Source organism: Gymnoscopelus braueri (genome assembly GCF_963280865.1).
Source record: "Gymnoscopelus braueri genome assembly, chromosome: 5".
Taxonomy (NCBI): domain Eukaryota; kingdom Metazoa; phylum Chordata; class Actinopteri; order Myctophiformes; family Myctophidae; genus Gymnoscopelus; species Gymnoscopelus braueri.
The window spans coordinates 52,069,746-52,141,834 of record NC_137606.1 but is presented as its reverse complement, the minus strand read 5'-3'; the positions used below and the strand labels follow the sequence as shown (position 1 = coordinate 52,141,834).

Here is a 72,089-nt window from a genome sequence, read left to right as displayed (position 1 = left end):
ATAGTCTTGACATATTAGGCGTTGTAATGGTTAGATAAAAAAAAAAAAAAAAAAAAAAAAAAAAAAAAGATTTTTCAAAAATAGCAGATCTACAAGCTCATAGCGCGGCACTCGGTGCCGCGCTATGAGCTTGTATATCTGCTATTTTTGATAAAGACATCTAAAGTGACACAGATGCGTTCCAGGTATCAATGTGTTAACCACTTACTCATAGCGCGGAGCTTGTAGATCTGATATTTATTTTTAAAATCATGGAAAAGTTGGGAGCACCACTGATGTAGCATGGCAACGTACCGTTAGGATTTAGAGAACCTTAATAGATATGTATTTGGCCGCGGACCCCCCCCCCCATCTTAAAATATTTTGTTCCAGGGACCCCCCCCCCCCCCCGAAGCAAAGATTTGAATTGCGAATGTTCGCTTTCAAAAATATATATTTAAACTAAAGATTTGCACTCATTTTCAAGATATTAAATATAGATAAAGATATTAGCCAGAGAAATCTTAAAATGACACGGATGCGGTCCCGTTCTTAACCCATTAAGACCTGGAACGCATCTGTGTCACTTTAGATTTCTTTGGCTATTCAAAAATAGCAGATATACAAGCTCATAGCGCGGCACCGAGTGCCGCGCTATGAGCTTGTAAATCTGCTATTTTTGAAAAATCGTTTTTTGAAATCGTTTTAAAAAAAACTGTTAGGATTTAGAAGACATTTTGTAGAATCGGCCTCAGGTCTTAATGGATTAAGCCCTAATACAAATCACCCTATTTACGTTTTTTATGTGGAAACATTTTGAAAACGTTTGCCTGTAATGACGCTAAGCCTAACATAGGGACACCAGGTTCAAAGGCTCCTGGCAGAGAAAATGGGCTAGACGAGTCACGAGTGATTACCAAACTTTTGAATCTCAAGGTAATAATGCATTATTACGCCATGGACCCCATTTGATAACATTTTTTTTTAATCTCTGGGGCTCTAATCTAAGAACAGTATTGTGTGTCAGACATGATTTGGTCCGATATGGTCCGTCATTCGGTCCAGAATTCCATTACTGTTTATGTATAGGGATAATGTAGGTAGCACCCAGTGGTGTCTTCCAGGTTTTTTTTTGGAGGGCATGCGATAATCATTCCCTGCACGACATGCGTGTGGTCAATGGATCAGGGTCCCCACGGTCATGAAATTCCTGGAAATATTTTGAAATAAAAAATTAAAAAATCCAGTACTGGAAAAGGTTTGGAATTGATCAAAGGTCCTGGAATTTATCAAGGGTCCTGGAAAAATATTTGGCTATGCGTTGTTTTTGGCTATTGATTTTGTTAACACAAAACATTTTCATAAACATGTATAACATTACACGAAATATGTAACATAAGTAGTTTTTCGCCGAACGGGCTGTGTGATGGCAGCCTAATGTATGTCTCAATTGTTAGGGTGCCAGGTTGGTGTCACGTGATAAAAAGAACAGCTACAAGCTCACAACGTGCTGCAGCGTGATGAGTAGTTACCTTGTAGAGCTGTTCGTTTGTCACGTGACACCAACCTGGCAACTTGTGCAGGTTGTGTGTTTGCTGTCCCAACAAACAATTGCGAGCAACATGTGAATAGTCGGTGAAGCGTAAACGAACGCAGTTAAAATATATCGGTTGAACTAGTAGTACGATCACAATGCCAGGGAAATGTTTGTTTAATACAAATGAAAAGTTTAAAGACTCGGTAAAGCGAGAAGAGGACCCGAATAGAGCTGGCTTCAAGTTATGCCACAAATCTTAGCCGGATACTGTACTGTTCCTAAAATAAATGGCACTTTAAGTTTACCACTCTTGATTTGTTTTACATAATTATGTTCATCCCTCCTCGTGTCTGACAGTATCCTCTTGTTGAAAACTTAATAGGAAAAACATAGGAAAACCTACAACAAAAGTGTAATTTAAAACATCCTTGCATCCTTCATTACTTTAAAATTCATAAATGGGGCAAATGCAAGGCAATATTATTTAAAAAAAATAAGTCATACGGATGCCATATAATGAGTCTTGTATTCCAGTGAGCTATGCCCTAATTTTGCACTAAAATTTGAATGGAATTGTACCTTCTATATTATATTTTTGCTACACTGCCTATCTTTGGGCATTGTACATAGGAGTAAGAGACACATTATTGCGCTGAATGATTGTTATATAGGCCTGGAAATTGGGCTAAATATTCTGGAAAAGTTTTGGAAAAGTTTTGGAAATTCCTTGCTAAAAATGTGTGGGGACCCTGATGGATGAAATGGTTAGCGGTGGTGGTAAAAGTACTCGCATGTTTTACTTACATAAAAGCATCAATATTGCAATGCAGAAATACTCTGTTACAAAAAAAGTCCGGCATTCAAAATGTTACTTGAGTAAAAGTATTGGTATCAAAATGTACTACTTGTGCCAAAAGTAAAAGTAGTCATTGTGCAGCATGTGCAATTTCAGAAGTTCAAAATGTATATTCCCTCTTTAGCTAAGCTCTGAGTGTTTGGTTGTCTGTCCACACAGGGGAAACCTGGGTTTGATGTCTGGGTGTTAGACTTGACACTGAGCAGTTTGAAAGACAAAGTTTTTGTGTGCTGGATGGACATTTTTTTCCAGGATCTTTGACATTTATTTTATTTTAGGATTATTTCGTTCATTGAGTTTGACAAATACACCAGAAATAAAAATGTATTAATGCTTGGATGTGACGGCAGTTAAAGGGATATTTCACTTTCAAATAAAATAAACATTAAAAATAAATATTTTTAAAAAATGAAAAAAGTTATGGCAAAATCACGGCCCCCTCACACATTAGTAGGACACTCTAATGCGTGAGGGGGCCGTGATTTTTCCATTACTTTTTTCATTTATTTTTTATATATTTTTTAAATGTTTATTTTATTTGAAAGTGAAATATCCCTTTAAATATTGCAAAAAGAAGACAGAAAATGTGTGTATAGTATACTATGTGCATCTATGTATGTAATGTATGTTGGTCACTCTGTGCTAGTGGTCCTCACTGCGGGGCCCGGGGACCGCTAAGGTCCTTGAGGGGTCTAACTTAAAAAAAAAAACGTTTTAAGGCGGTTACACACCGGCGAATATGCGAATATACGCAAAATTCGGACTCGTTCCGAATAATTAAAAGACGCTTTTTTCGCTCCGCGAAACTGATGTGGAAGCTTGCATTGACTTTATAAGGTTTAAAAAAAAACGTATTATTTGCATGAAAAAAATCGCCCCGGTGTGTAAGGACCTTTTAGTCTTAAGTTTCTCTTTAAAGAGGGAGCAATAGAGATATCATGTTGGTCTGTCATTATGGAACAATCCACAGAAAGTTAGTATTTCTAATGATTGCCTCATTCATTAAAATGCAGGCTACCCTTTGTTGGAGAACTTAAAGGTAGGGTAAGTGATATTTTTTGGTTAAAACAAAAAGTATTTTGTTAAAAGGTTAAAATACTATATTCTGATAGTAATCATTGCTATAGAGTGTTTGTTCAGTAACAGATGTCTCCCTGTCTCTCCAGCTCTTTAATAAACAGAAAATACATTTTTCGGTAGGTGTCAAAATCTCAGCCAATCAGGAGAAAGTACCCATTTTTAAGCTTAATTTGTATAGTGTTCCAGTAAAAATTGTCTGCTCATTTCTTAGTGTCATCACTTCCAATTTCACTTGTTTAATCTATATCCTGATTGAGTTCTCTGTCCTGGTTGGATAAAATTGGAAATGAAACTGGAGAGACATGGAGACTTTTTATATGGACAGGACACTCTATAGTAACGAGCACTATCAGAACATAGACCCATTTTGCAATTATTTGAATAATTGCAAATCACTTACCCTACCTTTAATACATCAGCCAGATGATTCGCTGTTTCCAACAATGATGTGACTGTTTGTGTGTGTTGTTGTTTTTTTCTTCAGATAAGGACTATGACAATGCAATCAAATACTACACGGAGGCTCTGGAGCTCAACCCAAACAATGCCGTGTTCTACAGCAACCGCAGCCTGGCGTACCTGCGCACCGAGTGCTACGGGTACGCCCTGGCCGACGCCACCAAGGCCCTGGAGGTCGACAAGAACTACATCAAAGGCTATTACCGCCGCGCCACCTCCAACATGGCACTGGGCAAGTTCAAGGCGGCACTAAAAGACTACGAGACGGTAAGGAGGCCCAGTTTGTTCCAGTGCGGCGCTACTTCACTCCCTACACGTGTAATCGGTAGAGTCGGCCGATGTTAACTCATTCAGTGCCCGGCTTATTTATGGCAGTTTGTTTTGTAAATGAACGCCCTACTTGATCATACTACAGTGTCACACAAAAGCAGTGATGGAAAGTAACTAAGTACATTTACTTTTTGAGGTATTTGTACTTTACTTGAGTATTTCCAATTTCCAATACTTTTACTTCTACTCCACTACATCTCAGAGGCAAATATTGTACTTTTACTCCACTACAATTATTTGAAAACTTTAGTTACTAGTTACTTTTCAGATATAAACTATGATATAATGAAACATACATTAACCACTTTAGCCCTATTTTATACCTAGGCTATTTGAAAATAGCAGATCTACAAGCTCACAACGCGTCGCATCGCGACGCGTTGTGAGCTTGTAGATCGGCTATTTTCAAATATTTAGTACTTTTACTTTTGGCACTTTAAGTACATTTTGATGCCAATACTTTTGTACTTTCACTCGAGTAAATTTTTAATTCTGGACTTTTACTTGTAACAGAGTATTTTTATATTGCAGTATTGGTACTTTTACTTAAGTAAAGAATTGTAGTACTTTTTCCACCACTGCACAAAAGTATAAAAAATAGCAGATTTACAAGCTCGAAACACGTCGCTTCGCTATTTTTTTATTTGAATCCTGTAAAGGTTTCCCGGACAGGTTTCCACCCGACAGAGTGACGATATTCTATATTGTAATAGACAGAATACCGTTTGTATGTGTGAAATTGGAAGCGTTTTGTTTACTTCAGGTTCTGTTGTGGCCCATTTTGAATCTGTGCGTTTTTGCTTCAACATTTTGTGGCGTTCCCTTGTCGTGGTCAACAGGTAGTGAAGGTACGACCCAACGACAAGGACGCAAAGATGAAATACCAGGAGTGCAACAAGATTGTGAAACAGAAGGCCTTTGAGAGAGCCATCGCCAGCGACGAGATCAAAAGATCTGTCGTGGACTCCTTAGACATCGAGAACATGAGTAAGTGCCGTAGTATAATTATGAAGTAACTGCATGCTATGCTACTATGTTATTAATTAACACTGTTCCTGCTGTAATGTTTTATTCTAGCCAAAAACAGAGGTGCAAGTTGCAATGTTTTTTTTCTTTCTTTCTTTTTACTTTTTCTTTTGCCATACATTATTCATACATAACATCATTTGGTAAATAACCTCTCTACAATCTTTGTCTTTGCATATGAATTTGATGGATAAGACACAAAAAAACTAAAACAAATGTCATACTATTCATACTTTTATAATTTGATAAACAAATCTCTACATTCTCTTATTTATATACTTGAATTTCATGACAACCTAACCTAATATAAGTATTAAAGTCAAGATCATTTTCAGAATTCACTCAGTTCTTCTAATACATTTGGCATTGTGTTTCATGTTGCATGTAATGTTTCCGCATCATTACAAGGATAGTAAAAAAGCCTTTATGCTAGCATTCAAAACCCTTTTCAGTCTTGGAGAGACTTTTTCTTTTTACTACCATGTTGATTTTTCAAAGCTTATGAACCCTTTTTTCAGCTTCAAATGTTATGGCATGATACTAACCCCATATCTTATTTCTTGTTTTCTTTTCCTTTTCTGTCTCTGATGATCTTGTAATGCAGCGATTGAGGATGACTATGCTGGACCCAAACTGGAAGACGGGAAGGTAACGATGACGTTCATGAAGGAGATGATGGACTGGTTCAAAGACCAGAAGAAACTGCACAGAAAGTGTGCTTATCAGGTATGTATGTCTCTTTGATTGGAAATAGGATGGCGCGACACAGAGAAATCAAATCATGGTGATTTATCTCTACATAGAAGATGTGACTGATTTTCAACAGTTTGCAGGTTTACAACAATGAAAGGTATCAATAACATACAGTCAGGGTTCCCACGGTCATGAAATACTTGGGGGAAAAAAAGTTAGAAAAACTGGAAAAGGTTTGGAATTAATATAATGTTTTTTTTTTTAAATGATTGGATATGTTTTTGATTATTTTGTTCATTAAAAAACATGCCCCAAAACATGTCTAACATGACGTGAAATACGTAACATGTTTAAATGTAGTGCTGTGCTGCACAAGCTGCGGCCTAATGTATACAGGATGTCATGTGAATAAAATAATAGATCTACAAGCTAACAACATGTTGCACTGTGATACCTTGTTAGCTTGTAGATCTGTTCTTTTTGTCACTTTGTCTGTCTTGGGGCATAATAAGAGCCTCATTATTGCACCGTATGATTGTTATATGTCTGGCAATGGGGTGAAAGTTTAGAAAATTCATTTTTAACCTTGTACAGCCATATGATTATGACAGATACAGAAAAAAAATACACCTGCAACCCTGTTGGCTTTCTCTAAATTCCACTTTCCTAGCACATTATGTTGCAAAGTATTCATCCTAGCACCAGAGACTTCCATGGATAATATCTATTGGAGTGAATCCATTGTTGTACAGACAGCGTGTGTGGTGGTTGCCACCCATAACCACTAACATCTTCTACTGTATTTTGCTGTAAAGAAAAATGCTGTAATTTTAGCTTGAAGAGGGCTTGCTTTTCAGACTCACTGTCTGAAAGTAGCAGATCAAGCTCACAATGCGTCGAATAATTGGTTAATTTAACATCATAGACGTGGTATACTACTAATAATAGTAATCATAATTTATAAAGCGTTTTTCAAAACATGTTTACAAAGTGCTTAACAATGGCAGAATAAAATGCAGTGCAGCAAGGTAAAACAACACAACAGTTAATAATAACAAAAGGAAAGTGAAAAGAATGCAGAAATGAATTCAAAAGTCTAGAATGCCTTGATATAAAGGTGAGTTTTCAACTGTGATTTAAAAGAAGACACTGACTTTTTTTTAAATCAATTACCCGTATTTTCCGCACTATAAGGCGCATCTGAGTATAAGGCGCACCTTCAATAAATGTATTATTTTCATATATAGGGCGCACCGCATTATAAGGCGCATCCGCACTATAAGGCGCACTGACGGTGCGGCTTATAGTGCGGAAACCAAGGGAACCAATATTGATACATATATAAGGCGCATCGGATTATAAGGCGCATCCGCACTATAAGGCGCACTGACGGTGCGCCTTATAGTGCGGAAAATACGGTACTCACTTCATGTAAGTAATTAATGGAGCTCTCTGCCTGGCCTCCTGTAGTCCATGATCATCTCTTTGCTCTTGGTTCTGCACCTCTCTCCTGTAGGCTGTCTCATCTTGGTCTGGTCCCTTACCACTAAGTTGGAGTTTTGCATGGCTGCACATTCCTGGGGGGCTCCTGTGTAGTACTGAATTGTGGAGTTAGACCTAGGATGAAGTTGTAGCAGTGGTGGTGAACAGGCACGTTTACATGCAAAAAAAAAAGGGAACAAAAACACTGATTCTGCACAGTAATGAGCAGGAGGAATATCTGTCTAGTTTAAATATTCATTGTCTCAAGACTTGGCAAAATAAGGATGTGATAAAAGCATATATTTCCTACATTAAAGAGATAAGATGGAACCATCTTCCATTGTTAAACCATATAATTATTATAATAATAACAATATTAATAATAATACAAATTATTTACAGAACATTTTAACTGTGGTGCCCACATTTAAGCAGTGGTGGCGCACCATGGTTAAATACATATAGCCTAGGGGGATTTTAAACGTTTTATAGTTATTCTTATAATTATTTCGGTCAATGTGCGATTTCTCTCTTGCGCGCTGTCGCACGCACACACTCACTCACTCACTCACTCACTACAGTAACACAATAGACATTAGATAATACTGGATTTTGATGAAATCATAAACAAGAAAAAAGAAAACATAGAAATGAGGTTAAAAAGTACAGGCAGAACCAACACTCTAAACCTTAATGCAAGGAGACTTGAGCAGACAAATACGAGAACAAAAAAACAGCTTATACATCAGCATTAGCAACACAAAACCTTAGCAGAAATGGGAGGGTGTACAATGGGGAAATGTTAAGACTGGGTGGCAATTTAGTATCAGTTTTATAGAAAGTGCAGCAAGGTATGCATGTATGTACATCTATACATACAGCATTCAGGTGATAGGTTTGGTTCATTTCTTCATTCAGCTTATAAGCGTTGAGATGATCGCTTTGTAGCCCGTTTCTTCATTCAGCTTTAAGAGTTCAGGCGATTGGTTTGACGTTGCTTCCGTTGTGTAGTAATGGCCGTGCATACGACATGAGTTTAATTCCCTCAGGGTGTAAAATGGATGGCATAAGAGCAAAAGCTACTCCCATTGGTCGAACGCGTACGGGTGGGAACCATAGACACTAGGTATTTCTATCACAAAGCAAACGCCATTCCCCGAAATGTGTTGGTTTCTACACCGTCCTGTCCATGAAAAACACAGAGCTGGTCTGCCTTGATGGTTTCCAGGTCCGTCACGGTAGAAGTTAGTCTCGTGTCTCAGAGAAGGTCATCTCAATCCACATATTTAGCTTCACCTCAACTCGTCCGTTTTGATCTTTCGATTGGACATTTGCAAAAATGACATTTTGTCTTAAGCCGTTGGGTGGCTCTACAGAGGTGCCATTTGTTGTCTCCGCCAGGCCGAAGGCATGGAGGAGAGTATGTTTTACCCTCCGTCCGTGTGTGTGTCCGTCTGTCACCAGCTGTGATTGGCTAGCGAGACACATGATGACATCACTCATATCATACCTACCTGACCTGGCGGAAACCTGTGCTCCGAAGAGCACATTTTCTAGTTGCTGTTGTTTCTGTTTCCCTTCGTCCACGTAGTATCTCCACTGACCAAAATATATGAATAAGGATATCAGAAGCCCAGCGATCTGACATAATCCTATATCCAAAGTGTACTATGGTCATGCACTGTATAATCATTGCCGATGCTGATTGGCTTAAAAGAAAAAACACTAGTTATTATATATTACAAAAAATAAAATACTATAATATATAATTTGATAAAAAAAATATTCTCAAGTGTCTGTTTATTTGACACTTGAGACAATCTGCACCTCTCCTTTGAATGGGCTGAATTGAGTTTCAGTGGCTACAGAGCAGAGTGAGCACTAGATACTACTTTTTTAATTTACGTTAATTTAAATACGTGGCAATTTGTTTTAATATTTTTCTGGGTTGATTAACAACACTTTTTTTTAATGTTCTGTGACAAACTCAGAATACATATTGTTACTGCTTTACAGGGACTTTGATTATATACACACTTGTCTTAACTCAAGCCGATCTACAGTATAAGCTAACAGGGTGTAGGCTATTTCGTTTTCTATTTTAAAGTTTCTTTTTATGTTTTGCAAATGTTTTGCCTATAACGATATGCCAGGTTGAAAGTGTTTAAATGACAATGACTCTTTACATGTAAAGCAGAGTATTACACTAGACTCTGATCGACAGGAGAGATGATAAGGGGAGTAGAGTTTTTACCATTATGAAGATGAGGACATAAGTATGGATATAGTTTCTCAGTGAAAGTACAGCCAGTGAAGGAGTAGACATGATCTCTGGTCTCCACATCGTAAAAGGAGACCAGACCCTCTTCAAAATCCACAAACACTCCCACTTTCTGGAGCTTCTGTCTTACAGGGAGGAGGACGGGAGGGTCGGTACCAGCCCAGTACACGTGTTGATCCCTCAATGACATGGTCCAGTAACCGTTGTTGGGTCTAAATGCAATTGATCCCTTCCTGTTGATGGACTCGCTGGCCACTCCCAAATCCCAGTCCGTCTTCCCTTTAACCTGAACCTCATAGTAAAATCTTCCCGAGAAGCTTTGTTTTCCTAAGACACATGGACATGGGTAGAATCTCTCCTTGTTGTCTGGGAGATTCTGCCATAGGCCGTGATTCACTTGTTTTCCATCCACAGACAGGACTAGATAGCAGTGTGCTGTGTCCGGATCCAGAATTACATTCACCGCATGTTTCTGGATGCTTCTCAGTTCGGCATCATAAAGCTTCTCCATCTCTTGACTGATTGTCTTCTCCAGCTGAGCCACAGCCGTCCTCACAGTCCCCTCATATGAAGACGGGTGGACATTGACATTTGTCCAGTCCTTGGTGGGTGGAAGGGCGTTGACGGATGTGAACTTTTGGAGGAGGTGGAGGTGGTCTTCAGTGTACAAGAGGTGCTTAATCTCACAGCTTATTTTCTGTAACTCAGCGATTTCATTTTCCAGCTCTTTAAGGAAGCCTTCCGCCTGTTTCTCTGTCGTTTTATGCTTTTCAATACAGCTCATCAGAGCAGTGAAGAACTGCATGCATGTGTCCGCTATCTCCTTGTCGACGCCTTTCTTGCTGAGCTCTACCGAGTGTTTGACCTCCTGGATCTTCAGTTTTCTCTGCAGGGTCATCTGCTGAACTTCAGCCTCTGTCTTTCTCAGCTCAGCCTTATTTCCTTCACATTCTTCTTTCAGAGATACAATGTGATGTGACTTATGGTCCGACTCGGTGCATATCTGACAAACACACATGTGGTCGGTCTTGCAGAACAGCTCCAGAGGTCTGTCATGTTTCTTACAGATAATGTCCTCCAGGTTCTTTACGGGGTTGATTAGTTTGTGTCGTTGTAACGCTGTGACCGTCTGGTGACGCTCCAGGTGAGTCTCACAGTACGAGGTCAGACACACCAGGCAGGACTTCAGGGCCCTGTGCTTGGTGTCAGTGCAAACGTCACAGGCGACCTCGTCTGGTTCAGCCGGCTGCTGCTGTAACTTCCTGAACTGATCGGTCATCTCGGAAATCAACGTATTGATAGAGACCTCTGGTCTCTTATAGAACTTCTTTGCACATAGTGGACACTGACACACATCGTTGGTATCCCAGTAATATGTAATACAGGTTTTACAGTAGTTGTGGCCACATGGAGTGGCGATTGGGTCAGTGAATACATCCAGACAGATGGCACACCGTAACTGCTCCTCGGACAGATAGCTGCTCGTACAAGCCATTTCTACACACTGAAAACCAACGTGTGTCAAGTCAGGTTTATTTGTACAGACACCTAATCAGACCACGTCATACTGACAACATACAGGCGTGCAACGTCATCACAGAGATGGACGTGAAACTCCTTGAGGCGGGGGATTATTATTTTAGAGTCTGCACCAGAGCAGGGATTTCACGGAGGCCACGAAGGCCATGGCCGTCGTTGCCCCTCAGTTTGGCCATGTGCCCCTCAAAAAAAGGCCACAGTGGCCTTAATGCCTCAGCTGACAGTACCACTTTTTTCTGTCTGTCTTGTCGATATGTAGACACTAGTGTTTCTTTCTTGTCATGTAGACACCAGTGTCTTTGTTGAGATTCTGAATTCTTAACTCCCCTGAGTCCCCATCTTTAAACCAATACAGTGACTTTGATTGGTGCAGGGCCGAGCAAGGATCAGATTGTAAATACCATAATTTATTTATTTCCCTGCCGATAGTATACATATTAAATTAAAAATCATCCTTAACCCTTAAATTCAATTCATTCTTTCAATGGACTAAAATCTTGTTTTATTTGATGGCCTTCCTGCCCTGGCATTTGGCCTTTGTGTCCTCAAAAAATGGACAACATGGATCAAGAATGTGTCGGATCGAACAGTTTAAATAAACTAAAGAACGTGGAGCATGTTACCAGTGGTGCAGACCCTTTAATTTGATCTTATGTTCATCTTCATTGTCCTGCACCTGGACACTTAAAGTGGATCTCTCATTTCTTCTAGGATGCTAGGCCGGTCGGTTTCCATTGGGAATGCACGCCTCTCCCAGACCCCAGCGAGTCTGTATTAATAACACTCTGTCTGACTGCCTTGTCCTAAACACTGGCGTGCCGCAGGGGTGCGTTTTATCTCCTCTGTTATTCTCCCTATACACAAATGAGTTGAAATACAACAACAAAGACTTCTCTCTCATAAAGTACGCGGACGACATGGCCCTGGTTGCCTGCCTGCAGGACGTTTTCAGTCCCTCTTACTCCCAGCACATCGACCGTATTGCCACCTGGTTTGACAGCAGCTTCCTTGACCTTAATGTCACTAAGACCAAGGAACTGTGCTTGGGAGGGGGGTCAAGAGCAGAGGGCTCAGGGTCCATCTTTAGGCCTGTTACTATGAGTGGGGGGGAAGTGGAGCAGGTCAGTGACTTTAAATATCTGGGAACGACCATAGACAATAAACTCACCTTTCAGATCAATGCAGACAACATCTACAAAAAGGCAAGGCAGCGGCTTTATCTTCTCAGGAAACTGAGAAGTTTTAATGCCAGTAAACACACCCTGACCATGGTCTATAGATCACTCACTGAGAGTGTTCTCACTTTTAACATCGTGTCCTGGTTTGGGAACCTCTCAGTTAGAGATAAAAACAAGCTCACCCAGGTAGTCAACCAGGCAAGTAAGATCATTGGAGACAAACAATTGCAACTTCAGGTCATATACAACCGTTCCATAACCAAAAAAGCAATTCAGATTTACAATGATTCTACCCATCCTCTTTACTCTGAATTTGACTTGTTGCCATCAGGCAGGAGGCTTAGGGCAAAACTAGCAAGAAAGAAGGGTTACAAAACGTCGTTTGTGCCAACGGCTGTGGACATTTTAAATAAGAAAATGTTTAGATAGTCTAATCGCCACTGTTCATGACCACTGTTGCTGTGTTAATGTGATTGCATTTTTATATAGTATTTTAATGCACCTGTGTATTTTTGTAATGTTTTATTGTTGTAACTGACTGCTGGTGTGCCAAAGACAAATTTCCATTTCATGTCAATTTAATGGACAATAAAGTTTCTTTATCTTTATCTTATCTTTATCTCTCAGTTATGCAATACCCCCGTTTTACCTGTTTGCCAGAGAACCCATTGTACCCTTTGCCAGAGTAAAGCGTTGTGTGTACCTAGTGCAGTATCTATATTATCATTGCACTTGTCTAGTGCAGTGGTCCTCAACCTGTGGGTCGGGACCCCCAGGGGGGTTGCTACATTATCTTTAAGGGGTCCCCCAGATCACAGTGAAGTGACAATTTAGGGACTTTTAAGACCTTTTTAATACCAAAAAAAAAAGACCATTACTGCATTAAAAGTAACCAACAAACTATATACTATAAAACTGGTCAAACTGGTCAAACATTGGCCAAAATAATATAAAGCAAAAATTTTAAAAATAGCAGATCTATAAGCTCACAACGCCTCGCAACGCCAGGCGTTGTAGATCTGCTATTTTCGTAATATTTATCTGTGGAACCGAGTCGAACTAAATATAATGCCTCGACTCCTACAGTACATTTCCAAGGGCTTATCAGGGTGGGGGGTCCCCAGTTCACATGTGATTATTTGGGGGGTCACGGCCTGAAAAGGTTGAGAACCGTTGGTCTAGTGTCTAGTCTGTCCTTTGTACTATGACGTCATATTGATATCAGGGATCTCCATATATGGGCATAAAAGGGACAGATAGCCTACAGAGATTTGTGGATTTTTTGATATTTTTAACTTCCAATCCGACTGTCTTCCTATTCTGCTCGGGACAGATCGTGGACCAAAACGTCCACTATATTTATATAGTGTGTGTGTATGTATGTATATATATATATATATATATATATATATATATATATATATATATTAATTATCACTTGTTCACGGTCACTTTTTCACTTTTGAACATAAAACACTATTGGATATGAACATCAAAAGAAAAAGTTACAAAAAAGGTTTAATAAAGAAAACCAGAGAAAGAAAAGTATGTTATTTGTTAACAAAAAGCTTTAGAGACTTAATCTTATTCATAAAAGTGAATGTAAATTAAGGCAAGACGTCACACAGCACAATGCGTCATGATGCGACAAAATGTGAGCTTGTTGACCTGCTATTTTTTACTTTTAATTATTATTATTATTCTTATTGTAGCACAATATGGGTCAAAGCATTTGTAATTTGTGTTCTAGGACTCTAGGACAAAATGTGGATCGGCATCGGACCCAATAATCTGGCATTTGGTCGCGGTCTAAACAAACTTGTTACAGCATGCGGCTTTAAAATAAATGCTTTTGTCTGTTCTTGCAGATTTTGGTCCAAGTCAAAGAGCTTTTGTCCAAACTTCCAAGTCTGATTGAAATCACATTAAAAGAGGTGAGTGTTGAGTGGTTATGTTGTGGATTTGGCCTTTTAGTCAGTTAAAGCATTTTATAGACAATATACAACCTCCCCAATTCCAATTGTATAAGTTATATTGTATTAGCATACTCTACCATACAGATTAGACAACATTTTGTTTTATTCATTAAAAAAAAGTGACATTGTACGAAAAGACAAAAAGACACAGTAAGAAAAGACTGTATCTGCCTAAATTGTATTTCTTAAAGTTCTGCCCCTAAAGTGATAATTGTTTTAATATTTTTTAATGATGAAATGTGTTTTTTGTTTAACTGTTATTCCCTTTGTTTGGACTGTAATAATGGTTGTTTCTCTTTTTACACCCTAGACAGAAAAGATAACAATTTGTGGCGACACCCATGGGCAATATTACGACCTCCTCAATATCTTTGAGCTGAACGGCTTACCATCGGAGACCAACTCTTATGTATCCTTATCATTTTATTCATTATTCACCTTTGAACTTGCGTGTCACTCTTCTCATGTTTACCCATCTGTATTTGATAATGTGTCCATTCATTTTTTTTCTTCATAAGTTATTTTACCAAGATGAAAAATTTAACCCATTAAAATATACTGCTATATTTGAATATATATATTTTTAAAGTGCTTCTGGGCGTCCCTGGAACAAAATGTTTTGAGATGGGTGTCTGCGGACAAATACATATAATTTTGGGGGTCCTTGACATGAAAACCTTTAACTGATTCACTGCCAATCACGTAGATCTACGCGAACCGCTTTAAAGCCGCCACGTGCCAATCGCGTAGATCTACGTAAAGTGAAAAAAATGTTTGTTTTTTTTCCAATTTCACCCAAAGACCAAGGAGATATGATTAGTTGAAGATCTAGACTCCTATCCACTTCCTTGTTAACTTAAAACTTTAAAATGCTGTATTTCGGCTCCTGAGTACTTTTTTTTTTCCAATGAAAAACTCTGGCACTGGCTAAAAAAATATGAAAATACCTCTGGCAGTTAATGTGTTAAGCACCACTGATAAACTGAGGCAGCATACGTTTTTCAGAAAACTGTTAGGATTTAGAAGACATTTGTAGAATCGGCCTCGGGTCTTAATGGGTTAATAAAGACAAATCCTCTCGGGCAGCAACCTTGTATCCCCATATCTTGCCTTTTTTATTTCACTTCTTTTTTTCATGAATCGATACTATTGGTCACCCTTTAATGATAGGTTCTTGATCGTTATCTTAAACCCCCTTGCTGTTGATCACACACAGATAAAGAAGACACGTGACACACGAGATCTCTTTTACTCGTACGAGGATTGTAAACGACCATGTACCTCACTGGACACGATCCCAACTTACAATGGCGCATCCTCCCCTCTACCAAGCACTTTATTATCACAAGACAGGGGAGAGGAGGAGACAGTGGAGTGGAATTCTACTAGCTGATAAGGACTGTCAGACATATTACACATTGGATTAATACATTGCAGGAATTCCATTAAATGAATACAAATCAAAGAAAGAACTTATATACACACATTATAATATATATCTCTGTACACAGATATTATAAACTGGTCCTAACATTCCCTCCTGTTGTTCATTTAATTAATACTTCTGAACATCACATTTCAAAATGAACATCATAACAGGATTTTTATTAATCAACCCAACAACTCAAACATTTGCCTCTTCGCTTCCAGTGGCCTTGGGACTAACTTTCTATGTCACTCTCAAATAGGGCTTGAAAGGAATACACACTCTCGTGTGGAGTGGAGCACTTGGGACAAATATCGTCATCAGTCTAAGACAACGCCGCATGTCTGCACGACCTTCTCATTGACCATACACTAATGGTCTTGCTTTGCGTCACTAACATTCTTGGAATTAATGTCATCTGAAATAAAAAAACACCACATGTCCTTTTTATCAGAAACGCAGACCCCTCCACTCGCAGCAGTCAAAAGGTCAAGAGTCCATCTATTCTGGACGGCCATTAACGACGCTGACTCAAACTCACGGTTTTGGGCCTCTGGTCATTGTAGCATTGAGGAACAGGCTACGTCTATAGTTAATTGTCTCTACACGTAACATAAGCTTTCCCACTCCAAGATGGGGAAAGAGAGACAAACCAACCTTATTGGCACGGGATTACCAGTGAGATTGTATTTTTCTTACAACCTCCAATTCTTAGTTGATCTAAACAAACACGGGGGAGTCAGCATTAATGTCTGTTGACAATTTTGTTCGTTGATCTGACCCTTCTTCACAGAGCCAGCGTGGACATAACAAAGGTTAGGCTTCCGAGTGACATACAGGCTTAACAGTGCTATTTAGGGCGTATTTCAACTGATGGTACGGTTTCATGGCAAATAGCTGCTGTTAGTTCAAAGTCATTTTCTCCCAAGGCTCACCAGCGATATTGGATTTCGAGGCATGTCACTTCTCATGACCAGTTGTGTGAAACAGATATATTTATATGTGTGCAACCATAAACATTCACATTTTAGTCTTAGCGATTTGATTAGCGTAAAAATATACCCAGCATTTAGATTTAGACGGTGAGAAACATTTTCGTCAACACTCCTCGATTTACGAGTAACTTTAATAATACAAATATATAATACACTCATAGAAATTATAAAACTCACAAAAATACCAGGGGTGCTATTCTAGGTGTAATAGGAATGGGGAAGGGGATTATTTTAATGGGAGTCTTCTCCAGGTTTGGGTCTGACCGTAGCGCTATCAGCTCGGCCCCACCCGCTGCTGGCTTTAGCACTCCTATTACTTAAATGTCTGATAATGTTCGAACCAATTTACAGTGGCCTTTTGTGGATCCAAATAACACGTTTCACAGCAATTGTGTTGGTGACCAGGACTCGGAACGGACCCTCTCAGCGCAGAGTTGGTCCTGGTCCTTTGGCTTGATGATCTTTATCACGGCATGCAGATCACCAGTGCTTCAGTCCCTGTAGGGAGAGAGAAAAGACTAGACAGATAATTTGCACTTTGGACTTTATTCGCTTTTAAATAAAGTAAACCTCCAGTTTCCAGTCACTATTTTCATGTATGGCTCCACTAATGTGATGCATTATGGCTATGGCCGTTTTCACACATCTGTACTTCAATCTAGTTTTACAGTAACATCACTTTTCAAGAAGTGGAAATAATAGTCTTACATATGGCCTTTCGTTACCTTTTCATTGTCTAAAAACATGTACAAAACTGTTTAGCATAATTTTGAAAATTATAAGTGTGAAAATGCTGCTTAATTATATATTATATGTGTACCATCCCTCCTGTTTGAGATATGACCTATGGTCATGACTCAACTTCAGATCCTAAGTGTGAAATGGTCTGTGTCACTGGTGGCAGACATAACAAATAAAAACTCCCAATGTGAAGCGCGACTAGGTTCCTTTTTATCTTATCTACATAAGCGTTTCCCAGGCGTAAAAGTGCCTCTGCTAGTCTACTGTGCAGCAAAAAATAAACAAAGTAGAAAATGCATCTTGGCTATTATTGTAGAGTCAGACATTTAACATCGATGCCCTTAGCGGCCTTGGGGTTCAAAAATACCACAACGAACTTTAGTGAGATGAGGTTGAGTACATATCAAAAATTTACACAGGTTCCAGGTCTTAATGGGTTAAGAGACATTTGGAGTAAAAACCTAGAGGCCTTAATATCTTTCAGTTTGGACAAAGGACTTAGTATAATCAGGAAGGGCCAACACAGAGACCAAAATGTGTATCATCTGTCTTAACTTAACAAAAACGTCTTCTACCAACGCAATTCAAACTATATGGGGCATACTGCAGGGAGCTCTCTCTTATTCTTGGGTTTTGGTGCTTGTATCTAAGCTGCTCTTCTATCTGAATGTAAACAGTGGCCTGCTACTCTTCCCCCATACTTTCACATGTGGGAGATTCTACTACTAAATCAACACACGAGATAACGTGAGACGAAACCTGACAACGTGGCCTTAACATTTAGCTATTTCCCTTGAGAAACTGGCTGGACTATTCACAAACTCTTGCTGATACTTAAATGACTAGAAATACTTAAACAATGAGTACAGATACTTTAAAGTTCCCAAACTGAGTAAAAATACTTTAAATTTTCGTTTGGGTCAGTCCCTCCTTTTCTCTTTCTTGGCTGGACTTCACACGCACACTCACACACACACACACACGCACACGCACACAGAGCCAGGCTCACTGAATTGCTCTCACTCTCTTATTCTCTCTCTCTCTCTCTCACTCATGCATGCGAGCACACACACATACTCACACGCGCGCACACACTCACTCTCCAGTACTCAGTCTCTGTCTCTCTGTCTCTCTCTCTCTCACGCACACATGTGAACACACACACACATGCAGACAGTCAGACAGACACACCCACTCCTCTCACACACACAGTACCTGACACTCTCCAACGTAAGTGACGTCATTCCACATGCTTCAAACACACACAGTCTTTTCGGTACATGAACCTACACACATGCACGTATACAAGCACACACGCACGTCATAACCCATTTTTTCACACTACTGTTGCTACCCTACACACTTTACATATAGTACATATGTATTACACCCAAACACCACATTCACTCACATTCATGTGCACTAACGCCTGAACACACACGCACACTCTCTCTCCTTTCATGCAGGACATAATTTAATCATGTAGGTGGACTGTACTTCCATGTACTGTATTCTCATGTTCTTACTAAATAAAAGTACATTCCTCCACACACACCCATACACATACAAATTCACTCTTTCTTCCTCTTCTCTCTCACCCATTTAAACATCACTCCTTTACATGTCGTTGTGCACCACGACATGGAAATTTGAAATGTTTAAATGATTACTGCATCTATTTGGGGCATTCATACAGATCACAAAAAATGCACATTCCACTCTCTCATTTACACATCTTTTAGACAAAACAAAACATGTTCTTCTTACTACAATACTCTCTAGCTTTCGCTCTAATGCGCACAGCCTCCTAGCTTCTTCTCTTTCTCTCTTCTCTAATCATCCCAGCCTGACATATTGCATGACTCGCAAAGAGCCAGTCCGAAGAGAAGATGGCCCTTACGACCACATATACAACATGAGTTGGGGGCCCTTGTTTGGCCTTTCTCCTTCCTCGTATCATCCCATCCATGTACTGTTGTGCTTGATATACAATCAGCCACAAAATGGCCTAAACGACCACACCTAAAACATGAGTTGGGGGCCCTTGGCTGGCCTCTCTTCTTGCCCTGCTTTGGCTTATTTCCTTCGTTGGTAACATCGACTACAATCACTTGTTTCACAGGAGCACCTGTATCTTCTTTTTCCTTCTCCATATTAGCAGTCAATTACTATTATGTGGGTGAAAACTTAAATATGTGTGGTTATTATAATGTTCTGTTCAATGTGTAGAAATTATTTTAATCACTGTAAATATCTTGTTCTTATCCTAACTAAGTGTATTTCAACGTTTCTAGGCACTGCTGTATACTGGTCAAAAACTGTATCACACCCAAATATTCACCAGTTCACCACGTGTGGACTAGCCCAGGGGATCAGCTAACTTATCACATTCAAACCACACACCGTACACCCCTGAGAATGATATGGGGGTTATAAGATATATAGACTAAACATAGACAAAAGGATCTGCCCTGGAGGGTCCACTACGTGTCGACTTGCCCCAGAGGATAAATCACTAAATCCTCCGGAGGGAGCTATCAGACTCTTTATCTTTTAACTACCGTGACTCTCTCTTGAACTCACAAAACTCGTTCTCAGTATAACTCTTGCAGCTAATAAAATGCAGTGGCCCCCGCCACTACAACACAACTATAACTGTAGTTGCTTATCTATGCACAACTACAACACACTTGTCAATATTACACCTTAGTAATAACAACAATATGTCCACACAAGGACCACACTTACATGTTTCTTATAGGCGTGTGATCACGTTCAGATTTCGGCAGTCGTTCGTCGAAGAGAAGATTTCGGACTGGTGAACACCGGCCTGGTTTACACCCCAGGGCTTGCAGGACCCTCTTAGATCTCTGGCTATCGATAGACTTGCGATGCGTCCTCTTCTCCTCTTCCAAAAACGACGTAGAAATCCGACACGAAGGACCAGTGAAATGATAGGTTCTTGATCGTTATCTTAAACCCCCTTGCTGTTGATCACACACAGATAAAGAAGACACGTGACACACGAGATCTCTTTTACTCGTACGAGGATTGTAAACGACCATGTACCTCACTGGACACGATCCCAACTTACAATGGCGCATCCTCCCCTCTACCAAGCACTTTATTATCACAAGACAGGGGAGAGGAGGAGACAGTGGAGTGGAATTCTACTAGCTGATAAGGACTGTCAGACATATTACACATTGGATTAATACATTGCAGGAATTCCATTAAATGAATACAAATCAAAGAAAGAACTTATATACACACATTATAATATATATCTCTGTACACAGATATTATAAACTGGTCCTAACACTTTACATCTTTGGGTATATTTAATGAAAATGATGAACAAGAGCTTGGGACCAGGGTCTCGTAACTCCATTTGAACACAGGTTTTCTTTTTTTTTCATTTCCTGAAAAGTAACGGTTTTGGACATACAAGGTTTCCTGCTGTCAGGGAGGATGTTGACCGTAAAATCGTGCAGCCAAATCCTTAACCAACCATGCACTGCAGCTGTTTAATGGTGACTTTGTGGATCGTGGCTCCTTCTCCGTTGAGGTCATTCTTACGCTCTTTGGCTTCAAGCTGCTCTTCCCCGACTGCTTCTTCTTGCTTAGGGGTGAGTGTACTCACTGCGTAGGTATTTGTACAAATGTGTTGCTCGCGATAGGCGGTAGCTATAGCGATAGCTCTTGTTAGACTTATTTTGTATTAACCCATTCAATCTGGGAACGCATCTGTTAAGATTTCTTTGGCTATTCAAAAATAGCAGACATGTTTTTTGGGGGAAACGATCTTGAAAATGTGTGCCAATCTTTGCTTCTGGGGGGTCCCTGGAACAAAATATTTTGAGATGGGGGCTAGTGCTGCACGATTCTTGCTCAAATGTGAATCACGATTTTCCTCCATAAGAATTGAGATCACGATTCTCACACGATTCTCACACGATTCTCACACAATTCTCTTGTAAATATAAAAATATTAAAAATATTTTTTTTAATTGAAAAAAAAGTCATAATTTAAAATCGAGATCGCATAGGTGTCTGAATTGAGATCACGATCTTTTTTCGATTAATCGTGCAGCACTAATGGGGGCGTCCGCGGACAAATGCATATCATTGTGCGTGGTCCATGAAAGAAGTTTAAGAACCACTGATTGTATAGCAACATGGGTTCAAAAATAAAAAAAAAGATTTAGAAGACATTTGTAGAATTCCCAGAAGGAAAGATTTGAGTTAAAAATGTTCGCTTTAAAATACATATACAAAGAACATATCGTTGCTGTCCGGCAGGAACCAGCTAACTCCGTTTTTCCGCTTTTGCATTTTTTTCAAATCAGTGCTATTGAACACCCTTTACCGTCTGTGTGTTGATTAAAAAAATATTGAACCAACGAAAAGTATTAAAAAGTGCTTCTGACAAAACCAGTTAACTCCATTGGATCCTCAAACTTTCTGCTAAACCAGGTGGAGTTAGCTGGTTTAGCTGACTCCAGGCTCCACCCCCTTTTGACCTCCAACCTCATTGTGAGCTTGGAGGTCCATTTAGCTGTACTTATCAATGATGAACAAAACCTCCTATCTCCATTTTTTTTGGGCGGTGAAACCGCCCCTATAAGTGAGATTTGGAAAAATGTACATTTTCCTGCGCTGTGATCTGGGCCCAGGAAATTAGTAGAATTATCCTGCGCTGTGATTGGCCAATCACAGTCTATTCAGGACTGTGATTGGCCAGTGTCACATGACACATGTGCATAGCCCTATATAGGTAACCATAACTTGAAAAAAACCAAATATTGGTTTTTTTCAAGTTATGGTTTCGTCCATCATAAAGAGTGTTTCAATAAATGTATTTATCTTTTGTACATGATTGGTTGACTCCATTCAGTATTGTGATTAGCTAGCAAGACACCGCCCACTTCACACAGGGTGTGATTTTTGTTTTGTTTTTGTCATTTCCTGAAAAAATGCCGGACAGCAGAGATATATTCAAAGATTTGCGGAAAACACAGATACATTGGAGTCATGTTTTTTCCGCCAGGCCGGAAGGTCTGGAGGGGAGATGATGTTCAGGATAGGTCAGCCGGTCGCTACATGTAACATGTCATGTACTTGTGGGGGCTGGGGGGCGGCACTGGTCAGTGGGGAGTGTTGAACGGGAGGACTTGCACACAGGGGGTGCTTCGTCCTCTTGGTGGAGGCTCCTCACTGGCCGGTGAGCCAGTAGGGTACAACAGCAGTGGGAGGAATTAATTGCCATAACTAAATTGAGAAAATAAATTGATTATGTTTTATTTAACCCGTTCAATCCGGGAGCGCATCTGTGTCATTTTAGATTTTTAGCTAGAACCATTATTTTATACTTTGGCTATTCAAACATCTTTGAATATATATATATATATATATATATATATATATATATATATATATATATATATATATATATATATATATATATATATATATGTGTGTGTTTTAAAGCGAACATTTGTAACTCAGATCTTTGCTTCTGGGGGGTCCCTGGAACAACATATTTTGAGATGGGGGTCGGCGGCCAAATACACATCATTTTGGGGTTCCTTGACATGAAAAAGTTTAAGAACCACTGATATAGAAACATAGGTCTTTCAGAAACCTGTTAGGATTTAGAGGACATTTTGTAGATGCGTTCCCAGATTGAATGGATTAATAATTGATTCAATCGATTAAGTCGATTAACCAAAATGTGACTCCCCCCCCCCCCCCCCCCCCCTTTATAGGTAACCACGAAACAGACAACATGAACCAGATGTATGGATTTGAAGGTGAAGTGAAAGCCAAGTACACAGCCCAGATGTTCCAGTTGTTTAGTGAGGTCTTCCAGTGGCTCCCTCTCGCACAGTGTATCAACAGTAAAGTTCTGGTCAGTACACACAAAGAAGACTGAGTGTGTGTCTTAACCCATTCCATTTTAACCAGATTATGTTTTCCCCTGTCTTTTCTCCCCCATTACGGTCCAGTATTATCCTTTTTATCTTGTTGAATATTTTGTTCTTGTTTCACAGTCTTGTGGAACATGTCACACCGACAATTCACTGCTTGTGCCTGTATGATTGAATCACAAATAAGCCCCTCTAGATTCTCTTGAGAATCTTGTTTGGTGACAAAGCAAGTAATTACATTGAACAGACTCATCTGAAAGGTGTGTGTGTGTGTGTGTTGTGTGCGTGCACACGTGTGTTTTCCCATGTTTTTATTTATTTTTATTTTGATCATTTCACTATGCAAAAACAATATGCTCCATTCGCATAAAACAATAATAATAATAAATAAATATGACACAGTTATGACCAAAAAAGGTACAAGCTGAAACTGAAATAGCTTATTTTGCTTACCCTTTCAACACTTACATACATGACAAAATAAGGAAAACAATTTCAGTCTCAAAAAAGTAAAAAACATACAGAAATACAGAAAACGAATACAGAAAAACAGAAACAAAGGATTTTGCTTCATAATCCAAAATATATTTAAATAATATCATGCGTGATCACATGTATTGTTATACATGTAAATACATGATTTTTTAAATTATTATATTAATTTTTTGTTTCACTTTTATTTCATTTTTTGTTTGTCAGGTGATGCACGGGGGACTGTTCAGTGAGGATGGCGTCACATTGGACGATCTCAGGAAGATAGAAAGGAACAGACAGCCTCCGGACTCTGGTAGGGTGGACAACCTCATGGATTAACGTTCTCAGTGCCACCACCGATTTCAGATTTTAGTCTATTTTCAGTTAATAGTTATTTTAAAATTAAAGCGTATTTCAAGTGGTAAAACTAGCAATAGAATACATGTCTAGACGCATCTTTTAAAAACCCTAAATGCCCTAACCCTAAGAGTAAAAGGTTAAAGCCTCAATCTGTAATTTCTTTCAACAGTCCAGCTGTGTGTGGTCTGTGTACAGCCAACCAGTCAACAGCAATGTTAATTGTTTAGGAAACGGAGCACTAGTGTGCGGGCGGCGGGGGGTGGGCTCCTTTCATGCCGTTTCACAGATAAGGGAAATGTTTCCGTCATGAGATTTTATTTAGCTTTATCCCATGCAACCTGAGTGCACCCTCCTGTGACTAGGGATGGAGCTCGTTAATATTTATTGATATTGAGCACCTTATCGATCCTGCTTATTGAGCCGAGCTTTCATCGAGCCCACTATTGATCTTTTTCTACTCATTTGTGGAAAGACGTGAGATGACAAATTCTGAACAGAACCGGTATCTTTTTTTATTGGCCAGTTGTGACTGTGTTTGTGGCTGACCACCATCTAACATATAATGAAGATGACTAAAGTAAAACATATTTTTGCCTATCATTAAGTATTAGTGATAAGTGATAATTGTTAAATGGCTTTATATTATGAATAGTATGCCTACTGTAATAATTACTATAAAATCTCCATGTCTCTTCAGCTCTTTATAAACAAAAAATGCATATTTATTTTTTCTATTCTTTTGTTTTAGCCAAAATATATCACTTGCACTACATTTTACTAGGGTCTTCAAATACAGTACTTTTCTAACAGACAGAAGGCAAGAGACCGTTTTGGAAATAATATTGAAAAAACTGTTAACTGGTTAATGTGTGTACTGTCACTTTAAAAGCGTAATTTGTACTTCATCGTACAACGGTGTCACACACCAAACATAGCCGATCTCCAAGCTCACACCGCGTCTGTTCGCACCACGTTGTGAGCTTGTAGATCTGCCATTTTCGGCAACGATGGACTGAGAAGACAGCGCACATTGAATATGACACTCTAGGCGACTCTAGTCATTCATTCGCAGGGAGATTTTAGAGTTTCCTAAACAGATTATTATCATTTGGATTAGGAAAGTAACAGAGGACGAGTGAAACTTTTGAGCGTTTCACTCGTAACGGCCGTTATTCCACCGCACATGTAAACACAACGACGCAACCACCCGTACAAATGGAACCAAATGGACCCATACGGCCCCCTTAAAGAAGCGATGTATCCAATAGTGAGCCAATAAAATTCCTCGTCCTTGTTTCCCTGGGCAGCGCTGGTTAGCAGGGATCAAATACACTTTTAGACCGACATGTTTGTGCCAGCGTGGGTGATAAGATTTATTTCTTGATCAGCTCTTGTTTTGATTGTTTAGACATGACGTCACGGGCCGCTATACTCGATAACAGGCTCGACAAGTCCAAAAGCTTATTGATACCCGGGTCTCGATCAATTCAGAACCGGGCTGGCCTCGAACTCGATTCCGAGCGCCATCCCTACCTGTGACAGTGACTAAACCCCCAGAGGAACACAACAAACCACCCTTCAACGTTGTCTTCTGTTCCCCTCTCCTCAGGTCCCATGTGTGATCTTCTGTGGTCGGACCCGCAGCCTCAGGTTCGTTCCCTTGTGTTTAGAATAATACAAATCCGCACAGCAGCATTGCTCCGAATAGTGTTTTGTGCAGAGTTTTTATTATTCTAGACCAGGGGTCTTCAACGTTTTCAGGCTAAGGACCCCCTAGCTGAGAGAGAGATTAAGCAGGGACCCCCTCTTTATTGTATAAAATTGTGTTTCAGATTAACTTTTTTTTCCCACTACACCAAACCTCGCGCTCCCAACGCCTCGCGCTGCGAGGCGTTGGGAGTTTTTTGGCTAAAGTTGGCTAAAGTTGGCTAAAGAATTTTTTGGCTAAAGTTCTCCTGGGTTCAAGTGGTTAATGTAAAACATAAAAATCACATCACACAAGGATTTGGTGGCCCCCCTGTAGTAACTCTGAGGACCCCCTAGGGGTCACGGACCCCCTGTTGAAGACCCCTGTCCTAGACTGTTACTCTTTGTCCGGCACCAGCAACTGACTGGATGTGCACGACTTTCACTTTTGAACTAGTTCCCTTGTGTTCCCTCATGTAAAAACAACTCGATCATTCGATTAATCAATAGAATAATCGAATCGAATCGAATAATTAAAAGATAATTAATGCTCAATTCAAACTCCCAGTAACACCCGATGCACAATTGCACGTAGCCTACTTTATTTCACTTTGGGTGCAGTCTGCTTTAAAGAACCTCATTACCGTTGTCAGCCAGTAGGTGTCCTCCTCGACACGCCTGGCATTAGGTTATATTCAGTCACACAGACAGACAGTATATCCTATGGGAGAGGGCTATGATCTGCTGCCATGATGTCACAAACAGCAAATGTGTTGTGAGCTTAGAATTTAGACGCCCCCCAAAATAGGGACACCTATTGAAAGGTTGCATTCCAGTAAAGTGACACAATAACGCATCCAAACTCTCACCGTGCAAGTATTTTGTGAAAGCTTCCAATAGTCATACCCACAATATCATTTCCTCTTTTTCAACTTTTGGTTCCGGTTGATCCTAGAAGCACCACGTCTATGTTTTAACTCAACTTTTATCTCCATTGAGCACCTGGTTGATCTCTCTCTCTCTCTCTCATCAATATTTAGTTATTGGGTTAAAGGTAGGATAAGTGATTTTCTTTGGTTAAAATAAGTGTTAAATAGCTCTATATTCTGATAGTAATCATTGCTATAGAGTGTTTGTTCAGTAAAAGGAGTCTCCTTGTCTCTCCATCTCTTTATAAAACAGAAAATGCATTTTTGTTTCAGTTTAATTTCCAATTTTATCCAATCAGGATAGAGAACTCAATCAGGATATAGATTAAACAAGTGAAATTGGAAGTGATGACACTAAGAAATGAGCAGGCAAAATTGGAACTGGAACACTATAAAAATGAAGCTTAAAAATGGGTACCGTACTTTCTCCTGATTGGCTGAGATTTTGACACCTACCGGAAAATGTATTTTCTGTTTATTAAAGAGCTGGAGAGACGGGGAGACTCACTCTATAGCAATGATTACTATCACAATATAGTGCTTTAACCTTTTAACAAAATACTTTTTGTTTTAACCAAAAAATATCACTTGCCCTACCTTTAAAACAAATGGTGATATTTAATGTTGTCCATATTGGCTTGCCCCACTACCCAGAGTGCTCTCTGTAGTTGTTCATCATCGTTGTCGTTGTTTGTGTATGTCGATTTGTACGACACAGAACGGGCGGTCGATCAGCAAGCGAGGCGTGAGCTGTCAGTTTGGGCCGGACGTCACGGAGCGATTTCTGGAGCAGAACAAGCTGGACTTCATCGTGCGTAGTCACGAGGTGAAGGGTGAGGGCTACGAGGTCACCCACTCAGGGAAGTGCATCACCGTGTTCTCAGCGCCCAACTACTGGTATGTCATTTGTTTTAAATAAGTGTATTATTGCTATTTTTGTATGCATGGATTCAAGTTCTCAGTCGCCACGACTGATTTCCGTCATTTAGATTCCAAAGAAGTCAGCATGTCTTCTATGGCAGTGGTTGTCAACCTCTGTGGGTCTGGAAACCCCCAGGGGGGTCCCCACATGAGTTTGGGGGAGGGGGGTCCCCAGATGACAGTGAGTGAAGTGACAATATTATATAAGAACTTTTAAGGCCTAAAAAATCAAATTAATTAAACGAAAAAAGACCAGTACTGCATCAAAAGTAATCAGCAAACTGTACTTTAAAAACTGGTCAAACATTGGCAGAATTTTCTAATAATAAGAAAGAGGCAAAAATTGTGAAAGTAGCCGATCTACAAGCTCACAACGCCTCATGTTAGGAGGCGTTGTTAGCTTGTAGATCGGCTATTTTCACAATATTTATCTGTGGAACCGAGTCAAACTAAATGTAATGCCTCAACTCCTACGTTCCAAGTGCTTGTCAGGATGGAGGGGTCCCCAGTTCAAATATGATTATTTTGGGGGGTCGCGGCCTGAAAAGGTTGAGAACCCCTGTTCTATGGAAGCATGTTTTGCAGTGAAAATAGCCGATCTACAAGCTCTCAATGCGTCGCAGGTTATTATTTTAAGATTATATGTTCAGAAGCATCTTTCATAAAATCTTAATAGTCTCGGATATTTTATATAAAAGCAAAGGTTAAAGCCTCAATCTGTGATTTCTTCACCTGGTTGGCAGTATGTAGAACAGCAGCAACAATATTACTAAAACATCATCATTTTACATATTGTGTTAATTGTTAAGAAATCAGCGCTAGTGTTGGGGGGCTCCAGTCCTTACACACGCTGTTTCACAAATCGCACATTAGGACATGGCCATACAAAAATGTTCAGTCATGAGATTTTGTTTTGCTTCAATCCATGACTATGGTAATGGTTGTCGTTATTGATGAATTTCTATTTCGAAATCTAATGACTTGACTATGATGGGCGTATTGTGTGTTTCAACAGTGATCAGATGGGAAATAAAGGAGCCTATATTCACCTCAGGGGATCTGACCTCAAGCCAGAGTTTCACCAGTTCACTGCTGTGGTAAGTAGCCAAGCACTATAAAAAACACTTTACCTTTTTTGGCATTGTGTCTTTATTGTTGTTATTTGAAGTCTTGATGTTGTGACCTGCTAGTATCGTTAAAGTGTATTGTATTTTGGTCTGCGTTCTTGCACAATGTTTATGCTCCGAGAGCTCTGCCTCGTAAGGCAACGAGTATAAATGACTGTGATGAACGCCCCTAAACCCACTCCTCCCCTAAACCCACTCCTCCCCATCTTTTTTTCCACAGATCGCTCGAAGCGATTCTTGTATTAGTTTTACTGAGGTTAAGTTTAGGAATAAGGTTAGGGTTAGGCATAGTTTTACTGAGGTTAAGTTTAGGAATAAGGTTAGGGTTAGGCATAGTTTTACTGAGGTTGAGTTTAGGAATAAGGTTAGGGTTAGGCATAGTTTTACTGAGGTTAAGTTTAGGAATAAGGTTAGGGTTAGGCATAGTTTTACTGAGGTTAAGTTTAGGTATAAGGTTAGGTTTAGGCATAGTTTTACTGAGGTTAAGTTTAGGAATAAGGTTAGGGTTAGGCATAGTTTTACTGAGGTTAGGTTCAGGAATAAGGTTAGGGTTGGGCATAGTTTTACTGAGGTTAAGTTTAGGAATAAGGTTAGGGTTAGGCATAGTTTTACTGAGGTTGAGTTTAGGAATAAGGTTAGGGTTGGGCATAGTTTTACTGAGGTTAAGTTTAGGAATAAGGTTAGGGTTAGGCATAGTTTTACTGAGGTTGAGTTTAGGAATAAGGTTAGGGTTAGGCATAGTTTTACTGAGGTTAAGTTTAGGAATAAGGTTAGGGTTGAGCATAGTTTTACTCGGGTTACGTTTAGGAATACCTGGTGGCGACCGTTCCGAGGTCGCCGGATTTGACCCGGGGCGAGCGCTCTTGTATTCACTGTGACTATCTCAACTTACTAAGTGTCTGCACATGTGTGCAGACACTGACCTCGACTAAGTCGACTAGTCGACTGGTTAGTCGCGGGGGGTCCGAGTCGACTGCGTGTCTCTTAGTCGAATCTAGTTTTTTTTAAGGGCCAAAAATGTTTTTAATAGTTCTTTGGCCAAGTCTACACCTGCAGCCACACTTTATTCTTCTTATTCCTCGTCTTTGTATTGGTATTGTTTGTGTTGGAGCGCCTCAGTGCGGCTGCAGAGTTCATGTGCAACCTCTTCCAGAGAGAGATAGAGACACTAGAAACTCTGCTGGAGACACAAAACAAACTGTGTAGACTTGGCCCTTTGAAATAAAATGTATTTTGGCCCTTTTTAAAAAAAATATTAGTCGACTGCCAGTCGACTATTGGCAATTAGTCGCCAATTAGATTCGACTAAACAAATCCTCAGTCGGGGACAGGCCTACTATATACACTGTCTCCTTTTATGTTAACGCATTGCTTTATGGGTTTTTGTACTAGACTAGAATAGAACTTTGACCTTGACTGTGACCTCACCCCCCCCCCCCCCCTCCTCCTCCTTCCTTTTACAGCCTCATCCGAATGTCAAGCCCATGGCGTACGCCAACACGCTAATGCAGATGGGAATGATGTAGAGGGACGAGGTGCTGCGGTGTCACCTGACACCGATGACGACGACCTCCCATCTGACCTGAACCCATCCCCACATCACTCCCTCCAGTGCTCACACACACACACACACACACACACACACACACACACACACACACAAGCTCTTGTTCACACACACATACATACACAAGCTCTTGTTCCGTCTCCTACCCCCCAAAAAACTGCCTCTGCCTAGTGGTGTCAATTCACAAGTACACCATGATGTAGTTCACATGGGAAAGAGATCACTAAAAAGCCTGCAGAATACTCCAAACTATGTTGAACTTCTTTTCCTTTTCCCCCTGCTTTGGCAGGTCTTGCCGGAACGAACAAAGTTCTATGAGGACTAAACGGTTTTATACACGTACTGTACTCGCTGCGGATCCGCTCCCAGTTCTCTCGCTACGGCTTTGCTCTCAGTTCTGTAGCGTTAGACCACGCCCACCGTACACGAAGAGATTTTTAACCACGTGTTTGTGTAGATAAACTTCCAACTAGGGTTGGGATCCTTACGGATTTTAACGATTCCCTCTAAACGGTCCGATTCCTTAACGGTTCTCTTTAACGATTCCTATATATTCCTATATATACACCTCACTGGTTCTTAACCCTTTAAGACCTGAGGCCGCTTCTAAAAAAAATCTAAATCCTAAAAGTTTTTTAGAAAAAAATATAAAAAATAAATGTTCACGTTTTTTCAAAAATAGCAGATCTACAAGCTCGTAGCGCGGCACTCGGTGCCGCGCTATGAGCTTGTATATCTGCTATTTTCAAATAGCCAAAGAAATCTAAAGTGACACAGATGCGTTCCAGGTATTAATGGGTTAAAGTGAGGTAGAGGGACCCTCTGGGTTACTTAAGGGGGTTCTTCAAGGTCTGTAACTCTTGAGAGTGTACAAATGGAACCAAATGGACCCTCACAGGTCCATATGATTCCATGTTACACTCTTTGAGTTATGATGGTCCTTGAAATTAAAACGTTTGAGAACCCCTGTTATTGTAATTGTAATTGTATAGCAGACGTGAAGTCCACAATACCAGCTCTGACGGTGTGATGACACCGGTTCCAGAAACTGTTCCAAAAGTGATGGAACCGATTCCGGTCCCTCAATGTTGGAGCCGGTTCCTCCGTTTCCGGATCCCAACCCTACCTCCCGACGTGCTTTGACATCATTTGTCTCAGAGAGACAGTGGACAAAACGTGTGTGCTGTCACTCTCCAGTAATTCATTACCATGTGGTTGTGTTTGTAGTCCCTCAAAGAGGGATTATATAGGTTTATACCTAAATATAACCCCCACAGACGACCTTTCTTCAAAACTGTCCACGGTACGTTGCTGGCAGATTGCGGAAATAAAACAATATAAATCATGATTGATTGATTGGCGTTTATTTCCGTTGTGGTCCTGTGAGTGCAAATGTGTGTAAACTGATTGACACATGTTTGGGGGGGGTTTGCAGAGACATACAGAAAAATAAACTCAATAATTAATACATACAGTACATACACCATTTCCTACTTACTAGACAACTGAAATAGCTGCTGTTGAGCGGCCAGCTCTTTATTGAAAACTTAAGTTTGCAACAGAGCTAATTCGACGTAATTAAGGCTGCAGGTAACCCATTCAACTTAACTACTGCAGTTGAGTATAAAAACTAGTTATTTCCCATACAGCTTTTGAATCTGCAAGGTACAAAGTCTGTGGAGCTCCCTCAAGGGGAATGAATGCATATATCACTAACATTAGAAAACAAATCGACAAAATATTTGGGTACCGCCTTGTTTACAATCCTCTGGACCATCACGTTGGTATCTCTGCAGTGATGTTTAACTAGTTTGTAAATCTTTGAGGTGCAAGAGCTGCTAAAATGAACTTCGGCAAAGCACCTGTGTTGGTTTTCTGTACAATGACGTAATTTTGTTCATATTGACCTGCCGAGGTTGGAAGAAAAAGTTGGGACTTTGTGTGGAGTATGCTGCAGGCTTTAGACCTACCTACCTGGTCAAGAATTGGATGTGTTATTTTCTGTCCCTCCATATGCTGGGTTCCTGCCGTACCAGAGGCTGCAGTTTCATGACCGTTAAATGCTGTCATTTCTAGGACCCTGCTCTATGCCAGTGACTGACAGACGCGAGCTTGTGCCCACGCCAAGTGTTGGGACGGTCGTGCTGTCAACTCTGCACCCTTTGAGTTGCATACCGTTGGGGTGGGAAGCAGAAAGCAGTCCTCTATTTCGAAATTGCACATAGTACTCGACGAAAGTGAATAAGACATTGAGTCAAGAACTGTTCAAATCTAATTTCGAACTTGCATTATTAAGAGTTGAATAGACTGTATTGGTGGATTCGACTTGGCCGTTAGCTGGTATGGCTGTCGTGAAAAAAAATAGGGTCCTAGAAATGCAATCCTGAAACTACCGTAGGATCGGTACTGCAGCATTCCCATTCTCCTTCGTCTGTTAACCACTTTCAACATGTCGAGAATTCTAAAGAAAATTTCAAAAATAGTGAAAATAACCAATATACAAGCTCACAACATGTTGCGATGCAGGGCGTTGTGAGCTTGCAGGTCGGCTATTTTTGCCATGTGACACCATCATACGACAAAATAATAAAATGGGGCTTAAGCAGTTATAACTGGAAAAAGAAGAAAATCCCACCATTTCCGTTTGGTCCATTTCGCCTGTTCATGAGTTGCATTGTGGGACCTATAAAGATGCAGACATATGCCCCGTTGGAGCTGCTTGGTTTTTAAATATATCACTGTATAAATATACTCAGCAAGTGGGACAACGTAGCTGGTTATGTACCAAAGACCTGTTATGGAATTGATTGTTTTTGTTTTTTGTTTAGTCTTTTTTACAAGGAGCAGCAGCTTGATGCTAAAAGCCTAGACTTGTGTAACACAGCATCTTGACTTGGGGTTGAGAGCAGCATGATCATGTTTATCAGTATTTTTTTTAACAATCATGAACCCTAACGTCCCTATTCTGGGGGGGGTACATTTGGTGAAAATAGCTGATCTCACAACGTGTCGCAATGCAGTGCACTGTGAGCTTGTAGATCAGCTGTTTTTGTGGAGTGTGAAAACAGGAGGGGGGGGGGGGGGTCGGGCCCATGGGATTCCGGTCAACTAAGTGGTTTAGCCCATTAAAACCGGGGAAAGCATCGTGTCATTTTAGATTTTAGCGTTGGCTATTCAAATATAGAAGACATACAAGCTCGCAGCGCGTCACTTTGTGCCGCGCTGCGAGCTTGTACATCTGTTATTTTTGAAAAGTCTTGAAAGTACTGGTTCAGAAGGTATTTGTAGAATCGGCCTCAGGTCTTAATGGGTTAAGTGGTTAATGGGCCCCAACCGGCATGACACAGTTTATGTTGGTGAATTGTTTTATTTTCCAGGATTGCAAAAGATGTATGTACCCCCCCCCCCCCCCACTCACACACACAAAAAGAGCAGAAAAGTATTCAGAAACTTCAAGGCTCCATCCTGATTGCCCTCCTCTACACTCAGTCTGAAAAGTGTTGTTCAACCACTAGCTGTGTTTAGCCGGTTTCAAACATGTAACTGATACATAATGTTTTGCACTCCTGCACTCCTTCTCAATAGAGGAAGGTATTGCTGCTTTCCACAGCTCCCATACCAGTGGTTCTCAAAAGTGGGGTCCGGGGACCCCCAGGGGTCCTTGAGGGAGTTCCAGGGGGTCCCCAGGTAAATGGTAGTCAGGAACCAAATGGACCCTTATGGATCTGTAACTCAGAGAGTGTACAAATGGAACCAAATGGACCCATTTTTGTACACTGACTTAAATTAACATTGATTTTACAATATAAATTGGGGTCCCAGAGATAGAAATGCCAGTTAATGGGGGGGTCTGTAGCCTAATGCTTGTCAAATTGGTGTCCTTGAAATTAAAATGGTTGAGAATCACTGCTAGAGCCATGAAGATCCTCTCTTATGGGGGTCCTTGGCATATTTTTTTCAAATGGGGGTCCGCAGGCTAATTGTCAATTTGGGGGTCCTTGACATGAAAAAGTTTGAGAACCACTGTCCTATACTACCCTGTCTGTTCATTGTGCCACCCATCTGGCAGCTCCCCGCCTCTCCTTCCGCACAATCTACTCTTTCCCCCAGCTAGCTTTGCTGTAAAAGACAAGCGCTGGTAGCAACGCCGGTCTCCACCAGTACATGTTTGACAACCAGTGACTTCTTAGCCCATTTGTGGATTTCTTCACCACCACACGAGATGTCCAAAAAGAAAAAAACAATCCTGTCTCTCTTGAAGCGCACATGGCCCTCAACTTTTTAGATAAGCAAAATACACAAATGTGTATGTATATATATATACTGTATCATTTAAAAAGATTCCGTGTACATGTTTGGAAAAAAAAAAAAGATATTGAATTAAAAAAATGCAGTCCAGTGATTTTAGAAACCGCTTTGTATCTTTATTTCTTGCGCTGATGTGGAATGGTAGCTCGATTTATAACTCAAATAGCCCTTGTAATGATTGCAATGATTGCCTTTGCACTAATATTTGCTACATTATGTCCATGTGAAGTTGACTCCTAAACTTGATAGTTAACCGCATAGTATAATAACATTTAAACACCATTTCTTGAAGTAATTGGTATCCATTTAATACATTACTAGAATTCTAGTACTTACATATATATTTGCCATACAGTGTGTGTATGTCTGAAAACTTCACCAACACCACTTCACCCCCTAGCACTCCTCATTCCTTGTATCTTCTTGATAGATGCTAGTTATTCTATGTAGATGTGTGTTGGTTACTTGTTCACATCATGTTGTTTACATAGACTTACTGTCGTTTGACCACGAATGCTAAGAATCTTATTTGTTTATTTGTTTATTTAAATGGATCCCCATTAGCTGACGCCTTAACGTCAGCTAGTCTTAGTTCCTGGGGTCCAATACATTAAAATACATTAACAAAAACATTCAACATATGTTTTACAAAGAAATACTAAAAAACAACAAAATCTAAATAATACATTTTTTTTACCATGTGTTTTAGGCAGATGCTATTTTTGATATTTACCAACCTCATATCCTAGTGACATTGTAGCACTTAAAGGATTGTTCACCCCAAAATTTACATTTTTTTCTATCGATTAGTGACCCCATGGAGACTTGAATTCATGGGTATCTTTTTGTTTGTCACATTCCTAAGCCAATAATTTGATGACCAGCGGACCGGTAGACAGCAGTTCCGGTAGGTGACACAAAGCAGACTCTTTGTGTCTCCTACCGGCGGAACCGCTGCCGGTCATCAAATGAAGGCCTTAGGAATGTGAGAAAAACAAAAGAATATCCATTAATTCAAGCCTCCATGGGGTGACTAATCGATCAAATTTCTTTTTTTTGGGGTGAACTATCCCTTTAACCCATTAAAACCGAGAACGCATCTGTGTAACCACTTAATCCATATTTTATCCTTTGGCTATTCACAAATAGCAGATATACAAGCTCATAGCGCGGAACCGAGTCCCGTGCTATGAGCTTGTAGATCTGCTATTTTTTAAACATCTTGAACATTTGTGCAAATATTTAAATATATGTATTTTTTGTCCCTGGAACAAAACATTTTGAGATGGTGGTCCGTGGCCAAATACATTTATTTTTTCTAAATCCTAACAGTATGTTGCTGTATCATTGGTGCTCCTACTTTCCCTTTTATTTGGGCTGAAGTTTGTGTGGAAGATTTTTTATTTTCCACCGGAATCTCCTGAAGGACCAACAGCTGGATGAAGATTCCTTCATTCACTGACAAGACAAGAGATTAAAAAAAGATCACCAGCACTCACTTGTCCTTTTAGAACGTCTTATTTATAATGTAGCCCCAGCAGAAGATCAGCAGCGTCACAGTGTGAATAAAACTCAGACTCTGGAAGAACCTTCCTGGTGACCTCTGACCTGACCTCTGTGTGATCTTAAAAGCAGGCTTCAAACCCTCTCATTTTACCAGGCCTTTGGATGGTTGTCTGTGTATGTGTGTTGTGGGTGGGGGGTTCTAAATATTTGTTTTATTGTGGATTGGTGGGGTTTATAAACGCTTTCTGTGTGTGTGTGTGTGTGTGTGGGGGGGGGGAGGGGATACTTTTATATCTGTTATTCAGTGTGATGTACATTGAGGGTAGCCTTTGACGTGTGACATAAAAAGAAATAGAGGATATGCGCATGCTTAAAGTGAATGGCACATCGAGTGGCAAAGCAACATGCAAAGTGAGTTTAACATTGTTTAATGTTGTTTAATGCAATCAGATATGACTTTTCTGTTTGGATGCATGGGCTGTCAAGGCCAGAAAGTTTTTTTTTGACACTCAGTAGGCATTCCTGCATAACTTCCGGGTTTGATGATGATGTCACACGCATATCCTCTATACAATCTGAAATAAGATTTGACCTGTTTTAAATGCAAGGAGTGGATGTCTTGAACACCTGTTCTTTTTTTGTTGAAAAGTGCAAATGCAAAACATACTGTTACATAACAGGACAACCTCTGAAAGGCTGTTAACAATTACATTTAATGAATCAAAAAAATAAAATAGCATAATGATTATTAGTATTATTATTTACAGGCTATACTTAACTTGTGTGTGGCCTACTGTACACTGCATCATTAATATGCATACTAAACTCAAATGTAAACAAATTAACGTTATATGTGGACATTAATTTCCTTTACATAGTCATGATACCCATACTCGACTAGAATAATTAGTCTGGTTGCCCTAACAGGGCAACCAGACTATAGTAATCCTCACACTTTATTATTATTATAGATAAACAATATTTTCAACCGCATCATAGCCCACAGTTTATTTTTCCCAATTTAGTGCCATATGTCAAAATGACCGGCTTCACCGGGAATCGTGTGCTTGTATTTTGCTAAGAGATTGGTTGCATAGTTTTATTGATATTGATTTATTAGTGCATTAAATTTCCCCATCCACTTTAATGAAAAAGTGAAAAAACTCAAATTCAAGTATTTTTTTCTCAGAAACCGTAAGAGCTAGAGTTACCAGATTTGGAGGGGAGGTTCATAATTTAGTCCGAAATTATTGAAAAAAATATTACACGAATCGGCCACATGGTGGCGCTATAAGAGCCCACTTTACGTTTTGGCCTATAACTCTTGAACCGTAGGTCGTAAAATCAAAATTTTCCAGCGTCGTGACCCTGGATTCCTTGGGTCACGACGCATCTCCCCATATAGGCCACGCCCATTTGCGTCAGGATAGATTTTCCGCCATTTTGAATTTTCTTCAAAACACACTTTTAGCTCCTCCTCCCATATATTTTGTCCAAATCTAACAAAAATCGGTACACATGATCTCTGGACCCATGCGATAAACATATCCAAACGGCATTTTGATAGTCCTTACCGTTCGTCTGTAATTGGCTTCCGAAGTTAGTGGGAGGGGCCCGTTTTATCAAAAATGCCAAAAATCACAAACAAAACGTCCAATCGATCCCAAATTTTAATCACATGTCGAGGGTGGTTTACTCAACAAATCCCCAAAATAATTTCCACTTTGATCCATAGGGGGCGCCACAAATGCTCAGAATGTAACCGTTTGATGCAAAAACCTTATTTTGGGGGGATCAATCCTCTCAAAATGAAACGCAAGTGATCTAAGGAGTTACGTGACAATGTAATTGGCACAGCCTCCGACGGTATTCCTCCCAGCGTATTCCTCGAGTCCCGGCGACAGCGACCCGCGACTAGCGTCGGTGCAACCACACTCTGCAATTGCCCTGAATTGCGACGCGTCTAGTTTGTATCTGTGATGCATGAAACGTATAGCGGCCATCACGACGCCTTGCCAACGCCAAAACGTGCAGTGGTGTAAAGTAACTAAGTTACATTTACTCAAATACTGTACTAAGTACAATTTTACACTTTTACTTCTACTCCACTACATCTCAGAGGCAAATATTGTACTTATACTCTTTGATTGATTGATTGATTGATTGATTGATTGAATACGATCATTTAGAAAAGACATGGAAACAGACAGTACATGGAAGTACAATTCAAAATGCAAAGTCCTCTAAACTGGATCGCTCATAAAGCACAATGGCTTATTTAACATGAGATCCCCACGCACTCAAATCATGACATTTAAGAAAACAGACACATATACACTACTATGCAGAACGTCCACTACAATTTTTTGAAAACTTTAGTTACTAGTTACTTTGTAGATTTAAATGATTACATTATAAAACATACAGATTACATTATAAAACATACATTAACCACTTCAGTCCTATTTTATATTTTGGTATAATATGGTAAAATGTGTGAGTATTTCTTCCACCACTGAAAACGAGGCAAAAATCGCACCCTACGTTGTTCTTAAACGTGACCGTCGAATGTAATTTGCATGCGCATAGAGTAGTAATAATATCTAGAGAGCGGACTGACCTGACCCCACCTATTCATTTCAATGAAAGTTGCTCACTGGCGCATGAAGCACCCAGAAGTACCTCTACTTCCTGGATGGGCTCCAATTTTGGAGCCAATAGAGCAAGCGCACTAGCGTTTCAGACGGTTGAAGCATGCGCAGTAGCGTCTTAAATGCAGAAGTCCTGCAATACCAGAATTTGCCACCAGGCTATCTGAGGCTTCAACTAATCTCCGCCGGGAGGGAGAGCCTCTTTCTCTGGTGTTTCAGGTAGGAGTGGTTTTGAGGCATTAAAGGTTTAGGCATATAACCACGCCCACCTGGGTGAAACACCACAGTAAGAGGGAGTCCCGTTCTGGGGGCTTGAGTTTTGCGTCACACGACAAACAAACGCACGCAATTGGAACTGCGCCACAAGTTGCGACCACCTGCTGCCGCGAGCGAGACTACAGAAAGAATTGAAGGTGACAGGCTGACAGCAGGACGACATGAAGTATTGCTGTGTTTCTAACTGTAAGAATGACTCCGCAAACAACGACGAGGACGAGAGTAAAAGCTTCTACCAGTAAGTATGGACACAGTGACACGTGTTGAACGATACACACTATGTTTAGCGCTAATACTTGACTCTGAATGTGAAGGGTTCGACAGGCTGCTGCATGCAGTGAATCCATGTTGGTTTGAAATGTTTAGTTTAATCGACCTTTCATTGTTTCTTGAGGACATTTTACACTGCCACTTCTATTGACCTATAAACCGCATCAATATTTGGTGTCTTTGGTTATGGTTAGTCAGTGACTGACATTTTCAACAATAGTTAAGATGAGCTGTAGGGGGTGCTATGGGGGGTGTGTCCCAAAATGTTTGGGACACACAATTGGCAGGTGATGATTCATTACCCCGCACCGATCACAAGCACCTGTCAATTGTGTGTCCCAAACATTTGTGCGTCCTAAAGGAAGTTACGTATATTCAGTGCTGCAATCATTCCTGGCCCCTCGCGTCGTACAGAAGTCGTCCGTGTGCAGCTCGTGAATAAGTGGAGATATTTGACTAAACACACGTTTTCTGGCAGAACTTTCACATGGATATGAAACTAGAGGACAAAATATGACTCCACGTCTTAGGAATTAATTATTGGGTGAGTACAGACGGAGTTTAGAGCACTTTTATGTCCGCGCAGATAGGCACTACACAGTGGGGGACCGAGAGAGATCTATGACTGTGTATTTGGAATACTTGAAATGTATGTAAGATCACAGACATTCTAGGGCTAAACATTAGGCTACTCGAAAAAAGCCATGGACTTGAATTGAATGTGTACATTCCTCTCACAATGAGAGACAACAGTCTCTGCACTGCAGAGTGTGAAGGGGATCGCTTAGAAGAGGACCCAGTTCTCTGAGACAAGACAAAGACAAGTTGTCTGATTATTTTAAGTACTTATGTGTGGGTGAGTCTATGTAAAGTGGACGTGCAATATCACAAATTATGTCCCAAAGGACAGATTAACGAATGTGTTTTAAGTGTGTTGAATCATATTAGATTTGATGTTGTTTTTATTGTATAACAACGACACACAATCTTGTTGTGTGTTGAAATGGCAGCATCAGCATGTATGAGTCATTCTTTGAGATCTGCCAGTGGATTAAAAAGGCGGGCCACTTAATTGGTCTAAGCCTCAATGCCCTTGGGTAACTGCTTTCACCCAGGCCAGGTGGAACTATTTTGGGCATGGCATTATAGGCGAAATTCAGTAAGCCTCTTTCAGTTTTTTTCTTTTTCAGTTTTTTTCTCATTTTTGTAACCATTTTAATGTATCTATTTAAATGGAATATCTATATAAGCTCACAACGAGTAAATCACAAAGCTTGTTGAATATTTTAAGTATAAAATACTATAGTGGTTAAATGAGTTCAATTAAGTGACGCAATGCATGATGCACTCCTCTGATGCTGCCAGTGCCAAGTGCCAACCATTCTCTGCTCAGTGCCCCGCCCTTGGCGTTATCGGATTGGTTGAAAAAAAAATGTGGACCATGAGTTAATAGCCAATCAACTCTGTTTTGGGGTAGAGATGAGGGGTAAGTCCTGAGCTCCACTATAGGAAGCATTTATTTTCTTTTGCTCAGTGGCATGATGAAAGCCTGGGGCTGTTTATAAAAAACAAGCCTGTTACAGTTGTAAAAGCCACTCCGATATTGTCAAATAAGTCGTTCCAAAGTTACAAATTTCACCTGGGAACGTATTTTCACTCTCCCTCTCACTCCCGCTCACTATGTCTCTGTCACTCACACACACCCCCACAGCTGATGTTATACATTTACGATAGCCTAAACCATTTATCACACACACACACACACACACACACACACACACACACACACACACACACACACACACACACACACACACACACACACAATGGACTGCAGTCACAGAAGCACAGAAGATTTGGATACCGTACGCCACTGCTTATCAGTATCCTTGATTACTATTACTAACAATCAATATCGGATCGCGTTCGATGGCGAAATTATGTTTTCAGAAACTGCCATCCATCTGTCGCTGGCCAAAGCTGAGCCAGTATTTGACCACCAGCCCCCATCAAAAGATACATGCCACCGGACAAATTGACTCTGAGACATTTCATGAACCACAATGAAATCTCCAAACCCAGTTATTGTCCATTTGTTGGCAGTATGTCATATTATCAAGCAAGACTCCAATATTTAGCTGTGAATGTGAACACAATGTGAATGTCTCTGCTGTCGGGCAGAAACCAACCATGCCTAAAATATTATCTTTTCAGGAAATGGGACATATTGTGACTTTATACATTGTCATGTCAGATACTTGCATGTGTCATTGATTATCATCACTACAGCTCAAGTGGAGTTAGGAGGTTGTTTGACCGGTGAATGTGGGGATAGTTGTTTTGTGCCTCATTGATTAGAATGACAAAGTCAGACAGAAAAAATACCTGAGTTGGAGTTGCAGTTTGAGGATCCAATGGAGTTAGGAGGTTTAGTCAGAAGTGCTTATTAATACTTTCCATTGGCTCAATATTTGTAAAACCCACAGACGGACGTAAAAGGGTGTTCAATAGCATTGATTTATTAAAGAAGATAAAATAGTTGAAAAACAGAGATGGGTACTTTAGTTTGCGCTTGCGGCGATATGCTCTTGTACATTATTTCAGTTCTTTAAATTAGCTGAAACCTATCTGCATGGTTGATGTCATCCCCTCTCTAACTAAGTGGGTGATCCCTATTGTGTTGTAGATTCCCTCTACATGAACCAGACAGGTTGCAACAATGGCTGAAAAACATGGGTCGTGAAGACTGGACTCCCTCCCGACACCAATACATTTGCCATGAACATTTTACACCGTCTTGCTTCAGAGTACAACAAAAAATCCGCTACCTTGAGAATGACGCTGTACCTACAGTGTTCAAGACCCCTGAGGTAAGACGAGAGAATGAAAAATGTACTTTATTGTGCAATCTCACTCCTAAATTCATGCAACATTGGTTTAAAATTTGCCCAATGTTGACCGTGGCAGCTTCCACTAGTCTTGGCTATAAAGTCTTGGTATATTTCACTTTCAATATGATAAGCGTGTTTATCCTCATTTCTAGAAACGTAAGAGCATTGATCCAAGTGAGAAGAAAGCCAAGCGGCTCAGATGCCACGTTAATCCAAGGACACCCATGGCTGACAATGGGACACAGCCTGTGGCTGTCACTGCACCGCTGGGCAGCAGCAGCACTGTGGAATCAAGTGACATCAGGGACACCGTTGACTTCCTGAGGACTGACCTGCACCCGCCAACATCGGTGGATGGATATGACACGGGACTGGATTTCCCTGTGACCTTACTCCAAACAGTGGAGGATGTAACTGGTCTTGACGGAGGAGAGAGCACAGCGGTGGTTGTTGTATCACAATGTGCTGCTGCTGAAGGGGAAGATGATTTGTTGAGCGGGATCACCGCCGCCATTCTAGCTCATCACCGTGAGCTAGAATGGCGTGAGGTGAGTGACTCGCTGACGGGCCACGCCGTGAACACTGAGTGTGTGGAGAACGTAACTCCGGACATGCAGGAGCTGTCCGTCGTACCCAGCGTTGACCACGGAGCTCAGGTCATCGCGTACTTTGAGACGATCCCCAACGTCTTACCCTGTGCGCCGCCGTTCATGGCGCCGTGCGCCATCTCCCCAGAGACGGTACTGTCGTCTGCCCTGAGCTCCAAGCCCATTGTGTCCACCGTCCCCATAGTGTCCAAACACACACCGCCCTCCTCGTCTGCACTGGTCCTCACCATGGAGACACCGGACACAGAGGGAGAGCGGGACGCCCCTGAAGAGGGCAGCACTGAGCAGCAGGAAAACCAACTGGAGGAGCATTGGTGAGTGGAATGCACTCTTAAGGTCCTTACACACCGGGGGCGATTTTTTTCATGCGAATCTTTTTTTTTAAAAACCTTATAAAGTCAATGCAAGCTTACATGGAGCGAAAAAGCGAAGCGAAAAAGCGGCTTTTAATTATTCGGAACGTGTCCGAATTTTGCGTATATTCGCATATTCGCGTGTGTGTGTGTGTGTGTGTGTGTGTGTGTGTGTGTGTGTGTGTGTGTGTGTGTGTGTGTGTGTGTGTGTGTGTGTGTGTGTGTGTGTGTGTGTGTGTGTGTGTGTGTGTGTGTGTGTGTGTGTGTGTGTGTGTGTGTGTGTGTGTGTGTGTGTGTGTGGAGATTTCTTTGGCTATTCAAAAATAGCCAACGTATGGATAAAGTGGCTACACAGACGCGTTCCCGGTTTGAATGGGTTAAACTCCATAGACAATACCTTGAAGTTAAATGTAAAACTAAACAACACTACAAACAAGTCAATGTTCTCTCATACTGTCACAGATGGTCACCAGGACCAGCATTTTGAATTAAACCTAAATTGAAACCTAAATTGCATTTGGTGATAAAAGTTGCATTTTGCTGCCACATGTTCTCCGTGTCCTACTATGTTTCACAATATATTCTCCTACAGCTACCACAAGAACAGCATGACATGAGATGACATGAGGTGATTTGTCATTATCACAGTATTAAGGGAAAAATGTCACAGTTGAGGTGATTTGTCATTATCACAGTATTAATCCATTACGACCGGGAAAGCATGTCACTTTAGATTTGAACCATTATCTTATACTTTGGCTATTAAAAAGCTCATAGCGAACATTTTTAACTCAAATTTTTGCTTCTGGGGGGTCCTTGGAACGACATATTTTTAGATGGGGGTCCGTGGCCAAATACATATCATTTTGGGGGTCCATGACATTGAAAAGTTAGAGCACCACTGATGGCAACATACTGTTAGGATTTAGAAAACATTTTTAGATATGTATTTGGCCGCGGACCCCCATCTCAAAATGTTTTGTTCCAGGGACCCCAGAAGCAAAGATTTGAGTTACAAATGTTCGCTTTAAAAATACATGTATTCAAAGATTTGCACACATTTTCAAGATTTTTCAAAAAATAGCTGTGAGCTTGTATATCTGATATTTTTTGAATAGCCGAAGTATAAAATAATGGTTAAAGGGAAGCATGTCACAGCTGAGGTGATTTGTCATCATCACAGTATTAAGGGGAAAATGGCACAGTTGCACATACTGTATCATGTCAGTGTGTTTTTTCGTTTTCCAATCTGAAGGCTTGACGTGTGACCTCACCCCCCACCCCCTCCTCCTTGCTTTTCACAGCCTCCTCCGAATGACGACCCCTTGGCGTACGCCGACACGCTAACACAGAGGGGAACGATGGAGACGGAGGGACGAGGTGACAACGATGACGATGACCTCCCATCTGACCTGCACCCTGTGATTTCAGACGCAGCCATGCTCTTGTTCTTGGTCTCTACACCTAAAAAAAATAATTCAAAGTTCACTGTGGTGTAGTTTAGATGGGGAAATTATAAGTTAAAACAGTGGTTCTCAACCAGTGGGCTGGGGCCGTGGGGATATTGCAAGTAGGCTGCCAAATAATTGGCAAAATACTATTACCATTTGTAAAAAAATATGTTTTTTTTCTTTAAAACCTTGAAAGATTTGTTTTCATTGTGATACGCTAAATAGAATCTTAAAGTATACTACTGTATGTTAGTTCCATTGATTAAAGCCGGAACTCGATCGATTGATCATAACATGCTCTGAAAATGCACACGGCCCACCCATGATCTGATCACTTAACATGTGTTTAAGTGATCAGATGGGTGGGCTGAAAACACCTTTGAGATTTTCAAGTGGGCCCTGATCCAGAAAAGGTTGAGGACCACTTGACTTAGAGCTACCCAGTGAACGACTAGACGTTCTTTCTTCCCTTTGTCTCTTGGAAGAACTAGAAAAAAAGAAAACCCCACGATTTCCATGTTTTCATTTTTTTAAATCCGTGTTCAGCCAGTTTATTAGTTGGCTAGTTTAACTGCTGGCCAACTAATGTTTTGCACCTCTGCTCCCCTTCCCATAGATGCATTGGTTCTCAAAACGGAGACCTGGGGGGGGGGGGATACCAGCAAAATGTATTAATACAGCGTCAATCATTTCAACCACTTTAACCATATCTTATACTTTGACTATTCAAAAATAGCAGATCTACAAGCTCATAGCATGACACAGAGTGCAGCGCTACAAGTTTGTAGATCTGCTCTTTTTGAACAACCGTGAAAACATTTGTGCACATCTTTGAATATGCATATCTTTGTCCAACTCAGATCTTTGCTTCTGGGGGTCCCTGGAACAAAAAACATTGAAATGGGGGTCCATGGCCAAATACATATCATTTTGGGGGTCTTTAACATGGAAAAAGTTTGAGAACCACTGCCATAGAGGAAGGCATTGCTACCCTGTCTGCTCCCCGCCTCCTAGCGCACAATGTACTGTCTCCTGCTATAGCTTTGCTGTAAGACAAGCACTGGTAGTCCACTAGTAAGCAATAAACACACACACACAATTGTGTAGAAGTACGTACTGTTAGGGATGGGACGATAACCGTTATTATCGTTCATCGTGATAAAAAAAAATTGGACCTGTAAAGAGCGCAGTTGTACACTCTTACTTCACTACACTCACAACGCGGTGCAACGCGTTGTGAGTTTGTAGATTGGCTATTTTTGGCCAACGTTCCCCCCCAGAATAGGAATGCTGGGGGTTCAAGTGGTTAACAAAATGGCATTTTAATTTTTAAGCATATTTTGATTATCGCGATAATGTCGTTAATCGCAATTATTTTTGCCACAGTAATCATGACATGTTATTTTCATATCGTCACGTACGTACGTACGTACGTACGTACATATTTGGGGGGTTAAAATGTTTGGAAATAAATATTGAATAAAGTCTAGTCAAGTGATATTTAGAAACTGCTAAACATCTTTATTTCTGTGTTAATGTATCATGGTAGCTTGATGTAGAACTCATAAACAGCCCATGTGTTCTGTTTGAGAAGTGAGTGTCTTTGCACTTAACATTTGATTTCCTATTTACCCCTATCCTTGACAATAAAATTCATTATTTCAACACTTCTCTGTAGACCTTAAATCATATAAATAGTTACAAAACGTAATAGTATGTAGGCATGTAACAATTAACTCAACTCACGATACGATTCAAATCAACGATACTATGTTCACGATACGATGTCATGATTTTTTTAACTCAAAACTTACAGACAAACTTACAGACAAATGATGACAGATTTATTATTATTTCTCTTACACAAATCCAGTGTTTTTTTTGTTTTTTTTACCAATACTATGTCATTTGCTACTGTAAAGGGATAAGGTCACCAATACTGTGTCATTTGCTACTGTAAAGGGATAAGGTCACCAATACTGTGTCATTTGCTACTGTAAAGGGATAAGGTCACCAATACTGTGTCATTTGCTACTGTAAAGGGATAAGGTCAAACTAACTCTTTATCATTCTCTTACAAAGATCCTGTATTTTCTTGTCTTGTCTCAATTGTGCCCTCTGCTTTTAGCATCGCGTTAAATTTTGTATTAAATCGATTTAAATTGTCACCAGTTTGAATCGTTTTCTGATCGGTTTATGATAAATCGTTACATGCCTAATGGTATGGCATTGCTTCTTCTGAGATGAGATAACGAGCATCATTGGTGGATCCCGAAACGGGCCTGTTGGGCCCAGGGGTCCAAGGGTCAGGGGAGCCTTCTGGAAAATTGGGCCACTGTTCCAGAGCCTGACCCTTAATTAAATAAAAACTAAATTAGGCCACCACATGCAGAGTCCCCATGGCCTGAGGGCTCATTCAAGATCAGAATAAGACTAAATACCTAGTTTTGTCTCTGGGTACCCACAGGCCTGGCTTATCCAACGGGCTGTCGGTGCTGAAGCACAGGGCACCAACCTTGGGGCACCAAACGGCGTGGAGAAAGTGAAAGAAGACAGAACTATCGGCGAAATTTAGAAGCAGCGGCTGCTAAAGGAGTGCTACAACATTGAAACGCGCCGGTGAAGCGCCATCTTTTCCCGCGCAATGCATTACAGCAGTAATGCTGTATTCATATTCATGCTGCTCTAAATTCACTGTAAAAACCCAATGCCTTGTGCGGTTTGTTGCCGTCTACTTGACAAGATTTCACAAGATAAACAAAACAACGCAAATAATTTATTGATAGAAATATTCTCAGGGCCAAGCCATGGTTGCCAGGCAACACACAGATGCAGTGGAAAGCAATTGAACGCCTATGGAAGTTTTGGAAAAGGTAAAATGTGAAACAATGCTGTTACATGGTAGGACAACCTCTGCAGCCTCGGTGCTGCACAACAATGCTCAAATCTGCGTTAAGTTTGTAGAATCAATGCTACATACAAAATATAACCACAGTAGCCTACTTAAAGCAGCACTATGTAACTTTTTTTTAATGAATAAAATGTAATTTTGTCCAATCTGTATGCTAGAGTATGTTAATACAATATAACTTATACAATAACCTAGACACAGGATCCCAAATTTTAACCTGAAGGTCAAGATTCAATTTATCCCCTGAGCAAGCAGTCAGACTCTATTTAGCTCAATGGTAAAATGTTCAGCACTTGCGCAGGAAACCAGGTTCAAATCAAGAGGAAAGTTACATAGTGCAGCTTTAAACCCATATGTTGACCAGAGCCCAGGGGTCTAATACCTAAGTTTGTCACCTCCTTTCCCCCCCCCTCTATACTAAATCTATTTTGCGAATTTTTGCCATGTTATTTCATTATTATTGTGTAATGTTATAACTTGTAGCCTACTGGATTGTGTATAGTAGCCAATCTAATTTAATTTGATTGGAAAATTAGCCTACTACACACAGGCTTCTTTTGTCTGGGTAAAGTGGGGTGCTGTCTATGGTCCTGAAAACACCAGTGGTGGAAAAGGTACTCGCATTCTTTATTTAAGTATCAATCAATACTGCAATTTAGAAATACTTCAAAATGTACTAAAAGTCCGGAATTCTAAATGTACTTAAAGTACCAAAAGTAGAAAGTAGGCTACTCATTATGCGGAATGTCCCGTTTCACAAGTTTTCAAATGTATAAAAATCAAGCTCACATTGCTGTGTTGCATCGTGACGCATTGTGAGCTTGTAGATCTGCCATTTTCAAATGGCTGAAATGTAGTAATGTATGTTTTGTAATAATCAAAATCAAAAAGTTTTCAAATAATGGAGTAAAAAGTACAATATGTGCCTCTGATATGTAGTGGAGTAGAAGTAAAAGTACAGACAATTGGAAATACTCCAGTAAAGTAAAAAAAATAAGTTACTTTACATCACTGCTATATGCAGGCATTCCAGTCATAAGTCTTAAATCCTAACCCTGCCAATTGGTAGATAAAGGCAAAAATGTACCCAATGTTTTAAAATGTACCCAATGTTTTCAAATGACAAAACAGCTGATCATCAGCGTTGCCATGTCTGCTTATTATAAGCGACTTTGGGCTTGTTTTTCTGTATGGGGGGGAGGGGGCGCTTGTTTGTTTCTGAAGTGTAGTTGATTATTTGGGCTTGTTTCTGAAGTGTAGTTGATTATTTGGGCTTGTTTCTGAAGTGTAGTTGATTATTTGGGCTTGTTTCTAAACTATAGTTGATTATTTGGGCTAGTTTTCCTAATGTTGTTTAAACCAGTGCTTGTCAAACATGTTCATGTCAGCAAGGACCCGGGACCCCCGTACGGTACGGGCCGTACCAGATTTGTTTTGTTAAAATGTTTCAATAAATATTCCAATTTTCCCCTTTTTTTTCTCCAAAGATTGTTTTTGAAAATATTAGATCAACAACTCACATGCTTTGTGATATTTCCCAAATAGCCGATGCATAGGTTAAAGTTCTCATGTGGCCTAATAGTCGCTTCTTTGGGGCTTGTATTCATAGACTTGGCTGCTTAATTCTCTGGCAAAATCTGGCAACATTGAATTGACGCTCATCGTTGAAAGAATGACTGTCAGAACTGTCTGTTCTGGTTCTGATGCCACTAGACGACAGACAGGACGACATGCCGAAGCATTGTTGCGTTTCCTACTGTAACAATGACTCAGCAAACAACAACAACAACAATAATGAGAGGAAAAGCTTCTACAAGTAAGTATGAACACACAGTGTGCACTAGCCATGGATCCAAGACGGTCATCTGTCATGACCGTCATGGCTGAACTTCAACATAGTGTTTGCACTTTCTCTTTTTTTGGTCTGTACATCTACCTAAACGTTCATATTTCTAATATAAAGTGCTGACCTCATGGCTACGGATGTTACAATTATGTACGGGCCCTCAGAAGTACCTGTATCTTCTGTATTGTTCAATAAAAAGCATTTTAATCCGATCGTTGGCCATTTTCTCATAGTTATAATGTATCAGAGTGCAATATACCTCCCAACCGATAGGGTCGCGTAGTTGAAAGCATTATGGAGGAAAGTCGTAGAAAATAACCACCGATCGGATGAAAATGCTTTTTATTGAACAATACGGAATATACGGGTATTTTTGAGGACCCGTACATAAATGTAACATCCGTGGCCATGAGTTAAGCACTTTATATTTGAAATCTGAACGTGTATATAGATGTACGGCCGAGAAGAGAGAAAGTGCAAACACTATGTTGAAGTTCATCCATGACATTCATGTTTCAGGGCTGACTTTGGACGTGATTTACAGCTGCTTATATCAAGGTTGACGTGCTTATTAGTACTCTGTTCTCGCACTAAAATAAATGCGTTCGGTGGTCCGTTTGTAGCGATGTACTAACGGCCACTGTCGTGACGACGATAAACAGTACGTCCACTAGAGGGCAGCGTTCACCTGGCGTCACCAGGTTGGAATTCAGTATGGTGTCTATTGCGTAGAGTTAAAAATAAGGGTCTATTGTGATCAACTGGTGGGATCCGGTCTACAGCCTGCATACGTTATCCGGTCATTTGGCACGCGTACACACGTGTAAGAAAGGTTTCCGTATCCGCCCTAGACCCAGACCGGATCAACCATAGATATATGGGATCAACAACCTGCAAATGGGTCTAATAGGACAGTGCTGCAGATGCAATGTTTTTTTTCTGACAACAAAGATGGTGACTTGCAGTGGTGTAAAGTAACTAAGTACATTTACTCAAGTACTATACTTAAGTACAATTTTGTGGTATTTTTATTTTACTGGAATATTTCCAAATTTCTGTGCTTTTACTTCTACTCCACTACAATATTGTTCTTTTACTCCACTACAATTATTTGACAACTTTAGTTACTTTCTGGATTTTGATTACTATTACAAAACATTCAGCCCAACCCACTTCAGCCCTATATACATTTCAGCCATTTGAAAATAACGGATCTACAAGCTCACAATGTGTCCCGGTGCGATGCATTGTGAGCTTGTAGATCTGCTATTTTCAAAAGATGTATATACATTTGAAAACTTGTGAAACGGGACATTCTGCATAACGAGTACTTTTACTTTTGGTACTTTAAGTACATTTTGATGCCAATACTTTTGTATTTACTCAAGCACATTTTGAATTCCAGACTTTTACTTGTAACAGAGTAGCTGTACATTGCAGTATTGATACTTTTACTTAAGTAAAACATTGGAGTACTTTTACCACCACTGGTGACATGCATGCAGTGTGTTAGCAGTGTAAAAATCAATCAATAGGTGCCAAGTTGTTTTTTGGTGCAGTTCATGTTTATGTATAAACATTTCTATGAAGCTTATAAACACAGGTGGACAAACAAAAAACACAATGTCTTCACCATGCCAAGACATTTCAAAAAAGTGAATTCACCTTTTCAAAGAATAAACACAAAATCAGCAGTTTTCTAAATGCTCATTCAAAATAATGATAATAATGAGACTAGACTACTACTACTACTACTACTACTACTACTACTACTACTACTTACTACTTACTACTACTTACTACTACTACTACTACTACTACTACTAGTAATAATAATAATAATACTTATAATAATTACAATGTAGCCTAGTTATTTTAGCCTGGCACTGGCCAGACTGATCACGTTGGTTGTGATCAGTGTGGCCAGTGCCAGGCTATTTGACTAACCCTAGGCTGATAAATATCAAATCCCTTTGAACGGTGTGGTTAGTGCGAGGTAATTGTAATCGCACCTGTTAATTTGTGGGCCACATAATACCTATGTGCTCGCTGAAGGAAGTGTAAAGTGCTGCTGTGAATGCCGTCCAGTCGTGCACAGAGAATGTGGCCCATGTGAAACTCATGGAAAAGTGGAGATAGTTTATTAAACATTTGTTTCCTGCAAGAACTTTAAAAAGGTATTGAAAGTGAGCTGACTCACAGGGTGTGATGAACTAGAATGCATCAGAGGTGAATCTCCATGAAATAGCATTGAGTGTTCTATGGCTGTATATGGAATATAGGCATGTATGATGTAGTATTGATAGCCATTCTAGGGCTGGGTCAATTGTGGTAGAATTGTATTATATTGTTTTTATGGTTGTTTATATTTAAAGGGATAGTTCACCCCCAAAATGACTTTTTTTCTAATGATTAGTCACCCCATGGAGACTTGAATCCATGGATATGTTTTTGTCGCATTCCTAAGCCAATAATTTGATGACCAGCAGCGGTTCCGGGTAGGAGACACAAAGAGTCTCCTTTGTGTCTCCTACCGGAACTGCTGCCTATACCGGTCCGCTGGTCACCAAATTATTGGCTTAGGAATGCGACAAAAACTAAAAAATATCCACTAATTCAAGCCTCCATGGGGTGACTAATCGATAGGAATTTTTTTTTGGTGAACTATCCCTTTAACCTTCACACTATTATTCTGTAGCTTGTAGGATCCAAGATGTCTCCGCTAGGCCTATTGTTTCGATACAGCCTGTCTTGTTATGGTTCAGCCTGTCCTTGTAGTAGCAGCTAATATAACTATGGTCTGGTCCCTGTGTTCGTTGGCAGAACTACCGTACCACCGACCTGAGTGTTATTGCACTTCTCCCCATGATATCATGTACTGTATGTACAGCATAACTATCAACACCTGAATATTGTCTCTGACTCCTCCTGCCTCATCAATTACTGATTGTCAGCATGGCTTCTATGGAAGTATGTCGCACACCAAAAATAGCCGACCTATAAGCTCACAACACGTTGCAGTTTAGGTTATTAGTTATTTTGAGATTAAAGAGTATTTGAAGTGATCGAACTAGCAATAGAATACATGTTTAGAAGCATCTTCCATAAACATGCATGGTCTCAGAAATGTCATAAAAGCAAAGGTTAATGCGTCAAATCTGGCAATTTCTTCAACTGGTTGGCTGTATGTAGAACAGCAGAAACATAAGTTTAGAATGATAATACCTAAACATCATCAATAAACCTTCAGTCATGAGATTCTATTTAGCTTTATTCCATACACTGCATCTTCCTGTTTGATGTCATCCCCTCTCTAACTAAGTGTGATCTCCACTGTGTTGTAGATTCCCTCTACATGAACCAGACAGGTTACAACAATGGCTGAAAAACATGGGTCGTGAAGACTGGACTCCCTCCCGACACCAATACATTTGCAATACAAAGTACGTTGGGGAATCCGCTACCTTGAGAATGACGCCGTACCTACAGTGTTCAAGGGCCCTGAGGTAAGACGAGAGAATGAAAAATGTACTGTGTTGTGAAATTTCACTCCTAAATTCTTTAAACAATTGGTTTGAAAGGAACAAGCCCAATGTTGACCGTGGCAGCTTCCACTAGTCTTGGCTATATAGTCTTGGTATATTTCACTGTCAATATAATAAGCGTGTTTATCCTCATTTCTAGAAAGGTAAGAGCATTGATCAAAGTGAGAAGAAAGCCAAGCGGCTCAGATGCAACGTTAAACCAAGGACACTCATGGCTGACAATGGGACACAGCCAGTGGCTGTTACTGCACCGCTGGGCAGCAGCAGCACTGTGGAATCAAGTGACATCAGGGACACCGTTGACTTCCTGAGGACTGACCTGCACCCACCAACATCGGTGGATGGATTTGACACGGGAATGGATTTCCCTGTGACCTTACTCCAAACAGTGGAGGATGTAACTGGTCTTGACGGAGGAGAGAACACAGCGGTGGTTGTTGTATCACAATGTGCTGCTGCTGAAGGAGAAGATGATTTGTTGAGTGGGATCACCGCCGCCATTCTAGCTCAGCACCGAGGCCTGGTGGCGAGCGACTCGCTGACGGGCCACGCCGTGGACACTCAGACCGCTCTGTGTGTGGAGAACGTAACTCCAGACATGCAGGAGCTGTCCGTCCTACCCAGCGTTGACCACGGAGCTCAGGTCATCGCGTACTTTGAGACGATCCCCAACGTCTTACCTTGTGCGCCACCGTTCATGCCGCCGTGCGCCATCTCCCCTGAGACGGTACTGTCGTCTGCCCTGAGCTACAAGCCCATTGTGTCCACCGTCCCCATAGTGTCCAAACACACACCGCCCTCCTCGTCTGCACTGGTTCTCACCATGGAGACACTGGACACAGAGGGAGAGCGGGACGCCCCTGAAGAGGGCAGCACAGAGCAGCAGGAAAACCAACTGGAGGAGCATTGGTGAGTGTGATAGCACTACCTATCAATAATAATGATAATGAACAGTGAACTGTCATTATACAGAAATTAATGTAATCAGCCGCAATCATGGCAGACTCTCTATTCATTATCCCTCTTATTTACTTACTATAGAAATACAATATTTTGACACACGATATAACGTATACATTTGTTGATTTAAAAAGGGTTTCATTGCTTATGGTCATGTCGAAACGTGGCGCCATGTTGCAACACTTGAGTTTGAAGATCGCCTATTTTCAGCAAAGAGATTTTGTGTAGAGGGGGGGAAAAAGAGGGGGTCAAATACAGACCCCTGGGAGGCCTGAGGTAGAACAAGGTATATAGGTTTTAAGTGGCTACAGCTGAAGGGATGCGTCATAACATGGGGTGATAGAAGTTGCGTTGCCGTGACCTACTATGCTTCACAGAGTAATATATCGTCTCTGTCGGGGGGAAACCTCACACGTCCAAAACTGTGACTTTTCAGGATTCAAATTCAAAAGTAGCAGATCTACAAGCTAAAAAGTTTCAAGCTTGCGGATCTTGTACTCTTGACGCTTTTGTGTGACGCTGTAGTATGATCACGTAGGGCGTTAATTTACGGGAAAAAAAACGCAAAAATGGAGATAGGAGGTTTCTGCCTGACAGCAACGATATTATGTTCTTCCTTCTCCTCACAGCTACAGTACCACAAGAACAGTTTGAGCAAGGAGCAGCTGGAGGCCATCGCAACCGAGCTGCAGAAGAAGGTGAAGGTTCTGCAGCAGCGTCATCGACGTCGCCTGGAGAAGCTGCTGGGTCTGGAGAACACCGTGAACCAGCTGAGACACGGCAACCTGCTCAACCCAGGAGAGACTGCAGCTGCTAGAGAGGGTGAGGAAACGGCAACACATGTTAAACCATTCAATCGTGGAACGCATCTGTGTCATTTTAGATGTTATATCTATAACCATTATTTTTATACTTTGGCTATTCAAAAATAGCAGATCTACACTCTGTGCCGTGCTACGAGCTTTTGAAAAATCTTGAACATTTGTGCAAATCTTTGAATATATATATATATATATATATTTTTTTTTTTAAACAACATTTTTACTCAAATCTTTGGGGGGGGGGGGGGGGGTCCCTGGAACAACATATTTTGATGGGTATCGGCATCCAAAAACATAATTTTGGGGGTCCTTGACAAGAAAAAGTTTGAGAACCACTGCTAGAGCAACAATAGTTTTTTTCAGAAAAATGAAGACATTTGACAGTTACAAATGCCTGCTTTAAAAAATATATATTCAGTTTTGCAAAAAAAAATGCAGATCTACAAGCTCATTGTGAGGCACTCGGTGCCACGCTATGAGCTTGTATATCTGCTATTTTTGAATAGCCAAAGAAATCTAAAATGACACAGATGTGTTCCCTAATTGAATGGGTTAATTTTGTCGGCTAAAACTATGACGATAAATGTCTGTTGACTACCTTTTTTTCACTGACGGAAATGTCCTAAAAACGAAATAAGAAATAACCCACAGTATGATGACTAAAACTATGACTAAATATACTTATAATTTAGTCAACAAATAAAAACTAGACTAAAATGCTAGAGAGGGACTACAGTGAAGAGATCCAGTAGAACTAAGACAAGTCATTTTATGTTTGGCTGCTTGTGGGTGTCACGCTCCGAAAATCTATCCGATCTGCACAAGCTTGTAGATTATCCGATCTGCACAAGCTTGTAGATCGGCTATTTTCGGCACACAGTTATAAATCAGGCATTATGACACCATCAAGGCCAACCACAATAAACTTGAGTCGACTAAATCAACTGTAGATTTAGTTGACTAAAAGGTTTTCAAAAGGTGAAATCGTTGCCCAAAATAGAGACATGTGAAAGTATTGGCTGCATAATTGGCCAATTGCCAATGTGTCGTCAAAAAAGTGAACTAATGCGTAATAATAACCACCCTTAGACAGGATGAGATGGCAGTGTGCAGATCGACCTCTGTAATGTTTCACATGTTGTCGCGTCAGATCTGACAAGCGTTTGAAGTGAAATGGTACGACTACGTGTTCTGTTGTCGTCTGTCCTGCACCAGGCTTACATCCAGGCGAGTACGGCGGGGTCAGACACAGGGGACACGGTGGCTGTCATCTACGAGGAGGACGACGGTGCTTACGTTTACGCCCCGGTGCACGAGGGAGAGCAAGAAATATGAACGAGGACTATAGAACGCACCCCATCCATATTGCTTCTATACTAATTCATTTGCACTTCCCTGCAGACTGTTGATATATTCTGAAACCGACTATCATAGCGTTATACTGGAAAATATGTTCAACACAACAATAGTGCAAAACAGTATTGACATTTAGCTGGAATAAATGAAACCATGTCTAAAATCTTTTCAGATGAGGGTCAATTCTGATCAATATCTAAGATACTATATACACTGCAACCATTACAGTATGTGCACTCACAACAAGTGCTTCCAATTATATTTTGAGGTCGCACAGATTACAATTCTGTTACGACTTAAAAGTTGACATGCATCAAATAAACTGATCTCATTTAGAAATTAAATCAGCCCATACTCTGCCACTCAACAACCAAAAACTAATTCAGATTCAGATTTGTGTTCTGCATTCTTTTACACAGGTGCGTGCAGGTTATATTGTAAAGTAGCCTACAATAAAACTAAACGCATCTCCCAGATCACAGACCAATTACACTCAACCTTTCTTACTTGGGTACCTTTATTGCCAGGGGCAGGATACCTCTTCTCAGATGGACACAGGGTTAGGTGTTTTTGTGCCCAAAGCGAAACATCGGGCAAGTCAGAATCTCAAGATACACTTGTATTCGATCTACAAGCGCACAATGTGTCGCATTGTGAGCTTGTAGATGTGCTATTTTTGGTATTATTATTTGTAGGGGAAAATAATTGTCTATGAAGACCACCCGGTGTGGTTCAAATGTGCAATGACCTGTGCTTTTTTGTGTAAGCTGCAAGCTTCTAAAAAGGGCAAATAGAAATACTAGACGATCAGGAAATGAAGAGTAGGTGGAACATCTTGATAGCTTACACAAAAGCCTGAGTAGATGTTAAATGACTTTAGAAGTTTCAAAGTCAAATACCATTTTAAAGGACCACAATGGAAATAAGATCTCAAGCTTTTTTTTATGTTTGATCATTTTGACAGATACTGTATGTAAGATATACTGTATGTGCATTTTTCTTCTATAAAAAATGCACAGATACGCGCACTGACACACGTATGGTCATCAAAGATGGTTCAGCTCAGCAGGGACAGCCAGTGAGTTGTGTGAGCTTGTAGATCAGCTATTTTATGTTTCAGACATTTCAGTTTATCCTTTTCGTGCCATGCACATCCCAAACAATACATTATTACCCGCGCCAGCGTCTAAACGCAGCCTCAAACATTACCGGCTCGCCACTCAGTCAGGATTGCCAGGTTGGAGAAAAACAAGCAACAGCAACAAGCAAGCAGGTTCATGAAAAAACAAAAGCCAGAGGGAGCAAGACGGTGGATCTATATAAATAATATACGTATTAATATGGGCTCCTAAGGGGTCCGCAATGTTTCGTGCGGCTCCCAAGACTCCCACCCCCTGATGTTTTTTTTTTTATTAATTTTTTTATCCCACAATTTTTTTACCCCAAAATACGCGGGCCCTCACTATAGAGCCCCGTGCGCGGCTAGGGGGGCAGGGCGCCCATAGGGCGCCCGGACCTCTAGTTCAATAAAATCTAGTCTCGGACATTTCATAAAAGCAAAGGTTAAAGCCTCAATCTGTGATTTCTTCAGCTGGTTGGCTGTATGTAGTTCTCAGGAACAACATTACTTAAACATCAAACATTTTAAATATTGTGTTAATAGTTTAGGAAACAGCGCTAGTGTGGGGGCCTCTTTTCACACTGTTTCACAAGTCACACTTTAGGACCTGGCCATACAAAAAATGTTGTGAGACTTTATTTTGCTGCCCTGAGCCTCAGTTCTACCTGAGAGGCCATGTGAAGATGCAACGCGAGAGTGCGGTCTAGCCAACACCAACTCGGGACTCTTGAATCCCTGCCCTCCACAGCCTCCTATAGCATCAGCATGAGAGGCCATAACACTTGAAAATGACTCTTTTCATGTAAGGCTGAGTATTCGACTAAGGCTGCAACTATTGATTATTTACATAGCGATTATTCTATCGATTACTTTTTTGAATAATCGAGAAGCACCTTTTTTATTTATTTTTTAATATATCAACGAATCGATTACACTTTGTCACACAACAATGTTGTGCAAATATTTTTACTTTTTGTGAATTTTTCACTTGTTTACTTTTTGCCTATAATGACAAGCCAAAAATATGGATGGATTATTAATCGATTATTTGATTAAATTATTGTTTTTTATTTTTGTTTTTATAATTGATTAAATCGATTAGTTTGATTAAGTTGCACCCCTATAGGCCTATTAGACTGTGTGTGATTGACAGGAGAGATGATCAGAGGAGCAGAGTTTTGACCATGATCATTAACACCAGGGCAGAAGAATGGATATAGTTTCTCAGTGAAAGTACAGCCAGTGAAGGAGTAGATATGATCTCTGGTGTCCACATCGTAAAAGGAGACCAGACCCTCCTCATAATCCACAAACACTCCCACTTTCTGGAGCTTCTCTCTCACAGGGAGGACAGGAGGGTCGGTACCAGCCCAGTACACGTGTTCATCCCTCAATGACATGGTCCAGTAACCGTTGCTGGGGTTGAGTGTGACGTCTCCCTTCCTGTTGATGGACTGTCTGGCCACGCCTAGATGCCACCTATCCTTCCCTTTAACCTGAACCTCATAGTAAAATCTTCCTGAGGAGACTCCTTGTTTTCCTAAGACAAAGGTACATCGAGAGAATCTCTCTGTGTTATCTGGCAGATTGTTCTCTGTGCCTCCATCATTCACTTGTTTTCCATCTTTAGACAGGATGAGTTCACAGTGTGCCGTGTCAGGATCCAGAGTTACATTCACCGCATGTTTCTGGATGCTTCTCAGTTCGGCATCATAAAGCTTCTCCATCTCTTGACTGATTGTCTTCTCCAGCTGAGCCACAGCCGTCCTCACAGTCCCCTCATAAGACGGATGGACATTGACCTTTGTTCCGTCCTTGGTATGTCGAAGGGCTTTGATGGATGTGAACCTTTGAAGGAGGTGGAGGTGGTCTTCAGTGAATGAGAGGTGCTTCAGCTCACAGCTTCTCTTCTCCAACTTCGTGATTTCATTTTCCAGCTCTTTAATGAAGCCTTCCGCCTGTTTCTCTGTTGTTTTATGGTTTTCAAAACAGCTCATCAGAGCAGCGAAGAACTCAATACATGTGTCCGCTATCTTTTTGTCTACGTCTTTCTTGCTGAGCTCTACCGAGTGTTTGACCTCCTGGATCTTCTGTTTTTTCTCCTGGATCATCTGCTGAACTTCAGCCTCTGTCTTTCTCAGCTCAGCCTTCTTTCCTTCACATTCTTCTTTCAGAGATACAATGTGATGTAGCTTGTGGTCTGACTCAGTGCAAAACTGGCAAACACACATGTGGTCGGTCTTGCAGAACAGCTCCAGAGGTCTGTCATGTTTCTTGCATATAAAGTCTTCCAGGTTCTTTACAGGGTTGATTAGTTTGTGTCGTTTTAAGGCTGTGACCGTCTGGTGACGCTCCAGGTGAGTCTCACAGTAGGAGGTCAGACACACCAGGCAGGACTTCAGGGCCCTGTGCTTGGTGTCAGTAGTACAAACGTCACACAAGACACCAACTGGTTCAGCAGGTTGCTGCTGTGACTTCCTGAACTGATCGGTCATCTCAGAAATCAAAGTACTTACAGAGACCTCTGGTACAGAGACTTCTTGTCTCTTACCGAATTGTTTTGCACATAGTGGACACTGACACAAATCGTTAGTATCCCAGTTATATTTGATACAGGTTTTACAGTAGTTGTGGCCACACGGAGGGGCAATCGGGTCAGTGAATACATCCAGACAGATGGCACACCGTAATTTCTCTTTAGACGGGTAATTGCTCGTACAAGCCATTTCTACACACTGAAAACCAAAGTGTGTCAAGTCAGGTTTATTTGTAAAGACTCTTTATCCGACCACGTCATACTGACAACATACAGGTGTGCGACGTCATCACAGAGATTGAAGTGCAACTAGGAGGCGGAAGACAGCAGTCTGAAGAGCATAATCACATTGTCAGTATGTATAGCATAAAGAAGATACAATCCGCACTCTCTAAAGAAGTCTTAGGAGTCTTTTTGGGTGGTGTAGCCGCCCCTATAAGTGGGGTTGGGACACCTCATTAGTACACCCTTCGCTGTACTGTGATTGGCTCATAATTAGTACACCCCTAGCATTAGTACACCCCTAGCTGTACTGTGATTGGCTGACTCTATTGGCTGACTCTATTCAGCACTGTGATTGGCTAGCGAGACACATGATGAAATCAATAACCTATAAATAGGACTATGCGCTTTAAAAAAAACACTTTTTTTTGTGAGTGAGCTTCCATCACTGTGATGACCACTGTGACGACCACACCACCCACTTCACACTGGGTGTGATTTTTTTAATATAATCCGCAGCAGCAGTCTACCAAACAGACGCGTTTCGGCACGCAGGCCTTCACCACTAACACTGACGAAGGCCTGCTTGCCGAAACGCGCCAGTTTGGTAGACTGCTGCTGTGGATCATAAACATTATTAAAAAAGACTCCTAAGACTTCTACAGAGAGTGTGGATTGTATATTCTTTATACGGATTATCTGAAATCTGCACCCAGTGTATTCAAGAACTTCTCCAGGCTGTCCTCGAGTTGAGCGAGCCTTTCCCTTGAAGTGAGTTGCAGTATATATATATATATCATCTGTAAGTGTCTGTGACACTTGTCCTTTTAACTTCAATTGTTTCTTAAGTTTGAAGTTAATTTATTATTATTTTGCTTATTTTGGGATACCTTTATTTTGACACTTCCTGTGTATTTTGGGCTACCTTTTTATTTTGACACTTCCTGTTACTTGACCGGCCTTATCTGAGGCGTGCTAGCGTTACTCACAGGACAGATCCATTCAGAGACCGTCAGAGCAGAGTGACAGTAGAGAGAGGCACGGCCGCTCACCAACGTGTTTCCTAAATCAATCAACGCGACACGGTACGAAATGTTTGTTTGTTTGCTTTGACGTTCTGTGGCCTATTTGTAACCTGTAACCCTGCACTTTAAATGTGCAGTTGGAGTAAGGTTGTTTTGTTTATATATTGTTCACAGTGCCTGTTGTGACGTTTGGGGCAACTATGATCGTTTGAGTTACCTGAAGCCAAGGTGGTTTTGTATGCAGCCCATAGCACCCTTTGGATAGCGGAGCGAGGTACAGGAGTGTTCTTTTGTTTGGATTTTCTTTCTGATTTAATTTGGGATCTATTAATTTGTTTGTCTGGTATTTTGATTTGGTTATGGTACATTTTCGTTTGGTATTTGCATTATTTCACTGAGTTATATCAACTATAAATTAACTATTTTATTGTTGAATTGTACTTTGAAAGTGATACTTTGAAATGCACTGATTTTATTGTTGAGTGAAACTATGAAATGATTTAATATGATTATAACAGTATTTATTTCTATTTTTATAGTTTTCACGGTGTTCGAACAGAGCTTCATTCTGTGTTGAAGAAAAATAAATACACCCGTTGAAACCATCCACCTTCGTCATCATTCAAATCCAAGGGCCGCTACAGTGAAAACTCGTCGCTGAAGCTACTCAACGTCGACACCACCAACCCATCTCATCTACAGCCACCTTCTTCTCAAGTCATTCAGCCCACTGCCCCCAAGTTTGTCACACACCACCACAGTCACTAACATACTCATTGAGGGGGCTTATGAGTTCTAACTGGTAGCCTCTACTGGTGGGAAGGTCACCAAAAGGACAATAAAATTGAAAAAATAAATAAAATAAAAAAGAAAATTAAACAAGAAAACACAAGGGTGAAATTCAAATGTGATTGGAATTTAAAGGTTCTGTCACACAGGTCAAAGAACTATTTAAGCTGCTTTTGACGCATTGTTGAAGGGGACATCTGTCTAAATTGTACTGTAATTTGTATGTTTGTTTGATTTATCCTTTTTGCGGTTCAAAGTGGTACTGTGGAGCTGCTCGGTGCTAAACGGTTATATACACCGAACGCCAACCCAGACCAATTAACCTCTGAAGTCAAAGTAATCACACAAACAGCAAAAATCCAAAAAAATGTCAAACACCAACGAGACAACAGTCAATATGGAGCATCCTGCAAATTTGGAAGAGACAGTCGGCACACAAGACGCTACTGAATATGAAAAGGCATTCACCAAGGCATATACTAACTGGACACATTCAGCAAAAGATGGCCGAACAGCATTAAAATCATTTTGTTCTGAAGAGATCCTCCAGGACATCAAACAAACTGTTCAGCACCAACATGACGAAATAAGTAAACATTATCAATCCATTCAACACAACTGCACCGCCACCCCGGACATCGTCAAGAAAATGGATACCTGCATAGTAATTACAGCAGAAATATGTGAAATAGTGGACAAGTACCTGGACGCCCTTGATAGGCCTTTTAATGAGGAGCTCGCAAAGGCACGTGTCAGGATGGCCTTAAGTAAGGAGGATTACGGCTCTATATTTGGACACACAAACACTGAAACGGGCATCTCCGACACATCCCATAATTCCATCTCCAGCCACCACTCCAAAACTTCCTCCAAAGCCTCTAGCAAGAGAGCCGATGCAGAGGCAGATCTTGCTGCTAACCAGGAAGAAGCCAAGGCCCTGCAGGAAATCCAAGAAGCAAAAACTAAACTAAAACAGCTTAAAACACAAAAGGACATCCGAGTAGCAGCAGCACGGGTCCAAGCATACAATAGATTTGAAGGCAATTCTGAACACCACAACAACCCACTCTCCGCTCCTCCAAATGTCCCATCAAGTGCTCAACCTAGCCCCATCTCATCTCAGCCCATACAAACATTCAGTCACACGTCAGCTACCCTGGACACCACCGGTCTCGCTCAATCACTCATAAGCTCACTCAGTATAAACCGTCTACCTGCTCCCGAACCAACAACCTTCTCTGGCGAGCCATTACAGTTCATAGACTGGAAAATGTCCTTCATGGCAATAATAGACAAACAACCTCTACCCGCTAGTGAAAAAATGTTTTACCTCAAACACTATCTGGCTGGAGAAGCCCTCAGAGCCGTAGAAGGCTTCTTTTATAGGAACTCGGAGGATGCCTACCAGGGAGCTTGGAGAGTGCTACAGGAGAGATACGGAAACTCCTTCATAGTGCAAAGAGCATTCCGAGACAAGCTAACGAAATGGCCCACGGTCAGCTCTAACGACCCTTTTGCCCTCAGAGACTTTGCGGATTTCCTCCAGAGCTGCGTTGAAGCAATGCCACATATCAAAGGACTATCTATACTAAATGATTGTGAGGAGAATCACAAAATCCTTCAAAAATTACCGGAGTGGATTGTGCGTGGCTGGAGCAGAATTGTCGTAAAGGAACTAGACGAATCTGGCGACTATCCAAGCTTCTCACGCTTCACTAAATACCTTCAAACGGAAGCCAGTATAGTCTGTAACCCTATTGCCTCTCCATTTTCCGTGAATCGCAGGCCCACAGATGAGAAAACACCTAAAAGAACCAGTGCCTTCCACACCACTGCCCAGAATAACAACCCCAAGCCTTCATTCACCTGCCCCATCTGTGCCCAGGAAGCACATGGTGTGGCTACATGCCCCATCTTTAAGGAAAAATCCATGGAAGACAAGAAATCCTACATTCTTGAAAATCATCTCTGCTTCGCGTGCCAGAGAAAAGGACACGGTAGTAAAGAATGCCAGAGGCGACATACTTGTGGCGCGTGTAATCGACAACATCCTACCTGCCTGCATGACGACAGAGGGTGACCTGCGGGAGACACGGCGAAGGAGTCCACTTCCACAAACAATAATTCAGGTCAGGAGATCCATTCCGCCATGACGCACACAGTGTTCACAAGAGCTTCTGCCACCTCTGGCGTTAACAGCTCAAGAGATGACCTCAGAAAGAACGATCAAATTCGCAAGCTTGAGGCCAAATCATCAGACTACGCGGAGCAGCTACGACTTATGCAGAAGACCAAGGAGAAGCTTGAAATTGCATTAGAAAAACATCAGGATTCTTCCATGAGGAAACTTCAGGAACAGAATGAGTCTCAACAAGGCAGCAGAGCAAAGATGGCAGAGGCGATGGCTCTAGCCCCGGAAAAGAAGGATCAGGAATGGATGAAGAAGATGGCAGTTCTGGAAAAGGAGAATGCATCTCTGTTAGCACGACTGGAGGGTAACCTGAGTGAGGATGAACACCTGCAGGAGCTTCTGAAAGAGAAGACCAGTCTAGAGAAGGAGGTGTCTTTAGCACAGCAGCAGGGCCAAGAGAGAGAAGGCCGCCTACAGGAGGAGGTTGCAGCTCTACAAAAGGAGAGAGATGAGAAACAGACAACCTTTATGTCAGGATTAGTGAACAGACAAGAGAGAGCAGAGGAACGAGGAGATGGTGGTTTCTCCATGTTCATCCAACTGATGCCCATTGTAGTATTGATCCTGGTATCCATCAGTCAGCTGATGGTGTCCACACACCCCTACAGCCTCTACTCCAGACCGTCCACTGGTCAGACCATACGATGGGAGACAGAAAACCTGCAAGTGGACTATTATGTCACTAGAGATTTAAAATCTGAGTACAAGGGCTCAGCACTGCAGAGAATTGAGAAGAATGTGGAGGATGACTACGTGTCCAATATCAGAAATAACTGCTGGAAGGAGAGTGAACGACTGGACAATTCATCCTCCCAAATCGAGCCTGTAAATTATGTGTTCTGTTGTGAATCATGTTTTGCTCAGAATGAGTTACCCCGTAACATGATTGGGGGGAGTGTAAGTGTCTGTGACACTTGTCCTTTTAACTTCAATTGTTTCTTAAGTTTGAAGTTAATTTATTATTATTTTGCTTATTTTGGGATACCTTTATTTTGACACTTCCTGTGTATTTTGGGCTACCTTTTTATTTTGACACTTCCTGTTACTTGACCGGCCTTATCTGAGGCGTGCTAGCGTTACTCACAGGACAGATCCATTCAGAGACCGTCAGAGCAGAGTGACAGTAGAGAGAGGCACGGCCGCTCACCAACGTGTTTCCTAAATCAATCAACGCGACACGGTACGAAATGTTTGTTTGTTTGCTTTGACGTTCTGTGGCCTATTTGTAACCTGTAACCCTGCACTTTAAATGTGCAGTTGGAGTAAGGTTGTTTTGTTTATAAATTGTTCACAGTGCCTGTTGTGACGTTTGGGGCAACTATGATCGTTTGAGTTACCTGAAGCCAAGGTGGTTTTGTATGCAGCCCATAGCACCCTTTGGATAGCGGAGCGAGGTACAGGAGTGTTCTTTTGTTTGGATTTTCTTTCTGATTTAATTTGGGATCTATTAATTTGTTTGTCTGGTATTTTGATTTGGTTATGGTACATTTTCGTTTGGTATTTGCATTATTTCACTGAGTTATATCAACTATAAATTAACTATTTTATTGTTGAATTGTACTTTGAAAGTGATACTTTGAAATGCACTGATTTTATTGTTGAGTGAAACTATGAAATGATTTCATATGATTATAAGAGTATTTATTTCTATTTTTATAGTTTTCACGGTGTTCGAACAGAGCTTCATTCTGTGTTGAAGAAAAATAAATACACCCGTTGAAACCATCCACCTTCGTCATCATTCAAATCCAAGGGCCGCTACATCATCATTATCTCCACCTGGCAGAAGGCAAGGGGGGAGATTAGGTTTTGCAAGATAAGAGTCTGCACAGTAGTAATATGCTCCACGTTCTTTTGTTTATTTCCGATTCAACGTTTCAATCAACATAGATCTTCAGGAATGTGTTGATCTTCATTTGTCCTGCACCTGGACACTTAAGTGGATGTGCATGGACTACTGTATCTCTCTTATCTTGTAGATTACTATAGGCCGATACCCATTGTACCCTTTGCCAGATTACCCATTGCCTACCTATTATCATTGTACTTGGAGTAGTAGACTATGACGTCATACTGTACTTATGACATTCAGGGATCTCCATGGGCATAAAAGGGAATCCGACTGATATCCTACTCGGCACATAATGCACATTGGTGATATATTTTGATTGCCTGTTTGGGTTGTGTCTTAACTTTACAACCTTGTTTTTTAAGCTGTTGTTTTTTACGTGTTTTACTGTAGTGGTGCATCCCAGCTTAAGATGTTCACATGTATGTGCTTGACTAGTGCATGTCATCATGTGTCTCGCTAGCCAATCACAGTGCTGAATAGAGTCAGCAAATCACAGTACAGCTAGGGGTGTACTAATGAGCCAATCACAGTACAGCAAATGTGTACTAATGAGGTGTCCCAACCCCATTTATAGGGGCGGCTACACCGCCCAAAAATAGTCACTACTACAATTAATGTTATTGGCTCATCTCTTTAATGCCGTTTGTCTGTCTGTCTGTCTGTTAATCACACCCACACCCTAGGTTAGATCAGGCTGAAACATGTCATTGCAGTGCATTTTTGTTATGATCTGGGAAAGGTCATGGGCAATTTATTTTATGTTATAAACTTTGATATTTAACTTTTGAAAACTGTAATTCTACACTGCAATTCGGTTTGGACTGAAAACTTTGCCCAGGTGTGGAGATGCCCAGTGGTGTCAGGGTACTAACTGACATCATGGTGGTACAGATATCATGGACTGGCCTCCAAGTACTTTGTGCCTGTTTCATTCACATACTAACCCAGGCAACATTGTATACAGTAGCAGTAATAATGTTAGACTTGTTCATTTCAAAGTCTTCAAGATCCCCAGTTTGATATGCACTGGCCCAATGATATACTCCACATCAGTGGTTCTCAATCTGTGGGCCGGGACCCCCAGGGGGGTCCCCACATGATTTTTTTGTTTGGGGCGGGGGGTCCCTAGATGACGGTGAAGTGAGAATTTAAGGACTTTTAAGACCCTTTAATACCTCAAAACATTTAAAAAGACCATTTCTGCATCAAAAGTAATAAACAAACTATACTATTAGAACTGGTCAAACATTGGCCAAATTGTCAAAAATATTAGAAAGAGGCAAAAATGTATATTTATCTGGAATCGAGTCAAACTAAATGTAATGCCTCAACTCCTACAATTCCAAGTGCTTGTCAGGATGGGGGGTCCCCACTTAAAATATGATTATTTTTGGGGTCCCCAGTTCAAATATGATTATTGTGGGGGGTCCCAGTTCAAAATGATTATTTTGGGGAGTCGCGGCCTGAAAAGGTTGAGAACCACTGCTCCACATGATACCTTTTTTTTATGTCTGGTACTCCAAATCTCCACAGTACAAATCCTCAGTATTTAGATAATTTAGATAACTGCTATTTTCAAAAGATTTTTTATACATTTTGCACTTGAAATGGGACATTCTGCACAATGAGTACTTTTGCTTTTGGTACTTTAAAGTAGGGTAAGTGATTTTTTATTTTTTTTAAAGGTTAAAGTACTATATTGTGATAGTAATCATTGCTACAGAGCGTTTGTTCGGTCACAGGGGTCTCTCCAGCTCTTTAGTAAACAGAATATAGTACATTTTCAGGTGACACATTTTAAGCCAATCAGGAGAGAGCACTGAAAATGCATTTTCTGTTTAATAAAGAGCTGGAGAGCCATTGGAGACTCCTTATGGACAGGACACTCTATAGTAACGAGCACTATCAGAACATAGACCCATTTTGCAATTATTTGAATAATTGCAAATCACTTACTTACTACCTTTAAGTATATTAAGTATATATTCATACTAATACTTTTACTCAAGTACATTTTGACTTACTTAAGTAAAACATGTACTTCCTCCACCACTGATTTCAAGCATCAATGGAGCAGCTGTTCACACCTTCAACTTTGACCTGCCGTCTTTGAGCCGGAACTGGAAAGAAGTACATGACATTGTTGTTGTTCCACAAACACAGCTTGTTTTTTTTCCAAAAATCCGCCAATCGGTACACAGTATCTCTATAGTTATTAACCGAAACTGGTCTTTCAGATTTTTCATATTCCATCCTGATTGGCTAAAATTAGCTTCCAAAGTTTGCAGGAGTACTCCGTTTTGAACAAAATGCCTCAAATCATGAACACAACATGATATTTCCGTGAAATTTTGCACACACATTCCCATTAGGCCGAGGAAGAAATACCATTTGAAATTTTTCAAATCAGCCTCATGGTGGCGCTATAACAGGCCAATTCGTGTTTTTACCTATAACTGCACCGAACTGTGTAAAACTTTGTATGCACGCTCTCTAGAGGCCAAGGAAAAATCCTTGCCCTGCATTTTTCACATTTGCCTTTTATAGCGCCACCAGGAGGCCGACTTATGTAAAACACATTTTTGGATATAAGCCTTCATATTTTATCCAAATTTCACACAAATCGGTACACGTGATCTCTATAGTCATGTGATCAAGACGGATCTGTTTGATTTTTCATATTCCATCCTGATTGGCTAAGATTGACATCTAAAGTTTGCAGGAGTGGCACATTTTGAACAAAATGCCGCAAATCATGAACGCAGCGTCCGATTGTGGTGAAACTTTGCACGCACATTTGCACTACGTTGAAGAACAAATGCCACCCATTGAACATTGCCCTATCATAGCGCCACCAGGAGGCAGATTTTTGCAAAACTATTTTTTAAAATATTACTCCTACTAATGTTGTCCAAACATCACGCAAATCGGTACACATGATCTCTTTTAGTCATGTGATCAAGGCGGATCCGTCCAATTTTTCATATTCCATCCTGATTGGGGAATTCCGAACATTGTTGGGCCACAATAACCTACCTGACCTGGCGGAGACCTGTGCTCCGAGGAGCACTTCTTCTAGTTCATCATCATTTATTTATTTAATACAATACAACCAATGCAAATAGAAAAGGTAGATAGAAAATTCACTAAATAGATTGAACATATCAAAATAATTAATTGTATGCAGTGTGTGGTTCTGCAGCATTCACTAGTCACTCATCCGTCCATAATGTTGTGTAACCAAGTTGAGGAACGCTCCAGGGCATTTTAGCAACTGAATACAAAGAAAATACTCAATGTCAACTTTGTTAAGTCAATAACATACCCCCTTATTTAATTGTAATATTCATGCAGGGTCTGTATTGTTTGACATTGCTGGGAGGCAGGGCCTTGACGTTTATTGAGTTATGAGAGAAGTACATAAAGTGCACTAAAGCACATCATGTACCTGCTCTTCCATAGTCTTACCAGTACTTTTTACCAGTTTAAATAGATTTAAAGTTAAAGGCGAGCTTTAATCTTAAAAAAAGAAAGAAAAAAGTTTTAACAAAAAACATTGGTCTGAGTGTTTGTTCAGTAACAGGGGTCTCCCTGTTACTGAACAGGTAGGTGACAAAACGTCAGACAATCAGGAGAGAGTACCCATTTATGAACATATATTTTTTTATAGCATTCCAGCAGTTAAAAAAAATTCTGCTCATTTATTTGCGTCATCTCTTCCAATTTCACTTGTTTAATCTGTATCCTGACTGAGTTCTCCATCCTGATTGGTATTACAACCTGAAAATGGATTTTCTGTTTAAGAGCTGGAGAGACATCGAGACTCCTGTTACTGAACACTCTATAGCAATGAGTACTTTAAGAATATAGAGCTATTGAACACCTATTTTAACCAAAGAAAATCACATACCCTTTATTCAATTTGTTTGAAGTTATTGGGTTTATATAGGAAGGGGACATGTCGTTTAAAATAAATATCAAATATCTAAATACTGAATCAAGCAACTTCGAGTAGATGTTAAAATGACCCCAAACATGTTTGAAAGTGAAATATCCCTTTAAATTAACACTGTGGACACGGTTTTACAGTCTAGACTGGTGTCCCAGGCCAGAGACGATGATCCGATGTTACTTTACATATTTTTATTTATTTAGACAGACAACGCATATTAATGAACAATATATATCAATGTAATGTAAATACACCGGATTTAGCAAATATGCTAATTTACATCCGCAGTCCCCACAAAAAACACGTAAAAACAAAAACAGGCAGACAGTGGAGTACATTACATTACATTACGCAGGGAAGACAGAGCATAATACATAAATACAAGAACAGAGGTACGAAACAGGTACAAAAGGTGCAAAGTATATATATTGAAGCTATTGTTTACTTGCGGCTCATGTAGTATTTTACTAAGAAAATAGTAACGTTTTAGAGGGCAATATATATATTTGTATTCTAAAGTGAATTGTGTTTAAAGTGCAGTATTACTTTCAAGTAGCACAGGATATGTTGTCAAATAAAGTGCAGGATTGATGGTCACAAGTTTAGTTATCAAGTAACCATTTTTTTAGATTGTACTTAAAGGATGGAAAAGTAGGACAATCTCTTCTTGGCCAATGGAAGGTTATTCCATGTCGAACAACCCTGTACTGAAAGGACATTTTGTCCGATTGTGGTATGCTTGTGCTGCACTTCGCAATCCCCTCGAGTGGTTGACCTAGTGCCGATTCCTCTATCAGGCTTCCTCTTTATGAATTCCCTCAGGGGAGGCGGGCACAGACCGATGTAAGATCTTGTATATAACGCAAACCTGTGATGTGATGTGAGAGTGCGGTCTAGCCAACATCAAATGTTCTGCTCTCCAGCAGCAGTCACAGAGGGGTCACCAAGACACAGGCAGCAGAGGAGGATATTATATTGAACAAATAGTATGCACACGCTATGAAATGCTCCCATGACAGCCCTGCCTCCCAGCAATGTCAAACAACACAGATCCTGAAATAATATTACAATAAAGTAAGGAGCACGTTATATTATATATAACACATTTTGACATATTGACTCAACAGCACGTTTTTAATTAAATAGTTCATCTTTCCTGCAGCCTTCCCAACATTGGTTACACAACTTTATGGTAGGATGCGCGATTAGTGAATGCTGCGGAACGCACACACTGCATAGCTATAATGCAATGCGATGCGAGAGTGCGGTCTAGCCAGCACCAACTCGGGACTCCTGAATCGCTGTCCTCCACTCTCTCCTATCTAGCATCAGGGTCTTGAGCTCTACAGTGTTATTAGCTAAGCTGTCGCACCGCAGTAGATCTACGTAGGTGGTGCGCCTCTTGCCTTTCCTGGCTTTGCCCTGGGTTGGCTCCCATAGTGTCAGTTTGCTTGCCACTAGTTCCGGGTGCCTGACGCAGTGCTCTGCCAGCCTCATCCTTCTCTCTCTGACTTTGTCTGTGACCCGTGGTAGGTCCCCGTAGAGGACCACATTTCTGATGTGGTCCGCCCATGTGACAGCTATAATAAATGATTAAAGGCAGGGAAACAGATCATTTTAAATGCTGGATATTCAAGCAATGTAGAAAAAACTATTTATAATTTGGGTTTTGAGCAGTTAAGTGATGTCAGGAGTGGAGGAAGTCCAGCCTGGTAAACTCACCCTATGAACAAATACAAGGTCACTTTATGTCATAAATATACATTTAATTTAACTTTTAACAGTAGAGAGGCTTCCAGAGCCTTACAAATACACACGGTTTGAAATGCAAGACATTTATAATGTTTATGTTTAGGCCAATATTATACTCAAAGTCAGGGACGTGCAGAAAATGTTAGAGCGGCAAGGGCTGACATTTCTAAGAGGGCACTTTTGGGTGGAATTTCACATTGTGAGCTTGTAGATCGTCTTTTTAAGCACAACACCACGCTCAACTAAGTAGGCTAAAAGGCTAATCAGCCTTTACTGGAGATGCAGCGTATGGCATGGCTTTCTACACAGATCGAGGGCAATTCTT

General features: G+C 40.7%; 2 protein-coding genes and 1 pseudogene across 3 annotated transcripts in view; 2 read left to right on the top strand and 1 right to left on the bottom strand.

Moving 5' to 3' along the window:
- The window catches only part of LOC308086081 (serine/threonine-protein phosphatase 5-like), a 39,081-nt gene extending 4,107 nt beyond the window's left edge, over positions 1–34,974 (top strand). Inside the window, exons 2-13 of the mRNA XM_080429450.1 lie at positions 3,937–4,178; positions 5,081–5,228; positions 5,872–5,993; positions 14,309–14,374; positions 14,727–14,825; positions 21,102–21,207; positions 23,347–23,489; positions 24,208–24,295; positions 25,952–25,992; positions 27,676–27,854; positions 28,894–28,975; positions 30,469–34,974. Of these exons, the coding sequence (XP_080285576.1) occupies positions 3,937–4,178; positions 5,081–5,228; positions 5,872–5,993; positions 14,309–14,374; positions 14,727–14,825; positions 21,102–21,207; positions 23,347–23,489; positions 24,208–24,295; positions 25,952–25,992; positions 27,676–27,854; positions 28,894–28,975; positions 30,469–30,531 (1,379 nt within the window). The 3' untranslated portion in view covers positions 30,532–34,974. The remainder of the gene's footprint in view (positions 1–3,936; positions 4,179–5,080; positions 5,229–5,871; positions 5,994–14,308; positions 14,375–14,726; positions 14,826–21,101; positions 21,208–23,346; positions 23,490–24,207; positions 24,296–25,951; positions 25,993–27,675; positions 27,855–28,893; positions 28,976–30,468) is intronic.
- A 4,409-nt stretch (positions 34,975–39,383) lies between these two features.
- Positions 39,384–56,304, top strand: LOC308085983 (annotated as a pseudogene). Its single transcript, XR_013935079.1, has 9 exons — positions 39,384–39,551; positions 42,270–42,453; positions 42,627–43,396; positions 44,028–44,041; positions 53,088–53,149; positions 53,328–54,097; positions 54,283–54,298; positions 54,778–54,970; positions 56,197–56,304. The product of XR_013935079.1 is annotated as an uncharacterized misc_RNA (transcript).
- A 1,776-nt stretch (positions 56,305–58,080) lies between these two features.
- LOC308085982 (zinc-binding protein A33-like) lies at positions 58,081–60,171 on the bottom strand (the record flags this gene model as incomplete). The annotated part of the gene is made up of 3 exons (XM_080429299.1): positions 58,081–58,110; positions 58,597–59,396; positions 59,607–60,171. The coding sequence occupies 3 exons, from the start codon at positions 60,169–60,171 to the stop codon at positions 58,081–58,083; spliced, it is 1,395 nt and encodes a 464-aa protein (XP_080285425.1).
- Between the last annotated feature and the right edge of the window lie 11,918 nt (positions 60,172–72,089).